The sequence below is a fragment of the Lycorma delicatula genome, chromosome 13 (genome assembly GCF_047948215.1).
Source record: "Lycorma delicatula isolate Av1 chromosome 13, ASM4794821v1, whole genome shotgun sequence".
Taxonomy (NCBI): domain Eukaryota; kingdom Metazoa; phylum Arthropoda; class Insecta; order Hemiptera; family Fulgoridae; genus Lycorma; species Lycorma delicatula.
The window spans coordinates 27071672-27143760 of record NC_134467.1 but is presented as its reverse complement, the minus strand read 5'-3'; the positions used below and the strand labels follow the sequence as shown (position 1 = coordinate 27143760).

Sequence of the window (72089 nt, the reverse complement as noted above, 5' to 3'; positions counted from 1 at the left end):
TTTTATATCGCTCCTGCTTCGTCCATCTTTAGTAATTTTACTTCCCAAATAACAAAATTCTTCTACCTCCATAATCTTTTCTCCTCCTATTTTCACATTCAGTGGTCCATCTTTGTTATTTCTACTACATTTCATTACTTTTGTTTTGTTCTTGTTTATTTTCATGCGATAGTTCTTGCGTAGGACTTCATCTATGCCGTTCATTGTTTCTTCTAAATCCTTTTTACTCTCGGCTAGAATTACTATATCATCAGCAAATCGTAGCATCTTTATCTTTTCACCTTGTACTGTTACTCCGAATCTAAATTGTTCTTTAACATCATTAACTGCTAGTTCAGAAAAGTACATAAAATTTTATTTCACGAATAACTTTTGTTTTTTTTAATTTATATTGTTATTGAATTATTATTTATTGTAAAACTTTTTTACAATCAGATGTTAATAATTATTAATAAAATAATATATTTAAATTTAAAAAAAAAAGAAAATGAAGTCGTATTCGAATCGATGTGCCTTCCCCTTGTAAGATCCAAATATTTCATTAATTAAAATTTTATTTGGCTTTACCTCTGGAACCAATGAAAAAATAAGTACTACTTATGATATATCGTTAAAAAGCTCTCAATCAGGGCTTATTACTGCAGTTAAGAAAAAGTTCAAAATCCAAATTTTTTTGGATTTTGGCCTTTTTTGGACAACTTTGGTCCAGTCGATTGCAATCAGAAGGGAAAATATACAACTAGATGTTACAACAATTCTAAATCCAAAATTTCAACATCCTACGGCTAATCATTTTTGAGCGTGATATATATGTACAGACGTCACGTCGAAATTAGTGAAAATGGATTCGGGGATGGTTAAAATGGATATTTTCGTTAAAATCTTAAAAACCCGAAATTTTTCGCAATCACAATACTTTCTTTACTTCGTATAAGAAAGTAAAACTAGTTTTAATTTTGAAATTTTCCTTTTAGAATTATTATATGAAGTGGGTCATACCCCTGCGCACAGGTAATGATTTTCTAATTATATATTGTATTGTACAAGGGAAATAAAGGTTTATTTATATTCATATGTTGTCTTACATAAATTTTTTATAATTTTTTTAATATACCATATTAAAAGAATACAGAACAATTAGTTTAATCATGCATCAAAAATCTTAACTAGAATTCTGTACAGAAGAATTACGAGGAGAGTGGAAGAAGTGTTAGGAGAAGACCAATTTAGTTTCAGGAAAAGTATAGGGACAAGGGAAGAAATTTTAGGCCTCAGATTAATAGTAGAAGGAAGATTAAAGAAAAACAAACCGACATACTTGGCGTTTATAGACCTAGAAAAGGGATTCGATAACGTAGACTGGAATAAAATGTTCAGCATTTAAAAAAAATTAGGGTTAGAATACAGAGATAGAAGAACAATTGCTAACATGTACAGGAACCAAACAGCAACAGTAACAATTGAAGAACATAAGAAAGAAGCCGTAATAAGAAAGGGAGTCCGACAAGGATGTTCCCTATCTCCGTTACTTTTTAATCTTTATATGGAACTAGCAGTTAATGATGTTAAAGAACAATTTAGATTCGGAGTAACAATACAAGGTGAAAAGATAAAGATGCTACTATTTGCTGATGATATAGTAATTCTAGCCGAGAGTAAAAAGGATTTAGAAGAAACAATGAACGGCATAGATGAAGTCCTACGCAAGAACTACCTCATGAAAATAAACAAGAACAGAACGAAAATAATGAAATGTAGTAGAAATGACAAAGTTGGAAAGAAATGTGAAAGTAGCACGATAAAAGATTATGGAGGTAAAAGAATTTTGTTATTTGGGAAGTAGAATTACTAAAGATGGACGAATCAGAGCGATATAAAATGCCGAATAGCACAGGTGAAACGAGCCTTCAATCAGAAATATAATTTGTTTACATCAAAAATTAATTTAAATATCAGGAAAAGATTTTTGAAAGTATATGTTTGGAGCGTAGCTATATATGGAAGTGAAACTTGGACGATCGGAGTACCTGAGAAGGAAAGATTAGAAGCCTTTGAAATGCGGTGCTATAGGAGAATGTTAAAAATCAGATGGGTGGATAAAGTGACAAATGAAGAGGTGTTGCGGCAAATAGATGAAGAAAGAAGCATTTGGAAAAATATAGTTAAAAGAAGAGACAGACTTATAGGCCACATACTAAGGCATCCTGGAATAGTCGCTTTAATATTGGAAGGACAGGTAGAAGGGAAAAATTGTGTAGGCAGGCAACGTTTGGAATATGTAAAACAAATAGTTAGGGATGTAGGATGTAGGGGGTATACCGAAATGAAATGACTAGCACTAGATAGGGAATCTTGAAGAGCTGCATCAAACCAGTCAAATGACTGAAGACAAAAAAAAAATTTAATACATAAATTTTTTAATATATTTTTGTTTGAGATATACACGACATCTGTTGGTCAAAAAAATCATGAGTAATAATAATAAAAATATTAGGAAAAAAAACTGAAAAATCTTTATTTGTAAAGGCACGGGCAGTGAATATTATATAAATTCAAAAAGGAATTGTGTACAGTCTACATGTGGAATACCTTGTCGTTATTAGTACTATATATTTTGGTGAGAAATTTAAAAAACGTGACTAAGAATGATATTAAAGATTTAACCAATGCCCCGTATTTTTTCTTATTTCTTTACTTTCTATTCTTTAATATGTGTATATAATTCACCGTGGTATAAATATTTTTGCTTTGTTGACCCATCCCTTAAAAATCTTCTATTCAACTTTTTTACCTTTAATTTATTATTTCCTTCATTTATCACGTTTTATTTTGATCTGACCAGAGTTTTACAGGCCATAGGATATTATGTTATTTATTTATTAACATATTATCTGACAACAAAAACGTTAAACCATACATTTGACAAAGAACACGTTCAAATTATAAACCCATTTTTCGTTATTATAATATTTAAAAATACAAAGTATTTGTTTTAAAAATGCAACCCAATTAAAGAAATAATAATAATGTGCTATACTTAATATTTCGCTACGATGCGGGACTACACACCGTATCCGATGTGGGGGTGGCGCAGGCACGCAGACTGTTCGGGAGAGCGGCCGTGTCCGAACACGGCCATCTCCGGGGCATCTACCGAGAGGACCGTACTCCACAGGGTATAAGAAAACGACCTCATGCCGTATTAAACGAACCACCGTGAAGAGGCGGTACGGGAGTCAAAAAATGACAAACCAGGCTTAGGAGCCTCTATATCGCGCAACCTATAAATGGAAACCGCGCGAAAATTTCGGCTGCGAAAGTGACCGTTTTCGCAATTAAATTTTGTTAAAACTATAAAAAGCAAAACACCCCACACCGTCCCACGAAGAGACCACAATTTCATTTAGTCAGCATATGCGACTCCCTCCGGAGAATGGGACGCATTTCTACCTTCAACTAACTAGGGCTCCGTTAGGGGCACTCCTGCTAGCTCATAGGTGCTGGTACCAAAAGGACTTCAGCTGATGGACTGAAGGGGAATCACGCCGGGATTACTAGGCTCAAAAGTTTAGTCTCTCACGGTCAGAACCAGTAAATAAATTACACAATGGTCCATACGATAGGAACGCAAATTACCAAATCCGTCCATAAATAAAACTTAAAATTTATAACCGCAACTAAATAACCGATGAAATCCGCCCGATAATAGAAAGATACAGCAGCAAGGGACATTGTCCTGGCTCTGCGATCTGTAGGGAGAAATATTGAAACTCCCGCCATTCTTGCGTTCCGTTCCGTTCCATACTTAATGTGATTAGTTATAAATGTTACAATTATTTCTGGAAAACAATATTGAGATCAATTAAAAAAAAATTTTTGGAAAGTGCCCACCATTTTCATAAATGCAAGAATTTAACCTCTTTTTCTATATTTCATGGAACCTAATCAAAGTGTATCTCTTCCATTTTCTCAAATTCTTTACTTATTTTGGCTTTCAGTACTTCAATGGTATGTGGATTAGTTTTGAATACACAACCTTTTAGATATCCATAGAGAAAAAAATCTGTAGGAAAATATCTTGAGACCTTTCTTTTTCCTGTTTAGCTTCCGGGAATTACTGTAAGATATTACTTTAGAGGATGAATGAGGATGATATGTATGAGTGTAAATGAAGTGTAATCTTGTACAGTCTCAGTTCGACCATTCCTGAGATGTGTGGTTAATTGAATCCCAACCACCAAAGAACAATGGTATCCACGATCTAGTATTCAAATCCGTGTAAAAAAAAACTGACTTTACTAGGACTTGAACGCTGGAAATCTCGACTTCCAAATCAGCTGATTTGGAAAGACGCGTTCACCACTAGACCAACCCGACGGGTTAAGATCTTGAGACCTAACTAGTCGTTTCACCAAAGATATTTCTCAAAAAGTCTATTCTTGTTCTTGCCGTGTGATACGTAGCCCCATCGAGTTCAAACCATGAATCTCTCTCATTTAATTCTAGATTAGCAATAAATTGGGTTACAATTTTTTGGTAGAGGTTTGGATTAAGAGTGTTTTTAAGAATAAGGGACCAATTTTTCTTTCCCTTTTCTTTTTCCTGTTTAGCCTCCGGGAATTACCGTTAAGGTATTATTTCAGAGGATGATATGTATGAGTGTAAATGAAGTATAGTCTTGTACAGGTTGAGATCACCCATTTCTAAGATGTACGGTTAATTGAAACTCAACCACCAAAGAACACCGGTATCTACGATCTAGTATTCAAATCCGTATTAAATTAAGTGCTTGGTCTTGAATGCTGGAACTATCGACTTCCAAATCAGCTGATTTGGGAAGACGCGTTCACCACTAGACCAACCCGTTGGGTACGTCGGATATCTAAAAAAACTACTGGAGTTACAGTTCTGGGACCTATTTTAAGCTTATGTAATTGCATAGTTACATAACTATACACCTTAATTTGGGTCCTAAAAATTACAGTAAGGCTTCTTTTTATTAGAAGAATTGAAATCTGAGCGAAATGTTTCACTAGCCGTAACTCGAAACCAAAGCTTTTCCAGGCCTATGTTTAGATGAAATTGTTTTCATTATTTTCACCAGTAGAACATATCTTGAAAGTTTCTCCGTTTTTTTTGTGGGACCCTAAATTTAAAAAAAATTGGCTAAAAATCAATTCCATGTACATGTCTCACCCTTAAATCCCTTGTTCTTTCCTTTCCAAACTGGTAAAATACGTGCTCAAAACCTCTTTCCAATCCGTCTAGACATTCTGCTAGAAGGATCAGGCTCATGTTTTTTTTTTTAATATTCCGAAATGTGGTCTCTACAATTTTTTTTTGTCTTCAGCCATTTTACTGGTTTGATGCAGCTCTCCAAAATTCCCTATCTAGTGCTAGTCGTTTCATTACGGTATACCCCCTCCATCCTACATCTCTAACAATTTGTTTTACATATTCCAAACGTTGCCTACCTACACAAAAAGTGACTACTCCAGGATGCCTTAATATATGGCTTATAAGTTTGTCTCTTCTTTTAACTATATTTTTCCAAATGCTTCTTTCATAATCATTTTTCCGCAACACCTCTTCATTTGTCACTTTATCCACCCATCTGATTTTTAACATTCTCCTATAGTACTGCATTTCAAATGCTTCTAATCTTTTCTTCTCAGATACTCTGATCGTCCAAGTTTCACTTCCATATAAAGCTACGCTCCAAACATATACTTTTTAAAATTTTTTGCTGAAGTTTAAATTAATATTTGATGTAAAAAAATTATATTTATGACTGAAGGCTCGTTTCTCCTGTGCTATTCGGCATTTTATATCGCTCCTGTGTCTGGAATTTGTAAAAAAATCTAAACATACTGTAAAATATCCTTCATTGAAATCTGCAATCTGGCCTGTACATCACAGTGAAAATATTCCAGTTCCTGACCCACCGTGAATGTATGTTTCGAAAACAGTGATGAAGAATCAGGCAGTACTGAAGAAGACAACAACGATTTTGATTTTGAATTATCTTCCAATATTTTTAAAAAATGTATGATTTATTGCCAATTTAACAAAAGTAAAAAAATGTGTTTTTTGACCCTATTTTTGGCGTTTTACATGGTATATCTTAAAAACTAAGAGAGATACAGTTCTGGGACCTATTTTTTTTTTATTTCCCAGCTTAAAAGCCATAAGAAACAATTGAATTTGCCTCTTAATTGACCTTCCCAGAATTTCAGAAAGCCTTAATTTACCCAAAGGAACTGAAACTCGGGCGAAATCTTTCAGCCTGTATAACTCGCTGATGAAGCGTTTTCGGACCTATGTTTAAATGAACTTTTTTCTTATTTTTAGCCTCTAGAATGAGTTGTCAAAGTATTGCCTTATCTTCCTGAATCAACCTATATATATATATATATATATGTATATATATATAAAACTATTTTCATGATAATCGAACTGTAAATTATTTAAAATCGAAGGGTATACGAATTCAGAATACACAAAATGTCTATATTATAAGGTTGTCTATACCTCTACATTCAGGCAAAGATAAAATCAACAATAAAAATAAAAAATATATATATATATATATTTTTTTAAAGTAAATATTTTTTTAACAAAAAAGGGGAAGTCCATAGAAAAATACATAAAAAGGGTTTTTTTTTTAACAAAGAAATCTTATATATTACCATCAACACCTGCTGAGTGTTGAGATGTTTTCTAAAAAAAGGAAAGATTTCCCAAAATAATTTATAAGAAAAAACCAAACAACAAAATTCATCTCTTTCTGCGCGTTCGTGTGTGTTTGTATTATATAATAATAAACTCAATCGTTCAGAGACGAAAGAGAATTTTTTTTTAAAATTACACCTACAAAGAACAAGAAAAGAATTTTTTTTTAACAAAAAAACTTTCCCTTTTTAAAAGCAGGTAGGTCAAAATTATAAAAAAAATATGTTGGGGTAGAAAGATTGTCTCATTGATTTTATCTTAATAAAAGAGGAAATTGTTAAACCTTTCAAGTTATATCACGGGATTGATTTTTTAATTTTTTTTTTATCCGCAAATTTTAAAGGATATACTAGATTTTTCTTTATTATAAATAAAATTTTCAAACTGAGGAATAAACAACTGGTAGTGACTTTTATTGATTTCAAGAAAGTATATGATTGTGTACATCGAGAATCCCCGCTAAAAATCCTGAGAAATTTAGGGCTTCACCCAAAACTAGTCAAACTCATCGGACTAACACTAACGGATACCAAATCCAAGGTTAAATTCAGGGGAGAAATATCTGACATAAAAACAGGACTGAGACAAAGAGATGGACTGTCACCGCTTTTATTCATCTGTGTCCTTGAATTTATAATACGGGATTGGAAAAAAATTAATCTCAGTAAATCGCCTAGGCTTTGCGGACGATTTAGCCCTACTATCCCAAAATATAGAGGAGGCCAGATACCAACTGTCAACACCGGAAGAGATTGCAGGAAAAATCGGTCTAAAAATTTCATACGAAAAAACCAAAATTACGGTGAGAGACCCGCTATGCATAAGCAAAGTAAAAATAAACAATAATGACATAGAACTAGTAGAAAACTTTAAATATTTGGGGGAAAACATCACGCACAACCTCCAAGAAAATCCAAACTGGAATGAAAGAATAAATAAACTCATCAAAGCCACAATAAAAACACAAAACATCTATAACAAAAAACGCATGTCCATAAACACAAAAATAAGACATTATAACTCAGTTATCCGACCAGAAATACTTTACGGATGCGAAACCGTATTTCGACTGTACCAGACAAGGTTTACCGACAAACCGGAAAAGATTGAAAGACAGATTCTACGACGATGCGTCGGGATAAACATTAAAAAAGACGGGATTTGGAGAATTATTCCAAACTAAGAGATTTACAAAACTATCATCCCGATAACTAATAAATTTAAAAAGAAGAGAATTTCCTTTCTAGGACATATTTTCAGAATGGAAGACACCAGACTTATCAGACAGATAATCGAACTTTTCTGGAACGAGAAAAGCAGACCGAACTGGTTATATGAAGTACAGAAAGACGTGGAGGAATTAGACATAACCCGTGAAAACCTAAATACGAAAACCGGAAACTATGAGAAATTAAAAAATAAAGAAACAAGATTCCTATCAAAACCCAAGAAAACAATAAGCCGGGTGTACTCTGAACAAGAAAGGGCAAGAAGATCTGAAACCCTTAGAAATTACTGGAAAAAAAGAAAAGCTGAAAAACAACAAATCAGCAATTAAAGAAAGAACTTGCCAAAAAAAAAAAAAAAAAAAAAATGAACTAAAGTGATCCATTATGGTCTTAAAAGTAATAAAAAAAAAAAGAAAATTTTTTAAAATTTGATTTGGACACCACGTGACTTTCTTGTATGCATATTAATTAGATATTTTTAAAATGAAAAGTATAAAAAAATTATTTTATTATTAACTTCTGATATTTTTCATATATATATATATATATATATATATATATATATATATATATATTTTACTTTTACTATTGAATTATTATTTATCGTAAAACCTTTTTACAATCAGAGATTAATAATTATTAATAAATCAATATACGAGGGTTATTTTTTCAAGGTTCGATCGGTCACGAAATTAAAACCACAGTGAAAATAAAAAAAAATTTATTTGTATAAGTACTTACATAGTTACGCTATTTCTCTACATAGTCGCCCTCCGATTTATATTTGTCGTAGCGTGGTACCAACTTTCCAATACCCTCGTCATAGAACGGAGCCGCCTGTGTTTTCAGCCTTCTACGCCGGTCTGCAACTCGATGTCAGTGCCAAAATGTTGTCTTCCTATAAGCGTTTCATGTGAGCAAAGAGGTGAAAATCGGATGGAGCCAAGTCCGGCTGTATGGTGGGTGATCAAACACTTCCGCTGCAGGAGCTTCTTTGTTACAGCTGCAGTGTGCGTCCGAGCATTGTCATGGAAAAAGACAATGCCTGATGACAACATTTCTCTCCGCTTATTCTGAATCGCCCTTCGTAGACGTTGAAGAGTCACGCAAGTATGAGGCTGCAGTGATGGTCGTGCCACGTTCCATGAATTCCACCAAGAGAACTCCATTCCCGGTCCCAGAACACAATAGCCATACACTTTCTGTTGGAGAAGGTTCGCTTGAACTTCTTTGGTTTACCGGTAGAATGAGAATGCATCCACTGTTTGGATTGTTCTTTTGTTTCTTCAGTTTCGAAATGGACCCGTGTCTCGCCCCCTGTGACAATTTTGTTCAAAAAATCTTCTTCTTCATTGTGGTAGCACTGGAGAAACGTTAGGGAGGTGTCCATTCTCATTGTTTTATGATGGTCGAACAGCATCTTGGGAACCCATCTCGCACACAGTTTGCGGTACTGAAGTTGCGGTACAATGATGTAGAGACCTGATCTTGAAATTTAGGGAAACTAATCACTCAATACAGAGATTGTGAACCGACGATTTTCTCGAATTGCCTCATCCACTCGCTCAACGAGATCATCGGTTGACACTCGCTTCCTTCCCTGACCGCCTGCATCATGAACATCTGTACGTCATGCTTTAAAGTTCCAGCACCATTTTCGCATTTTTCTGTCAGTCATTGAAGTTTCACCGCACACATTACTTATTCGTCGATGAATTTCAGCCCCAATACACCTTTCAGCCTGAAGAAATCGAATTACCTCACGCGCTTCACACTTGGCGGGAGATGCTATTGTTGTAGACATGTTTACTTGCTAGCCGGGTGTTCAGAACTAAACGAAGTGACGCGGCGTGATTGAAGGCCATACTAGAGATGCTGCGCAACACATATGCGCAAAGGTTCATCCGATTTTTTGCGCGGGTTTTTATTTCGCGACCGATCGGAATTTGAAAAAATAACCCTCGTATTTAATTTAAAAAAAAAAAAATTTAAAAAAGAAATGAAGTCGGATTCGAACCGATGTGCCTTCCCCTTGTAAGATCAAAATATTTCATTAATTAAAAATTTGGCTATAACTCTGGAACTAATGAAAATAAATACCACTTATATCGTTGAAAAGCTTTCAATGAGAGCTTATTACTGGAAATAAGAATAATTCCAAAATCCAAATTGTTTAGGTTTTGGGCTTTTTTGGACACTTTTGGCCCAGTTGATTGCAATCAAAGGAAGTGCACAACTAGGTGTTACAACAGTAATAAATCCAAAATTTCAATATTCTACACCTAATCGTTTTTAAATTATTCGAGATATGTACGTATAGACGTCATGCCGAAAATAGTCAAAATGGATTCAGGGATGGTCAAAATGTATATTTCCGTAGAAATCTGAAAACTGAAATGTTTCGCGATCACAATACTTTCTTTACTTCGTACAAGGAAGTAAATAATTATTAATTTTTTTTTACGATCACCTGTTTTTTTATTGGGTCATTGATTACGTTCAAGAAAATAGAACTTAATTTTTAAATACAGTAGAAGTCCATTAGTCCGGCATCCAACAGTCCGGAATGCCCGATAGTCCGGCATCGCTTCGGAAAATTGTAAAAATTTTGGTTTTCTCCAAAAGTGTGTCTTTAAAGCAAATAAAAACGCTCGAGAGCTATTCGGAAGTTTTCGGGGTAGTTCGGGATCATCCGGAAGCGCTCGGTATTGTTCGGAAACAATTAGCGGCTGGCTAGTCTCAGCTGTCACAACAAATTCAGATGCAGTGCAGCTCCATTAATCAATCACGAAGCGTCTTTGCCATTTTTTTGTGCGTTGTTGTTTTGTGTCCTTTCACATCGCAGTAAACGTAACTTTTGAAACCGTTTATAAAAAAAGTGATTTTCGTTCTAACCGTACAGCGACCGTGTTTTCAAAACCTAAGCCTTCGAGTTCAAAAGGAGAGAAACGAAAACACATAACACTGACTCTCAATCAGAAACTAGAAATCATCAAACGGCTAAAAAAAGGCGAGAATAGAAATGTTTTAATGAATGAGTTTAATCCTGATGAAACAGGGCTATTGTGGCGATGTTTACCAACATCTACACTAGCTGGGGGAGGAGAAAAAGCAGCCAAGGGTTTTTAAAAAAACAAAGACAGATTAACCGTTTTGCTATGTGCTAATGCCTCTGGAAACCACCGAGTGACCCCTTTTGTGATAGGTAAATCTGCAAAACCCAGGGCTTTTAAGAATGTTACACACTTGTCTGTCCAATACGTTGCTCAATCAAATGCGGGGATGACTGCCGCCCTCTTTAAAGACTGGTTTTTTCACCACTTTGTGCCTGAGGTCAAGGAATCCTTCAAAAGCCTTGGTCTACCAGAAGATACTAAAGCCATCCTTCTTTTGGACAATTGCAAAGCCCACCCGCCAGTAGATGAGTTAGTTTCTGGAAATATTGTTGCTACTCTGCTCCCACCTAACGTAACATCTTTGATTCAACCCATGAACCAAGGGGTTATTCAAAATTTTAAATGCTTTTATAGAAGGTCTTTTATTCAAGGCCTGTTAAATGCCGACTGTGACGTGACTGATTTTCAAAAAAAGTTTACAGTAAAAGATGCCGTCTATGCTATTGCACTGTTTTGGAACCAGGTAAAAAATACAACACCCCAAAAATGCTGGAGAAAACTTTGGCCAGCTGCAAACCCTGCATCTGACCTAACTCTACAGACTGATGAGGAAGAAAACCATCAAGACGCTTTGACAAAAGTTTTGGATGTCGTTAGAAGTGCTGACAATCACTTGAAAAACCTGCCTGAAGATGAGTGGCTTCTAATCGACGAGAATGAGCCTGTTGAACAAGAACTAACCGATGAGGACATTATCAACATTGTAGTAAATCCTCAGCCTACTCAAAATCTTGAAGAAAGTGACTCAGATGCCGAAACGGAAGAAAAAGAAAAAAATCAGCTGGGCAGAAGCTGCAGAATCACTAAATAATTTTATCTCTTTTGCTGAGGCTAGTACTAGCTACAGTGCTTCAGAAATTATTGATTTCCATATCATTAGAAATAAATTTTATACTAAACGCCAAAAGTCAAGAAAACAAAAAGACATTCGTGACTTTTTTAAATCTAAGTGAAATATGTTTTGCAGTACGTGTACATACATTATATGAAATGTAAAATAAACTTTGTTGAATGTATTTGCATACTGTATTTGTAGTTTAATTATTAACCTAATTGTTCTTATAATTACCGCCCGATAGACCGGAATTTTCGGTTGTCCGGCACCGAGCCGGTCCCGAACGTGCCGGATTATCGGACTTCTACTGTAGAATATTTTTATACAGATAACCTTATATTTCATTATCCTTCAACAATTAATTTCAAATTTAAAAATTAATTACGTCACTTTTTTTTTACTCGTCTGCTTTTTAAAACCGAACCTGGTCGATTACAAGTAATAACTATTTATAACCTATAATTAGAGCTTTTAAACTGTTAATTTTAATAAATAAATAAACAGTATAACTGTTTGTTAAACGTACTTAAAAAAATTGGATTTTTTAATAACAATTATTAAAATAGAGACTAGCAGTATTATTTATTTGTTTAAGTTTATTTTGTAATTTAAAACTTTTTTTTTGTTTTAATACAACGATTTCGTTGAAACTCAAATTAACCACCTGGAGTGAAATTCTATGAATATATATTGACAAATTTCAATTTTATATTCGTAATGTATGTGTGAATACGTATACATGTGTTTATGTGAGTGTGTGTATGTGTATATATAGCTTGTTTGTATAAGAGAGAGAGAAAGAGAGAGTGAGTGAGAGAGGGTGAGAGTGTGAGAGAGTGATAGTGAAAAAAGGGTAAGAGGGAGCGATAAAGAAAGAGAGGGTAAGAGAGAGTGATAAAACCCGCGCGCGTAAAACTGTAAACCTTTTATTTAATTAAGTTTTTTAAGACTTTGTATATATATGAACAGAAAAAAATAAATAAAATAAATTTTATGTTATTTCTCATGTAATAAAAATAAATACAGTTCTTTCAACAAATTAATTTTAAACAGTATGTGGTCATGTACACAGATTGTTATACATTCATGTTATACAAACATTACTACGTAATATATATATTAAAAAAAAAAAAAAAAACATAACTTAATTTTAATTTATGGGTTTGAAAATTAATTTTTACTTTCTTGTACGAAATAAAGGAATTATTGTTTGGGATCGCAAAATATTTCAACAACATAATCCAACAAATATATACATTGAATACAGAATAATATTCAGACAAAAAAACGTTTTAAAAATTATATAAAAATCAATCCTTTTAAATTATTTATCTAAATACTGTTTTCAGTTTAATTTCATAATAAAAAAATAAAGAAATAAAACTATATTTATTAATAAAGAATAGATTTTAATAATCTTATAATAATATTTAAATGAAAAACCTTTTAACTTATATCTATCAGTAGTTTTTGTTAGTTCATATTATTGTCGCTGTGACGCAGCACTGTAATATTCTTATAACTTATACGTTTGATATCTGTTTGAATTTTTATATAATTTATTTTAAACGATATTTCACCTCAGCACCAGTGGATTAGTTGGGAGAACGCCCGCCTGATAATATTTCATAGGTATCCGGGTTCGCTTCCCGGCCGGTTTGTGTTTTTTTTTAATCACTTTTAAGACCATAATGGATCACTTTAGTTCATTTTTTTTTTTTTTTTTGGCAAGTTCTTTCTTTAATTGCTGATTTGTTGTTTTTCAGCTTTTTTTTTTGCCAGTAATTTCTAAGGGTTTCAGATCTTCTTGTACAGAGTACACCCGGCTTATTGTTTTCTTGTGTTTTGATAGGAATCTTGTTTCTTTATTTTTTAATTTCTCATAGTTTCCGGTTTTCGTTTTTAGGTTTTCACGGGTTATGTCTAATTCCTCCATGTCTTTCTGTACTTCATATAACCAGTTCGGTCTGCTTTTCTCGTTCCAGGAAAGTTCGATTATCTGTCTGATAAGTCTGGTGTCTTCCATTCTGAAAATATGTCCTAGAAAGGAAATTCTCTTCTTTTTAAATTTATTAGTTATCGGGATGATAGTTTTGTAAATCTCTTCGTTTGGAATAATTCTCCAAATCCCGTCTTTTTAAATGTTTTTCCCGATACATTGTCGTAGAATCTGTCTTTCAATCTTTTCCGGTTTGTCGGTAAACCTTGTCTGGTACGGTCCAAATATGGTTTCGCATCCGTAAAGTATTTCCGGTCGGATAACCGAGTTATAATGTCTTATTTTTGTGTTTATGGACATGCATTTTTTGTTATAGATATTTTGTGTTTTTATTGTGGCTTTGATGAGTTTATTTATTCTTTCATTCCAGTTTGGATTTTATTGGAGGTTGTGCGTGATGTTTTCGCCCAAATATTTAAAGTTTTCTACTAGTTCTATGTCATTATTGTTTATTTTTACTTTGCTTATGCATAGCGGGTCTCTCACCGTAATTTTGGTTTTTTCGTATGAAATTTTTAGACCGATTTTTCCTGCAATCTCTTCCAGTGTTGACAGTTGGTAACTGGCCTCTTCTATATTTCAGGATAGTAGGGCTAAATCGTCCGCAAAGCCTAGGCGATTTACTGAGATACCTTTTCCAATTTTAACGTTGTCTTTATTTAATGTTTTCCAATCCCGTATTATAAATTCAAGGGCACAGTTGAATAAAAGCGGTGACAGTCCATCTCCTTGTCTCAGTCCTGTTTTGATGTCGAATGGATCAGATATTTCTCCCCTGAATTTAACCTTGGATTTGGTATCCGTTAGTGTTAGTCCGATGATTTTGACTAGTTTTGGGTGAAGCCCTAAATTTCTCAGGATTTTTAGCAGGGATTCTTGATGTACACAATCATATGCTTTCTTGAAATCAATAAAAGTCACTACCAGTTGTTTATTCCTTAGTTTATTATACCCTATAATTAATTTTAAATTTAGAATTTGTTCTGGGCAGCCTCGCCATGGTTTAAATCCCCCTTGGTATTCCCCTAGTTCTTGTTCCAGTTGGTCTTTGATTCTGTTGTAAATTATTCTCGATAGAATTTTGTAAGTGCAATCTAGTAAGGAAATTCCCCTATAGTTGTCAGGGTTGGTTTTATCACCTTTTTTTATGTAAAGGTTGGATTATTGCGGTTTTCCATTCTTCCGGAAATTTCTCTTTGTGCCATATTTTTACCATTTCTTTGTGGAGATTTCTGTGTACTTTTTCTGACGCGTTCTTCCATAATTCTGCAGTCAGGAAATTTTCTCCACTTGCTTTGTTGTTTTTCATTTGCTTCAGAGCTATCTTTACTTCTGCTAATGTTGGTGGAAGGATGTTTTCTCTTGCTGTTTAATCTCGGTATTTGTGTTTATTTCCAGAAGTTCTTTTGGTTCTTCACAATTCAGAAGTTTTCTAAAGCTTTCTCTCATGATGTTGGCATTTTCTTTATCAGTGTGTGCCAGATTTTCTTCTGAATTTCTTAACATTAGTGTTGGGGTATTAAATGTAGTGTTCATCAGTTTAAAGTTTTTGTAATATTGTCTTGTATTATTTTTATGGAAGTCTTCCTCAATCTGTTCTAGTAATTTCTTGTGATATTCCCTCTTCCATCTATGTTTTTATATAATATTGTTGGTTTTTTTTTTGTATTCGAACAGGTGTACAATTTTTTTTTAAAACTTGTAACAAATAATGGTTTGAAAAAATAAATTTGTCTAATCTGTATAGTACAGGCAATTTGTCATCAAAAAAGGTTGTATTTGAAAATCCTTACCTACCGATTGAAATTTTGTCCATGCGTTAGGGGTGATGAGGGAAGCTTAACTCCAGATTTTTAACATCCCCTCCCATAGATTTTTGAAAAATTCAAAAAGTTTTTGAAATGCGTTTTTCTCTGAATCTATGCATTTTAGAGAAAAGTTTTTCAAATAAAAAATGTAGAGGATGTTCTCCTCTACAATTAATGTCTTTAAAGTTATGCCGTATAATTTGAAATTGAAATACTAGGTGGCGCTGAAGTTGTAAAAAACGTGTTTTTTCGGTTTTTTCACCGGAAAAAATTATTTTTCGTCTGTATTGCATTTGGAAAAGTTGTTAATCTCAAAAAAACAGACAACTTTTATTTAAAACAATTTTCTTGTACGGCTTAGCATTCCAGAGTTATAGCAGTACAATGGCAACGCAGCGGTGTTACTGTAGCCGGGGAGATCGGAATCGTTCAGCGACTAGACCGGTTTCGAACACGTGCCCAATTCACAATATTTTCACACTTTCACAAGCTACAGCTCCAAAACGGTAAGTCGTACAAGAAAATTGTTTAAATAAAAGTTGTCTGTTTTTTTGAGATTAACAACTTTTTTAAATGCAATACAAACGAAAAACAATTTTTTCCGGTGAAAAAACCAAAAAAACACGTTTTTTACAACTTCAGCGCCACCTAGTATTTCAATTTCAAATTATACGGCATAATTTCAAACATTAATTGTAGAGAAGAATGTCCTCTACATTTTTTGTTTGTAAAACTTTTCTCTAAAATGCATAGATTCAGAGAAAAACGCATTTCAAAAACTTTTTAGTTTTTCAAAATTCTATGGGTGGGATGTTAAAAATCTGGAGTTAAGCTTCCCTCATCACCCCTAACATATGGAAAAAACATCAATCGGTAAGTAAGGATTTAAAATTTTTTTTTTGTCTTCAGTCATTTGACTGGTTTGATGCAGCTCTCCAACATTCCCTATCTAGTGCTAGTCGTTTCATTTCGGTATACCCCCTACATTCTACATTCCTAACAATTTGTTTCAAATAAAAATACAAATTGACTGTACTAGAAACTAATATTTACAATCAATTCTAATACTATTAACAAATAAATTATTTTATTTTTCAATTGGACAAACAAGAAATCATTTAAATAATTATTTAAATAATTTATTTTTTATTATGAAAGAGTGGACATCAACAGTTATGGTTATTACCTCGAATGGTTAATTGGTAGCGTATAAATGTTGCCGTGCCTAACCGGGATTCGAACCCGGGAACTCTGGTACGAAATGCCAAAATGCTACTTATTCAGCCGTAGAGGTCGCCTGTAAAATGATTATTTTTAAGATACGTAATGTAACAAAAATTTATTAATAAATAATTATTCTTTTAATTTATTTAATTTTAAAAAAATTCCAGGTTTAAAATCAATTTTTATAATTACTTTTTTTTTTACTAAAATAATTTGTTTCTCCTTTCTGAATAACATGGGACATATAAATAAAGATCGGTGTAATATATTGAAGTAAATAATTACACCAGTAAATATACTTTTAAGTCGCAACAAAAGAGTTCTAATGGGAATTTAAAAAATTAAAAAGTCAATTTTTTTAAAAATATTAATTTTGAAGATGAAAAATCCAATTGTATGAAATAGCATTTCTGTAGACGACATGAAAATTACAAAATTCTGATGTGGGCCAAACATGACTTCCTTTTACGCCTATTAAATTACAAATACACATTTTTAAAAGAACATAAAATTTTATTTCATTAATAACTTCTAATATTTTTTTTATTGTTATTTTTTTCCTCAGTAATTTGACTGGTTTGATGCAGCTCTCCAAGATTCCTTATCTAGTACTAGTCGTTTCATTTCGGGGTACCCTCTACATCCTACATCCCTAACAATTAGTTTTACATAATCCAAACGTTGCCTGTCTACACAATTTTTTTCCTTCTACCTATCCCTCTAATATTAAGGCGACTATTCCAGGATGCCTTAATATGTGGCTTATAATTCTGTCTGTTCTTTTAACTATATATTTTCAAATGTTTCTTTCTTCATCTATTAACCGCAAACACCTCTTCATTTGTCAATTTATCCACCCATCTGATTTTTAACATTTTCCTGTAGCACCACATTTCGAAAGCTTCTAATCTTTTCTTCTCAGATACTCCGATCCACCAAGTTTCACTTCCATATAAAATTACGCTAACACATACGTTTTCCTGACGTTTAAATTAATTTTTGATGTAAACAAATTATATTTCTGACTGAACGCTCGTTTCGCCTGTGCTATTCGGCATTTTATATCGCTCCTGCTTCGTCCATCTTTAATAATTCTACTTCCCAAATAACAAAATTCTTCTACCTCCATAATCTTTTCTCTTCCTATTTTTACATTCAGTGGTCCATCTTCGTTATTTCTACTATATTTCATTACTTTTGTTTTGTTCTTGTTTATTTTCACGCGATAGTTCTTGCGTAGGACTTCATCTATGCCGTTCATTGTTTCTTCTAAATCCTTTTTACTCTCGGCTAGAATTACTATATCATCAGCAAATCGTAGCATCTTTATCTTTTCACTTTGTACTGTTACTCCGAATCTAAATTGTTCTTTAGCCAATAAATAAACCATTATATATAATGATCATATACATAATTGACCATATATAATGAACATTACACTCTCTTGTTTTTATTTTTTGGGGTTCATGGGGTATGAAGCATCGAAAAATACAAAAATATACCTCTAGATGTACGATACCAGGAAAGTAACTATACTCTAAACCACTAGTGTGGCAAATATATATATATATATATGTGTGTGTGTGTGTGTGTGTGTGTGTGTGTGTGTGTGTGTTTGTTTGTAAATGATTCATGAAAAAATAAATAAATAAAAAATTAAAAACACGGATGTATATAAGAACAGATATCTGCGATAAAACTTATGTTACCATTTGCTGACTTGTTATGGGCATGTTTTCATAATATGTTACACAAAAACAGCAGGGGAGTTTATTTACATATATATAACATCTGAACTCGTTTTATTATTATTTATTATAAATATCCATCCATAATTTGCCACCCTTAATTCATTGAAACTATTTTTAACAACCCTTGAAAATCATCCCTTTAGAACTATAAATAAATTTTAATGTGTATATTTTTTCTATAGGGTTTTTCCTGTTTAATTTTGGATAATCTTAATGGTAAAGCGGTAAAGATTAGACGATGTATTACTTAGAATATACAAGGGGTTAATTGGTTACAAGAAAGAAAAAAAAACGGAAACTATTTTAAACATTCGTTTATTTTTTTTTTTAAATTTTAAATTACTTCCTTTCGTCTAGATAAAGATGTTTTTAAAATTTAAATGAACGGAAATCTGTTTTTAAAGATTATAAAATTTATTATCCTTTTTTTTTATTTTTGTTCATAAAACTTTATAGTGATTTTAAAATGTATTCAAACTTTCAACAATTGTTAGTTTGAAAAAAAAACGCTATAACATTTGTTTCCGGTTTTTTGTCTTTTAACATTTATTTTTATTTATTTATATTCTTAATAAAAAATAAAAAAATAATTACAAAAATTAATTTAAACGTCAGGAAAAGATTTTTGAAGGTATATGTTTGGAGTGTACATCCTACAGACCTAGAAAGGGCATTCGATAACGTAGACTGGAATAAAATGTTCAGCATTTTAAAAAAAATTAGGGTTCAAATACAGAGATAGAAGAACAATTGCTAACATTTACAGGAACCAAACAGCAACAGTAATAATTGAAGAATATAAGAAAAAAGCCGTAATAAGAAAGGGAGTCCGACAAGGATGTTCCCTATCCCCGTTAATTCTTAATCTTTACATAGAACTAGCAGTTAATGATGTTAAAGAACAATTTAGATTCGGAGTAACAGCACAACGTGAAAAGATAAGGATTCTATGATTTTTTGATGATATAGTAATTCAAGGTAAGAGTAAAAAGGATTTAGAAGAAACAATGAACGGCATGGATGAAGTCCTACGCAAGAACTATCGCATGAAAATAAAAAGGAACAAAATGAAAGTAATGAAATGTAGTAGAAATAACAAAGATGGAGCACTGAATGTAAAAATAGGAAGAGAAAAGATTATGGAGGTAGAAGAATTTTTGTTATTTGGGAAGTAGAATTACTAAAGATGGACGAAGCAGGAGCGATATAAAATGCCGAATAGCACAAGCTAAACGAGCCTTCAGTAAGAAATATAATTTGTTTACATCAAAAATTAATTTAAATGTCAGGAAAAGATTTTTGAAAGTGTATGTTTGGAGTGTCGCTTTATATGGAAGTGAAACTTGGACGATCGGAGTACCTGGGAAGAAAAGATTCGAAGATTTTGAAATGTAGTGGTGTAGGAGAATATTAAAAATCAGACGGGTGGATAAAGTGACAAATGAAGAGGTGTTGTGGCAAATCAATGAAGAGAAGAATTTGGAAATATATAGTTAAAAGAAGAGACAGACTTATAGGCCACATATTAAGACATGCTGATGATATAGTAATTCTAGCCGAGTGTAATAAATATTTAGAAGAAACAATGAACAGCATGGATGAAGTCCTACGAAAGAACTACCTCATGAAAATAAACAAGAACAAAACGAAATTAATGAAATGTAGAAATTACGAAGATGGACCACTGAATGTAAAAATAGGAAGAGAAAAGTTTATGCAGGTAGAAGAATTTTGTTATTTGGGAAGTAGAATTATTAAAGATGGACGAAGCAGGAGTGATATAAAATGCCGAATAGCACAGGCGAAACGAGCGTTCAGTCAGAAATAAAATTTGTTTACATCAAAAATTAATTTAAACGTCAGGAAAATATTTTTGAAGGGATATGATTGTAGCGTAGCTTTATATAGAAGTGAAACTTGGACGATCGGAGTATCTGAGAAGAAAAGATTAGAAGATTTTGAAATGTAGTGCTATAGGAGAATGTTAAAAATCAGACGGATGGATAAAGTGACAAATGAAGAGGTGTTGCGGCAAATAGTTGAAAAAAGAAGCATTTGGTAAAATATAGTTAAAAGAAGAGACAGACTTATAGGCCACATATTAAGACATCCTGGAATAATCGTTTTAATATTGAAGGGACAGGTAGAAGGAAAAAATTGTGCAAACAGGCAACTTTTGGAACACGTAAAACAAATTGTTAGAGATGTAGCTTCTAGGAGATATACAGAAATGAAACGACTAGCACTAGATAGGGAATCTTGGAGAGCTGCATCAAACCGGTCAACTGACAAAAAAAAAAAAAAATATTATAAACTTTTATGATATCTCAAGATTCTTGAATCATCCCAAGAATTTTATTTTAGTACAAAAAAAGAAATAGTAAACTACACTTATCAATGAAAAGTCTTCTTTATTTTTCCTGTTATAGCCTCCGGGAATTACCGTTCAGGTATTACTTCAGAGGACGATATGTATGAGTGTAAATGAAGTGTAGTCTTGTACAGTCTCAGGTCAACCATTCTCGAGATGTGCAGTTAATTGAAAACCCAACCACTAAATAACACCGGTATCCATGACCTAGTATTCAAATCCGTATAAAAGTAACTGCCTTTACTAGATCAATGAAACGTCTAGTAAGACTTTTCCGAACTAACATTTTTATCATTATTACTTTTCTCTCATTTATTAATTCATTTCTAACAATTTTTTTATTTTATTTTTATTTAATGAGATGTGCAGGAATCGACTATTATGATCATTTAGCCCGAATGGAAATTTTTAGGGTATGAAAAATGCCATGCCTGACTGGGATTCGATCCCAGGACCATCGGATAAAAGGCAGAGACGCTTGCGCCACGAAGGCCGGCCAACAAATATATTATTTGTAACTCAGATTATTACATATTATATGTTTGTGTATTCTAGTTTGATTTAACTGCTATTTATAGATTTTTATATGTTCTAAAGTTCCCTTACATCATGTGATTATTATTTGGTGGCCTATTTAATCGTAGTCATATTTTTAATCATAAATTATATTCTTATATGACGTTGGTTCCTTTTTAGAATCTGTTATATTTAAAAAAGTATACATTTTTCTAATTTTAAATTCTAAATATTTGTTATAAACCCTACAGATGGCGTAAATGAATTTGTTGTGTTTTTAATAAATTTCTATTGGGATCCTACATAAGTTAATATAATTTATTTATCTCTTGTTTTAGCGGTTTTGTCGTCATTTTTAAAGTATTAAAAAAATGAGATGTTCCAACATTTTTCGGCTCTTAAACCTTAATTTATAAATTTATATTTAAATATTTTAATAAACCTTACATTAGTGCGTTTGAACTAATTTGATAACTTACACAAAAATTGCATAAATTGTCAAAATTGCATAATGATTTATACAAAATTTTTGTTGTCATTTTGAGTTGAATCCGACAGCCGAAAGCGACCATTTGTGAATTTTTGTAATTCTATAACAATCCTTAATCTGAAAAATCAAAATCCGAGACAAAAATTGTTCAAATACAAATATTGAATTCAATAACAAATTGTTCGCTGAAAATAAAAGGATTGCCAATTACATTGGATAAGTGGGAGCCTTCTAGTTCCTTTATCTGGAATTCCCGGGTTCAAATCTCGGTCAGGCTACATAAATTATATTTCGTATTCCCATACCCAAGCATCGAGGTTATATGAGAATTCATTCCAAAAACAAAAACAACGCACAGTACTGTAATTAAATTATGTACGTTTTTTTTGTTTTCAGTCATTTGACTGGTTTGATGCAGCTCTCCAAGATTCCCTATCTAGTGCTAGTCGTTTCATTTCGGTATACCCCCTACATCCTACATCCCTAACAATTTGTTTTACATATTCCAAACGTTGCCTGCCTACACAATTTTTTCCTTCTACCTGTCCTTCCAATATTAAAGCGACTATTCCAGGATGCCTTAGTATGTGGCCTATAAGTCTGTCTCTTCTTTTAGCTATATTTTTCCAAATGCTTCTTTCTTCATCTATTTGCCGCAACACCTCTTCATTTGTCACTTTATCCACCCATCTGATTTTTAACATTCTCCTATAGCACCGCATTTCAAAGGCTTCTAATCTTTTCTTCTCAGGTACTCCGATCGTCCAAGTTTCACTTCCATATATAGCTACGCTCCAAACATATACTTTCAAAAATCTTTTCCTGATATTTAAATTAATTTTTGATGTAAACAAATTATATTTCTGATTGAAGACTCGTTTCACCTGTGCTATTCAGCATTTTATATCGCTCTGATTCGTCAATCTTTAGTAATTCTACTTCCCAAATAACAAAATTCTTTTACCTCCATAATCTTTTCTCGTGCTACTTTCACATTTTTTTCCAACTTTGTTATTTCTACTACATTTCATTATTTTCGTTCTGTTCTTGTTTATTTTCATGAGGTAGTTCTTGCGTAGGACTTCAACCATGCCGTACATTTTTTGTTCTCAATCTTTTTTACTCTCAGCTAGAATTACATCAGCAAATCGTAGCATCTTTATCTTTTCACCTTGTACTGTTACTCCGAATCTAAATTGTTCTTTAACATCATTAACTGCTAGTTCCATGTAAAGATTAAAAAGTAACGGAGATAGGGAACATCCTTGTCGAACTCCCTTTCTTATTACGGCTTCTTTCTTATGTTCTTCAATTATTACTGCTGCTGTATGAGTAGTTGATGTATGAATAGTTAAGCTAATTGTTCTTAGGAGAAATGTTAGGAGAATGTTAAAAATCAAATTGGTGGATAAAGTGACAAATGAAGAGGTGTTGCGGCAAATAGATGTAGAAAGAAGCATTTGGAAAAATATACTTAAAAGAAGAGACAGACTTATAGGCCACATATTAAGGCATCCTGGAATAATCGCTTTAATATTGGAGGGACAGGTAGAAGGAAAAAATTGTGTAGTCAGGCCACGTTTGGAATATGTAAAACAAATTGTTAGGGATGTAGGATGTAGGGGGTATACCGAAATGAAACGACTAGCACTAGATAGGGAATCTTGGAATCAAGCTAATCAAATGACTGAAGACAAAAAAAAATCATCAACCATTGGCCTAGGGGGTGGAAAAAATGAGGTTTCGAAGACTTAAAAAAATCATATCTCCCTTAATAGGCACGGTATCGAATCGGTTTAAAGTAGTCGCTATTCCTCTAAACATTACCTTAATCTTTTGTTTGAAAGAATTTTTGATATGACCAACCCTTACGGCAAGGGATGATCAAAATGTTGCTGGTATTGTAAGAAGATGGGGGCTTGTGGTATGCTAAACATGTGAAACTTTTTTTCACATACAACCAATATCGTATTGAGTAATTTTGAAGTTTTTCTTAACTTTATGGTGGAAATCTTTTTTATCCCCTACTTAGCAGCAGTGAAATATATTTTCGCCAAAAAAGGGATTTTTTGTTTTCATTTAATCCATTTCAAAACTCCACCATTCTTTTTTGAAGACCTTACAAAAAAAAGTATTATTATTTATAAATAAACTGGTTAAATACTTTTAACCTGACTATTTCAATTTAAATGATCTTATTAATTTATAACAAGGTCTAATTATAATGGAAATTTTTAAATTACTTAGAAGATTTATTTAACAATCACAGAATTTGTAATCGAAACTTAATTTTTAAGTTTTTTTTTTCAGTATTAAACAGCAAATAATTTGCTTTTGAACCATTCATACGTTTGAAAGTTTTTTTTTATGTGTCAATTTAGTAGAAATTCATTCGAAAAAACAGCTAAAAAAAAAATTCTTTTACAAAGTGTAGACCTGGGAAAATAATTCTTACGTATAACATAAAAATACTCCGGTTTTTTTCATGTATATATATATATAAAGTTATGAATGAAATTGGGTTAAAAGGAAAAAAAAGGTAGGTTAAGAATAGGAAAAAAAACTCGACGGTATACATTTTTAGTGAAAAAAGGGGAATTTAATATATTGTTTACATGATTCAGTAGGAGTTTAAGTATAAAAGAAATATTCAAAAAGATATATTCCCTGCCTATTACACAATAATACACGATAACAAAACTGTTTTTTTTTTTTATTTTTCATTTTTAAAATCTCAAAAAGATAATCCGGTATGTGAACAAGGATTTTTCCTTCTTTTTTTTTTGTTGAAAATATAAAAAAGTTCCCGGTCCTTTTAAAAATTAAAATATTAATAATTCCCTTTTAAAAATAAAAAAACATGACTGCCAAAAAAAATCCTTGTTCTTTAATATAGGATAATTACTAATAGAAAATAATTAAAGAATGTACGGCTGATAATTTTGTTTATAGCATAATTTTGTTTAAAATCTTATATATACAGTGTCCCATATAAAACGCAACCCAACCTTATATTGGTAGGTATTGAAATAATAAAAAGGCATGCGTAAATGTAAATGTAATGTTTATTATTACCATCCATTACCTTACATTTAGATTAAATGTTGGAAGTGGCCGCCATCTTCTTGAATACAAGCCTCAATTCTTTTTACAGCGTATCTAGCAACTTTTTTCAAAGTTTGTGGCTGGATATTTAATACAGCTTGTTCAATATTGACTTTCAATCGTTCAAGTGTTTGTGGTTTGTTGCTGTAGGCTTTTTCTTTGAGGTAACCCCGTAGAAAAAAATTCGCCGCAGTCAAATCTGGAGATCTTGGTGGGCACAAGCCTCGACCGATGACACGATTACCGAAGAATTCCTCGATGAAATCAGAAGTTGAACCTGCGTAGTGCGATGTCGCACCGTCATGTTGTAGCCGGCAGCGTCTGTCTTCGTCTTCCAAGAGTGCGATGAACTGAAATAAAATATCCTGATATCGTTCTGCATTAATGGTGTACTCGAAAAAAATAGGACCGATTATTTTCTTCCGCGATATCGCGCACCACACGCCCGACTTCTGCGGGTGTAATTGTTTTTCGTGATAAACGTGGGGATTTTCAGCGCTCCAAATTGTACTATTTTGGCTGTTTACGTAGCCGTCCAAAGGAAACCGCGTTTCATCTGTAAAAATTACCAATCCATAACGTTAATTCCCTCGCGCAGAAAACGACGGAACCGTTGACAATATTGTAGCCGTTTTTCTTTGTCGGGCTCAAGAAGTCGATGAACCGTTTGAATGCGATAAGATCGTAATTGTAATCGTTTGGTCGCCCGATGAACAGTCGATTTAGACAAATTAATTTCAGCAGACAAACGTCTGATCGATTTATTTGGCGAGGCGAGTAATCGGTCTTTGATTTCAGTGACTGTATCTGTATTCAACACCGACGCAGATCTTTTGTGTTCCTTGTTATTAACAGAACCGGTCTCTCTAAATTTTACGACTAACCTTAATACTGATGTTTTGTTAGGAGCTGGTTTATCTGGGTACTTACGGCGAAACAAATATTGCACTGCAACCGCTGATTTCGTTCTGAAGTATGACTTGACTATGAAAACACGTTCGTCTAGCGAATACACCATCTTGTCTCTATCAATACACTGAACGTTATGATTGCATTGTTGTTACTATCGGTAGTGTTCTACTTCGTCGCCGCGATGTTCAGATGTTGGACAAGTCCATTTCAGTAACGAGTAAGGGAGTAGGCTAGACTTATGAAATTTCATGGATGAGTGATTGATGGGTTGCGTTTCATATGGGACACTCGAGGTGAATTCAAAACGAGAATTTTGAAATTTCACGGGTTGTATTAGTCCGATTCTCGGGATTTTTTCGTCGTTGTACGATCAATAAGGAGCATTACCTATATGTTCAACGTCGTTTGCGTGAATCAATTCGAAAAGAAAACCCTCGGATTTGTGGCGAAACTATTCATGGCTTTTGCAACACGATAATGCGCCTGCTCACACTTCACTGCTTGTTCGTCAATTTTTAGCCAAAAACAATCCTCCAAACCCTGTTTGAAAAGTATCTGCTCATTTTTAGCCAGATGTTTAGTCCTCGTCACCTGTCAAAAGGATAATACTTGTTTTGGTACGATCGGCGATTTTTTATTTGTATAAATAATGGATCGGAGAATTTGTATTAAATTTTGCTATTAGAATGGAATAAAGAGTAGCAATGTTTTAAAAATGTTAAATATTGCTTTTGATGAGTCTGCTATGAGTAAAGTAAGGGTATACGAATGGTATAAGCGTTTCCAAGAAAATTGTGAAGACGTTGAAGATGATGAACGCCCCGGACGCCCTAGTACATCAACAACCGATGAAAACATGGAAAAATTGAAAGTAATGATTATGAATTATCACCGAATCACAATCAGAAAAGTCGCTGATGATGCTGGAATATCAAATGACTCATGCCATGAAGTTTTTTCGGATTTTTTGGGTATGAGACGTGTGACAGCAAAATTTTTTCCAAAATTGTTGAATTTCGAACAAGAACAAAGAATGGAAGTTACTCAGAAGTCGCTAAATGAAGTCAATAACGATGCAGAACTACTGAAACGTGTCATAACAGGTGATGAAAATCGAACAGCTGAAAGAGCTAAACGCTGTTCCAAAGATCGAGTTCCAGAAGTGTTTCGGGGATTTGAAAAAGCGCTGGCATATCTAATGGGGTCTATTTTGAAGGGGATAACATTAATGTAGACGAATAAATAAAATTCTATCCAAAAAAACAAAATTTCTCGTTACGTTTTGAATACCCCTCAGATTTAACCTCTGAAACCCTATGACACTCATGGTAACGTATGGATTCAAATACGGGGTCGTAATCTAAATCGGTTCAACCGTTGATCTGCGGTTTTTACTTCCTTGTACGAAGTAAAGGACGTATTGTGATCGCGAAAAATTTCGGTTTTCAGATTTCAACGGAAATATCCATTTTGACTAGTATCGGCGTGACGTCTGTTCGTACGTATATAACTCAAAAACGATTAGCAGTAGGAACGGAAATCACTAAATCTGTCCATAAATAAAACAAAAATTAAAACCTATAATTGACATTAAAAGGAAACCCTTGAAACACGCTCCGATTACAGAATCATACAGCAGCAAGGGACACTGTCCAGGCTCTGCAATTCGTAGGAAGAATTGTGATGCTCCCGCCATTTTTGCGTTCCGTTCCGTTAGCCGTAGGATGTTGAACCCACCAGGTTGATCTAGTTGTGAACGAGTCTTCACAAATCAACTGATTTGGAAGTTGAGATTTCCAGCGTCCAGCGTTCAATTCCTAGTAAAGGGAGTTACTTTTATACGGATTTGAAGACTAGATCGAGGATACCGGTGTTCCTTGGTGGTTGGGTTTCAATTAACCACACATCTTAGGTATGGTCGAACTGAGAATGTACAAGACTACACTTCATTTACACTCATACATATCATCCTCATTCATCCTCTGAAGAATTATCTAAACGGTAGTTACCGGAGGCTAAACAGGAAAAGAGAGAGAGAGCCGTAGGAAGTTGAAATTTTGGGTTTAGTACTGTTGTAACATCTAGTTGTGCACCTCCCCTTTTGATTGGAATCGTCTGGCCAAAAATGCCCAAATTCCAAAACAATTTGGATTTTGAGGAAGCCCTCACTGAGAGATTTTCTTTTCAACGATATATCATAAGTGGTACTTATTTTCATTGGTTCCAGAGTTATAGCCAAATAAAATTTTAATTAAACTTTTATTTTAATAAATATAGCGAAATAATATTTTATAATATTTGACATTTTATTTCGTTTAATATCTAATTAAAATCTGCGATATTTTGATATGGTTTGTTTTTAATAAACTTAACAATTTTTACGTTTTTATTTAGCATCGTAGACTTTATTCACACCATTTAACACAAAATAAAATTTTCTATAAAAAAATAAAAGTTTTTAAAAAAATTTTTATGTGGTTATTACTCAACAGATAAAAGGAAAGCCCGCCACGAAAATGTAACATGGTTTATGTTTCTTTACACACAATTTTGTTAAATGTTTTTCCCAATTGTAACTAAATAACGTTTATGAATTTTGTGTACTAACAACGAAAAGCTTCAAAATCCTGTTTAACACATTTTGTTTCCTGAATTTTGATTTTTTAACATTTCTAAACTCAATATTTTCCTTTTTTTATGCTCAAAACACAAATATACTTTTAAATAAATCGTTCATATAAAAACGTATAAATCATTCGTGCGCTGGGTACCATGATTCGAGTTCCGGAAAATTTCGACATATCTTCGCGTTTCACATCCCCCAGACCCCAAAACCACCATCAGTTCAAAGGTTTATAAATATATATATATATTTCACTTTCTTGCGCACACGATAACTGCCGTAATTTTGAGCCAATAACTGTCAAATTGATACATAAAATATAACGACCTCAAATCTCGGTCGAGTTAGTTAATGACCAAAATCAGACCATGGAGTTGAAAATTGGGGGGTTTTTTAAAAATAAAATATCCCAATAACTTCCTCATTAAGTAAAATATCGAACTCATTTAAAGTTCCTATTATTCTTTAGATAAGGGCCTAAAACTTATGTAAGTAAAGTTTTTTAATATCACCAACCATTGGCCCAGGAGAGGAAAAAATGTGGTTTCGAAGACAAAAAATCATACCTCCCTTAATAGGCACAATATCGAATCGGTTTAAAGTGGTCGTTAGTCCTTTAAACATTACCTAAAACTTTTGTCTGAAACAATTTTTGATATGACCAACCTTACGGCAAGGGACGACCAAAATGTTGCTGGAACTGTGAAAAGATGGGGCTTGTCGTATGCTAAACGTGTGAAATTTGTTCAGATGCAACCATTGTCGTATTGAGTAAATTTTAAGTTTTTCTTAACTTTAAGATGGAAATTTTTTTATCCCCTGCTTAGGTTAATAATTATTAATAAATCAATATATTTAAATTGAAAAAAAAAAAGGAGATGAAGTCTTATTCAAACCGATATGCCTTCCCCTTGTAAGATTCAAATATTTCATTAATGAAACTTTTATTTGGATATAACTCTGGAACCAGTGAAAATTAGTACGGCTTCTGATATATCGTTGAAAAGTTCTTAATGAGGGCTTATTATTGCAGTTAAGTAAATGTCCAAAATCCAATAATTTTTTTGGATTTTGGGTCCAAATTTGTTTGGACACTTTTGGTTCAGTCGATTGCAATCAAAAGGGAAGGTCCACAACTAGATATTACAACAATCCTAAATCCAAAATTTCAACATCCTACGGCTAATCATTTTTGAGTTACGCGAGATATATACGTAAGTATAGATGTCACGCCGAAACTAGTCAAAATGAATACAGGTATGGTCAAAATGGATATTTCTGTTGAAATTTGAAAACTACATTTTTCGTGATCACATTATATCCGTTACTTCGTACAGTACAAGGAAGTAAAAAACATACATAAAAACAAACCCCCGCACCATCCTTTGCTATGAAAAATTTTTAAAATTTATTTTACGCTAAACATAAAATAGTTTGTTTTTTGACTCCAGATCTTTTGTCTTTTACCCCCGATTCCTCAAAAACCACTAAATATACAGTTTTTGGATCTATTTTTTTTTTTCATTTTTTCTGATTATATTTCTTATAAAACCATTAAATTTACACAGGTCTTACTTAATTTAACCGAAGGCACAGAAATGAGTGGAAAACTTTTCACTAGCTACTCGCTAGTGAAGCGAAGCGTTTCCGAATCTATGTATACGTAAACCGCCTTCTTTGTTTTCATCAGTAGAACATATCTTGAAAGATTGTTATTTTCTTCGTGAATCTATCTATATAAAAACCTTTTTAAAATAAAAATAAAAATGTACGTTACAAACACTCACACACACACACACACACACACACACACACACACACACACAAACTTAATTTTATATTTGAGACAATGGTATTATTAAAATGTGAGGTTCTCAGAACAACGAAAAATAAAAATCTGGGAAGGAGAAGAGTAAACAAATATACAAATTATGTATAATATATTCATATGTGTTGTGTGTGTGTGTGTGTGTGTGTGTGTTGGTTTAAAAACGCAACATTAAAAAAATAATTATAACTATTATATTGTAAACAAAAAGCAGAAACAGAAACATGGATGATGCATCAGTTTTCTCTCTCTCTCACTCTCTCTCTCTCTCTCTCTCTCTCTCTATATATATATATATATATATATATATATATATATATATATATATATATCACTAGCAGGTGCACTATTTCCTGCAGTTATGAAACTACTCGATGTTTGTAGAACTTACCCTTCAGATAATAGTGCGTCTTCTAAAAAAAATTTTTAGTCTAACCATATATTCCAAAACTAACCAATACAGAATACACACGCACTTGTCTCACCCCTATCATTCAACCCCATATTCTTTCTTACCACTCTTTTCTATTTATACCCTCACGTATATATTTTTTTCTACATGTATATGTTTGTGTTGTTAAGGACGCATGCATTTTAGTACATTTATGATTTATTTATATAAAACTGAACAAGTTTTAACAGATAGGAATGTACTTTTAGCAGATTCAATAAAGCATGCATTGAAAATTAGAGTTATAATTGGAAACCCGATACGTATTTCGTAAAAAAAAGTTTTTTTTTTATATATGATTTCAAACTTTTTTTTGTAAGTTATTAATTTTTTGTAGTAAAAGTTTGTTTTGTAGTAAATAGCAATGTGCCTTTTTTAAAATTTTATGGAGAATTATTTTTTTATGAAAAAATGATTTCATGCTACACGGAAACTAGTTTAAATGTTCTCAGGTCAATATAACCAGGTGTATTGCCGCTGGACTAAAACATCTCATGTGGACTTTACATGACATCCTTGTACGGTTAAATTATTACATATATATATTTTTAAAAGTACATAAAATTTTATTTCATTAATAACTTCTGATATTTTTTTATTGTTATTATTGAATTATTATTTATCGTAAATTATATTTTAAAATCAAAGTTTATTAAATATTAATAAATTAATATATTTACATTAAAAAAAAGGTTAAAAAAAATAGATGAAGTCTGATTCGAATCGATGTGTCTTCCCCTTGTAAGATCAAAATATTTCATTAATTACAATTTTATTTGATTATAACTCAGGAACCAATGAAAATAAGTACCACTTATTTCTCAATAAGGGCTTATTACTGCACTTAAGAAAATGTCCAAAATCCAAATTCTTTGGAATTTTTATCTTTTTGGACACTTTTGGTTCAGTCAATCGCAATAAAAAGGGAAGATGCACAACTAGATATTACAACACTTCTAAATCCAAAATTTCAACATTCTACGGGTAATGGTTTTTTAGTTTTGCGAGATACAGACATCACACTGAAACTAGTCAAAATGGATTCAAGGATTGTCGAAATGAATATTTCCGTTGAAATCTGAAAACCGAAATTTTTCGCGATCACAATACGTCTTTTACAAGGAAGTACAAAAAAAAACTGATAACACAGGTATAAAACTGCTGTGTGGGTGTGTAACGCGTGGGTATTGTGCATGTTAGAAGCTTTGTCCAATTTTCTGCAGGTTCTTGTATGTTGGTGTATGTATCTAACGTATGTGTTTCTTCCAGTGGTGTTGTTTGTGTGATGTATGACATTGTTGGTTTGTTATGACTGTGTGTGTGTGTGGGCGATTTCCCCTACTTCTGATGAATTGTTTTTATAAGGGATGGAGGGTTAGTCGGTAGTGCGCAGGAATACGTCCTTGGTTATAATTGGCGGAACCTGTTAGCGAGCCCGACTGCTAAGACTCCCGTAAATGGGGTTACTCCACCTCTTCTTTATTTAAAAAAAAGCTGTATACTGTCCTGTCACGCATACTTGATGCATCTACGCATAAGGGTGTAGTTTAGGGCTTAATGGTGATAGGCGCGGGGTATCCATCTTCCGCGAGTAGGCTTTTAGCTTGGTTCCTGAGGGCAACGTGGTAGCTTTAGGTGTCAGATGTCTTCTTCGAAAGGCAAAACTCAATACTATTTCTCGGGGTGAATTTACTGATGTAGGTTTCTGATGTAGGATTTCTCGGGGCATCTGCATCGGTGGCATCTCGTCGTGGCCGGGCTGAACACTGTGGAATGTGATCAGTTTGAGGGCAAGATGTCCTCCGTTAAAGCCATTGTTGGTTAGAAACGGAGGGTCTGGTGTAGCGACCTGACACGCTACAAGGCGGGATCTTCTCCCCTCGCGGGGGAATTGAGATGTCCTGTTATGCGGCTCTTTTCTGATGCATGGCTTATAAACACATACAAAAGCAATTTTATTTAAATATATATTTTTTGTTTATTTTTATTCGATGATTCTAACTAAAGCGTGTGCGCATACTGCATTTCATTCCCGCGGGTGTGGCGGTACACTTTAAATACTTTTTTTTCACTTTAAATATTATTTAATTCTACCGGTCACCTGTGACGTCATAACATACCAGTCGACTACAACAGCTGTACATAAGTACTATTCTAGTTCTATTTGTGGTGAGAGAAGGTACTATGACGTAGAATATACCCACTAAACTGCTAGTTTATTTAGAGCATTTGTTTGGAGTGGGGCGCGATTTTTCAAAACTTTTTTTTGGAAATATGATTTTTTTATCGTACCTAAGAAAAAAATAACCTTAATTATGTGAAATCTCGAGATAATGAGGGTGACCTTGTTCTACAGCCTCTAGCCCTTGACCTTTTTAAGTTGAAAATTTAATAGTATTAATGCCTCATATATACCCAAAATGCCTTAAAGGTTGGTCTAAATCGGTCCAGTAGTTCTGGAGATATAGAAGTCAACATCAAACACACACACACACACACACGTACATACGAATATCCAGAAAGTTACCTAAGGTACCAAAACGTAATGATGTGGTGAAAACCGTATATACTAAAATTGGACTGATTGCAATACTTTTATCTTCTAGAGTTATAGTTCTGCTATAGTGTTATCTAGTCGGGAAAGTAAAAATTAAATCGTAATTTGTTCGTTGTTTATATCGGACACCGTTATTTTTATTTTTTATTTTTTTGTCTTCAGTCATTTGACTGGTTTGATGCAGCTCTCCAAGATTCCCTATCTAGTGCTAGTCGTTTCATTTGAGTATACCCTCTACATTCTACATCCCTAACAATTTGTTTTACATATTCCAAACGTGGCCTGCCTACACAATTTCTCCCTTCTACCTGTCCTTCCAATATTAAAGCGACTATTCCAGGATGCCTTAGTATGTGGCCTATAAGTCTGTCTCTTCTTTTAACTATATTTTTCCAAATGCTTCTTTCTTCATCTATTTGCCGCAATACCTCTTCATTTGTCACTTTATCCATCCGTCTGATTTTTAACATTCTCCTATAGCATTTCAAAAGCTACTAATCTTTTCTTCTCAGATACTCCGATCGTCCAAGTTTCACTTCCATATAAAGCGACACTCCAAACATATACTTTCAAAAATCTTTTCCTGATATTTAAATTAATTTTTGATGTAAACAAATTATATTTCTTACTGAAGGCTCGTTTCGCTTGTGCTATTCGGCATTTTATATCGCTCCTGCTTCGTCCATCTTTAGTAATTTTACTTCCCAAATAACAAAATTCTTCTACCTCCATAATCTTTTCTCCTCCTATTTTCACATTCAGTGGTCCATCTTTGTTATTTCTACTACATTTCATTACTTTTGTTTTGTTCTTGTTTATTTTCATGCGATAGTTCTTGCGTAGGACTTCATCTATGCCGTTCATTGTTTCTTCTAAATCCTTTTTACTCTCGGCTAGAATTACTACATCATCAGCAAATCGTAGCATCTTTATCTTTTCACCTTGTACTGTTACACCGTTATTAAACTTTAAAAAGGTATTACAAAAAAAAATTCAAATTTAACGATAAAATATTAAATTTTATATTCGCATTACAATAATACAGTTACAAATTATGCAATGCATGTCAATGATAGCTTATCTAAATGAAAATAGGTCAATCATCACAATTAGAGGGTAACAAAATTATATATATATATATATATATATACACACACACACACACACACACACATCTTTCACAATTATGTTCACATTTAAAAAAATTATTGATAATTATTTCAGAAGATATTATTATAAATTTTTTTGAAAGAAAAAATTGATTTGCAACAAATTAATTACTAATTAACTACAGATATAAATATTATTACATAAATTACGCCTTAATATAAATAAATCTATATAATAACTAGTATAAAAAATTGCATCCTAACAATAAAAAATAATATTTGTAGCTTTTTTTTGTGTTAAAGTGTTTCTGAAAAAAATCTCTCTTTCGTCAGATTTTATAAAAACAAGCAATTTAGTTGTTATATTTTAACGGGACGGTAAAAACGACGTTGTATTTCGAAAATTGATTTCTTTAAAGATTTACAGCTGTTTTCATTTTTTTTTTTTTAAATATTATTTAAATATAAAATATTAAATAAAATCTATTCTCTATAAAAATAATAAAATTATAGTTATAATATAAAAAAAAATTCTTGCGCAATTCTGGCAAGAAGATCGAATCTTCGTTATTTTATTTTACTTCCTTTCAAGAAAATATCATCAGTACATTCTAATCTAAAATATTATAAAAAAAACAATATTACAATTATATTTTTATTATACAATTAACAATTATATTTTAATATTTATAATGTAATAATAATTATTTTTATAATATTATTATTTCTAAAATATTATAAAGTATAATTTTTTGATCCAAAAAATAAATAGTACATCAAAAAAATGCTAAAATACAAAAATTAAACACTACATAAGCGCGTATGAAATTGGTCCATTGGCCCAGGGGGTTCCGGCTAATCTATATATATAAAAATTTTAAGTTCGTTTGTATACGCTTTAAAAACTCAAAATATTCTGCACCGATTGAGCTCAAATTTTATCACGATATATAACCCGCATCAAAGATTGTTTTCATCTATTTTTAATAAATTTCTCTATCAATTTTTAATTTGTACAGTTTTTTAATAAATAACAGGCTAATAAATCAGATAGAAATGTAAACAAAGGAAAACCAATCAGATCAATGCAAGATGGCCGCTGTCAAACACAACGACCCATCACAAAGAGCCCGTATGGCCGTTGCCAATGTAAACAAAATCACAACTGATTAAGTAACAAATTTCTTTGAATTATATTTAACAGCTATAACATCTGTATTTTATTTTTAAAAAATACACCGAAACAAAAAGAAAAGCCACCAAGAAGGATGACTTACAGTAAATAAATTAAAACACCCAACTTTCTTATAGCCCAGATAGAATTAAGACTATGCAAACAAAAAAAGTCGAAATAACCAAATACACAGAAAATAATATCCCTACATAATGACCAAAAAATCCTTTGTTAGGTTAAATATTCACTTTTGTCTGAATTTACAGAAGGAATTTACAACAGAGCATTGATAAATATTGAAGACAAGTGCTTAGCTAATGCAAATAAAGTTCTTAGTCGATCGGGAATGACAGCACCCACCCGAGCTGCGATTGCTTCATTTGGTGTGGATTTACGCCGTGAACAGAGTTACAACATTGCTGATCTTCAGTCATATATCTGATCAAACATTCCCAAATTAACGCGTGAACAGAAAGGCATTTACGATCGCATAATGCAAATGATAAATGACGGAGTTGGGGGGACCTTCTTCTTGGATGCGCCAGGAAGAACTGGGAAAACATTCCTCATTAGATTGATTCTAGCAACGGTCCGATCAAAAAATGACAATGCCTTAGCTCTTGCTTCGTCTGGAATAGCTGCGACATTATTATCAGGTGGAAGTACTGCGCATTCAGCTCTGAAGTTGCCATTAAACATGCAAATAATCGAAACTCCCACGTGCAATATTTCCAAAGCATCCTGTATGGGAAAAGTATTACAAAAATTTTAACTCATTGTTTGGGATGAATGCATGATGGCACATAAAAAATCGCTTAAAGCTCTTGATCGATCGTTACGAGATTTGCGTGGAAACATTCAAACGTTCGGGAATGCTTTGATATTGCTCGCAGGAGATTTTAGGCAAACATTGCTTGTAATTTCTAGATCGACATCAGCAGACGAAAATAATGCTTGCATGAAATATTCAACACTGTGAGGACACGTACGTACGTTGCAGTTGACTACGAATATGCTTGTCCAGTTAATTATCCAACGGAATTTTTTAACTCACTAGATCTGTCAGGGATGCCACTACACATATTAAAATTGAAAATAGGTGTGCCAATTATCCTGTAGCGGAATATTAATCAGCCAAAACTCTGCAAAGGCACGCGACTTGTAGTTAAGAAATTGATGAATAACGTAGTGGAAGCAACGATTTTAACTGGGCCTTTCACAGGTGAATATGTCCTCATTCCTTGAATACCCATGATCCCGACCGATACACCATTTCAATTTAAAAGATTACAATTCCCAATTCGATTGGCATTGGCAATCACAATAAATAAAGCTCAAGGTCAATCTTTAGAATCGTGTGGTTTAGATTTAGATGCGGATTGCTTGTCACATGGACAACTGTATGTTGCGTGTTGCCGAGTCGGCAAACCAGATAGCCTTTATATCTATGCAGACAGTGGAAAAATTGTATATCCACAAGTATTGCAAAATTAAACTTCTATGAAACGTATGTTTTGTTTTGTTTCTCATTTCTCATCCATGCAACCACAATGTGCGACAGCGAAGCGTGGCAGGGTACATGCTAGTGTATATATATATATATATATATATATATATACTTTCTTCTAACTATAAAAAAACCAGATGGGGAAGACTTCAAAAAATTCAGGAAGCGTGATGACGTGTATGACCAGAAAGATAGCCTCTATGCCTAGGGTGTTTGTTGGCCCGCCCACACACATGAGTGGAGGGGGGTCGAAGCTCCCCGCTGATGGTATAAAGAACTCTCGAGGTGTGAGAGGGTCGCGGACAGCAAAGAACATGTACAACGCACGTCTGGAACTTGTAGAGTATTGCCGGGGAGTGTAGCTCTCCAGCAGAGAGGCGTGTCGGCTGTCCAGAAGAGGAAGTCGGTATGTTCCTGTGAGGCTAAAAGTACCCCCATTAAGGGGTAAGTTAGGTAGGGCACAGACTGCTGCCACGATACTTTGAGGTGACTGTGTTGTGTCTAACGGCGGGGTTTGGTTGCCTTGCGGGGGTGTTGAAAAACAAAAAAAAACTATATATATATATATATATATATACTAGCCTGGCTAAATAAATAAATATATATTTATTTAACCTTACCCTCGATTTCAAAGAATTTAAATAAATAATTGATTTTTTTTAATAATTAATCTATGGAAGAACAGAATTTAGTAACAAAAATACAATGTTTTACTCGAATAACATTGAATTATTTAATAATAAAATTTATCTAAGATATTGATGTAATAAAAATGTTTAGTTGAACTAATTAGTTGTATAATTAGTATGGCTTACATATACATATGCGTAAATTATTAATGAACACACACTAGATAAATAATATATAAATTTGTCTTTTGTTGAGTCATTGTCTCATATATATATATATATATATATATATATATACGAAAGCAAGCAATCAGGAAGGTCGGTTGGTAGGTTACAGTCAGTTGTATAGTTGAAGGTTAGAAGACTTGTTAAAGCAACGGACGTTAATTCATATTAGAATTGCATATATTTTTCATCACTGTCAACTAATACTTAAAAATGAGACAGACTGGATTAGTTTTTATATTATTTTACGTAAGTAAAAGAATTTTTAATGTTTTATTTATTTTTAATTATCTTAGGTTAATTAATTAATAATTTTATCCTGAAGTTTGGAGGTTTAAATGCCGGTCAATATTGCATTTAAAAAAAAATTAAATTAATCATTTTTTACTATTAGTAACTATAAACGAGTATTTGGTCTTTTAATTTGTAAAACAATGTTTATTAATTTATGTTTAAAGATATTTGTAATGCAATAAAGTAATTTTTCTTTAAAATTACTGTTATAAGTCTACAATAACAACTTATCAAAGTAAAAAAAAAAGAATAAATGATTTTTTATTAGTATTATTATAAATTACTGTGTAAAAACTAAAGAATAATAAATAAACTGACAACAAAGTCGCCAAAAATTTCGATATTTTTAATAAGATAAAATTTAAAAATTTTTTTAGAAATTTTTTTTTGTCTTCAGTCATTTGACTGGTTTGATGCAGCTCTCCAAGATTCCCTATCTAGTGCTAGTCGTTTCATTTCAGTATACCCTCTACATCCTACATCCCTAACAATTTGTTTTACATATTCCAAACGTGGCCTGCCTACACAATTTTTCCCTTCAACCTGTCCTTCCAATATTAAAGCGACTATTCCAGGATGCTTTATTATGTGGCCTATAAGTATGTCTCTTCTTTTAACTATATTTTTCCAAATGCTTCTTTCTTCATCTATTTGCCGCAATACCTCTTCATTTGTCACTTTATCCACCCATCTGATTTTTAACATTCTCCTATAGCACCACGTTTCAAAAGCTTCTAACCTTTTCTTCTCAGATACTCCGATTGTCCAAGTTTCACTTTTTAGAAATAAAATTGAAATATCGTTTTTAATTTCATATTTACTTAATTTTAACTTTCCCAGTAAATATAGCTAGAATAAAATATTAAAGGGAAAAGTATGTTGATCATATAAAAAATGGGTTGTCCGTTTTTTTTGTAAATTTTTAGAATTTATGGTCCAAATATTTCATCTAGACGAAAAAAACATGTGTATGAGTAACGCTCTATTTTTGGTTTTGTATCTTAAGATTGACCAAACCAATTTTCTTCAAATTTAACTCAAATATTTCTTCTATATATTGGGCATTGGTCATATTAATTTTTTTTTCAAAATACATTAAGGGGATGGGGGATACACAAAAAAAAAACAAATTTGATTTTCTTCAGAGGTGTTTTAGATTAAACTTTATTAAAATGAATTTTTTTCCTACAATGCATATACAAATACTTTTTTTTTCTTAGTTACGGTCTCTTTGGATCGCGTTGAACTTTTTGCACAACAGATGTCTTCCGTCTGTTTTCCCAGTACAATTTCATTTCTTCTCGTTTAACTTGTTTTTGTTCATCAGTCCACTGCTTCCCAGTTCTTGTCTTATCTGTAAGTTACCGGAAAATGTGTTTATTAATTTTATCTCTAAACTCAGTTCTGTTACACTCATCGTCTTCGTTCAGTTGTAGTTCGCTGAGATCCTTCTTAATTTCGACGACCCAATAATCCGTAGTCGCTTTCATATTTGTTAAAAAACTAAAGACAGGCTTCGTTAACCTATCATCCTTCATCCTGAGTATACGACCGTAGAACTTCACCCTTCGTTTTCTCATTGTCGACGTTAGCGGTTCGTTGTTCCCTTTATAAAGTTCTTCGTTACTTCTTAGTCTGTAAGATCCGTCTTCTAGTTTTCTTGGTCCCAATATTTTCCTCAAGATTCTTCTTTCACGTATTTCCATCTCCTTCAGTTCATGCTTTTTCTTGAGTATCAAACATTCTGATGCGTAGAGCGTCTCTGGTTTGAGCACGGTAGTGTAGTGTCTTATTTTTGATCCGTATGATATACTCTTTTTGTTGTAGATATTCTTTGTTATCCCGTATGCTCTTTCTAATTTCCTGGTTCTTTCTCTGTTAGCTGCCTCATCGAGTCCATTCATTAGCTTGAATAATTTCTCCAAGATATTTGAAACGATCGACTCTCCTGATATTCCCTCCTTTTGTTTTTTTCTTTTTCCTTGTGATGTTGGTATTCCATGTATTCCGTCTTCTGGTAAGACATCCGTAGTCCTGTCCTTATGGCTATTTCCTCTAGTAACTCTATCGATTCTCTAGCCTCTTCAACATTTTTTGTAATTATTGCTATATCATCTGCAATAATATATGTATATACGTATACATATATATATATATATATATATATATTAAATGAACACAATTGAAATTTTGATAAAACATTAACAAAATGAACATTACGGAACATCACAAAATTTAACCTTTCACATTATCTCTTTTTCCCCTTTGTCCCTTTTCCCCTTTTCTTATTTTTCCGTTTTTCCGGCATGTAAATCGGTCCAGCAGTTTTTATTTTATAGCGGACATACATACGAGCATTACATTTTATATATATATATATGCAGAAGAAGAAAGTCTGTTTGTATATTAGTTTGTTTCGTAAATATTTCGACATCACCTCGGGGGTTATAGTTTTTTGCAAAAATTTGTCTTTTTACATAACAAATGTGTATTGTGAATATGAACCAAATCGGACCATAAATGAAATTTTTCAAAATATCTCAACCCCAGCGCCATCTAGCGGGGTTCATTTTTTGCAGAAGGATTTCATTCCATTTAAGTAACATATATTCTGAATACGAGGCAAATCGGACCATAAATAATTTTTTTCGAAATGTCTCGACCCCAGCGCTACCTAGTGGGTCCAAACTAATTCAGAAACCTTCGCGGGTATGCGCGTAACAACTCGCTAAAGTTTCATCGCAATCAGATGAACGGTTTAGGAGGGCATAAGAGATATACAGACAGACAAACATTCATATTTTTATATATAGATATATAAAATTCAGAAACGTTTTTAAAAAAAATTAACTCTCACCTCTTAAAATTAAAATATTTGTTTGTTCTTTTGTTCTACCTCCATTTTTCAAATAAATTTTGAAATTTGTATTTCATACATAAAACTGTCAAAAAATGTTTACAATTTTATTTTTAAATTATAGATCCCGTACAGAAAATTGCAGAAAAGAATTTTGAAAATTTATTTTTTTCATTTTAATCTTCATTGAAGGAGATGTTAAGATTTATAGAAAATTTTATTTAAGCAAATTTGTTAAGCTTAACCTATATATATATATATATATATATGAATATTTTTAGGAAACGTTTTAATAAAATTTATACCCCACCTCTAAAAGAGTACATATATATATAGTATAGTGTTTTTCTTTAAAAATACGTTTATTTATAGTCGTATCAACAATTAAAATAATTACGACTTATCAGTGTAATGTAACTTTGCCGGTAATTGTGTAGTCTTGAACCACTTCAGGTTGATCATTCCTGAGACGTGTGGTTAATTGAAACGGAACCGCCAAAGAACACCGGTATCCACGATGATCTAATATTCAAATCCTAATAAAAACTTTCATTAGGACTTTTTTTTACAGTCCTTTATTAGGATTTGAACCTGAGAACATCGACATCGAAATCAGTTGATTTACTACGATGAGTTTACCACTAGACAAAAACCGGTTGACTTTTTGATTTTTTTGTCTCTTAACTCATTTAATTTTTATTAGTAATAGATAGGAAAATCATGCAATATTTTGTCAGCTTTTTTAGGTAGATTTCATAAGAAAGCTACCTATTATAATGGGTACCATGATTCTACTTCTGAAAAACTTCGACATATCTTCGCGTTTCACATCCTCCAGGTCTCAAAACCACTCAATTCAGAAGTTTATATAAATATTTATATTTCACCTTTTTGTAAACACGATAACTGCCGTAATTTTGCGCCAATCACTTTCAAATTTATACTTAAAATATAACGACCCAAAATCTTAATCGAATTCGTTAACGGGCAAAATCGGACCTTGGTGATGGAAATGGGGGGCTTTTAACTAAAATATCGAATTCGTTTAAAATTCCTATTATTTTTTTTTGGATAAGGGCCTAAAAATTACCTAAGTAAGTTTTTTAATATCACCAACCATTGGCCCAGGAGGTGGAAAAAATTAAATTTCGTAGATTAAAGAAATCATACATCCCTTAATAGGCACAGTATCAAATCGGTTTAAAGTACGGTTAGTCCTCTAAACATTATGTAAAACGTTTATGTGAAACAATTTTTGATATGACCAACCCTTACTGTAAGGGATGACTAAAATGTTTCTGGAATTGTAAGAAGATGGAGTTTGTCGTATGCTAAACATATGAAACTTTTTTCACATGCAACCATTATCGTATTGAGTAGATTTGAAGTTTTTCATCTTTAAGATGGAAGTCTTTTTCATCCCCTACTTAGCAACGATGAAAAATCTCTTTCGTCACACCTAAAGGCGTGTCAAAAGGGATTTTTTGAATTTAGAAAAATTATATTTTAAATAAATTTTATAAAAAATTATTATACTATTAAATTGTTACATAAATTATTATAATTATCAATTCAAACAATATTTTTTAAGGATAATATAATTAAGTAAAATTAAATTCGCCAGCCATTACTCGCAAACGAAGCGTTTCCGAATTTATGTTTATATGAAGTTTCTTCTTTATTTTCACCAATAGAACATGCGGTGAAAGTTTGTTACATTCTTCGTGAATCACTCTGTATATTTTATTAAATTATAATAGAAAAAATAATTAAAATCAAAAGATGTATATACTCGAAATTTGTAACAAAATTATTTTAAAATGTTTGAGGAGAGATGATGCATAATATTTTTTTTAAGAGATAGGTGAAACGTTTAATCATCATGTGGTTATTTAAATTTTATCACCTCTAAAGTCTACCCAAATATTATTTATTGTTTTATTTATTATCACCCCTTAAATATTCTCGAATTTAGGGGACAAGTTTAATAATTAAATAAATTAATCTTACAAAAATAATTACGATGCATTTTATTATTTATTGCTAATTTTCCATTCTTTTCCCTGTTATATTCTAATAATTTAACCACAATTACATCCTCATTTATATATTAATAACATCTGGTAACCAGATATAATTTCTTGGATTTCCCGTCTAGATCAATTTTTTTTTCTATTTTATGTTTTTTTAGTCAAGTAATCGGAGACAGGTGCGCCAATCGTGACGCTAACAGTGACTGTGTTGTCTAAAGCCGCCGTGCCATACACTATTACACCCCTTAAAAGATCGAAATATAAAAATACTCGAAAATTGTTTTTAGATATTTATCTGAAAGTTATTCCCAAGCCCCTAATCTACTGAATATCTCGTTTAATATATTCAAAAATGGGGAAAATTTGCAATCATTTTTAAAGAATTTTTGTATTACTCTTCACTCTTTTCAAGGTCAAATTTCGAAAAATTTATAAATTGGTTTTTAAATATTCACATGAAAATTATACCAAAAATTAATTTGATATTTTTATTTGTTACCAAGAGATTAAAAAAAAAAGTAAATTTCATTGTTACTCTACTTTATACTCGAAATTTCAAAAAAAAATATTTTTTTAGTGTGGACTTACCCCGTTAGAAGAACGTATATATAAATTTTAATTAATTTACCTTCATTAGTTTTTTACTGGACGTTGAATTACTCTCTCATATTATTTAACATATCCACGATGATATTAAAGTATGAAAACGGCTTCATATTTCAAAACTAAGGGATACAAGGAGGTAATATTAAGTACGGATCTACGTAGTTACTAATTTACTACTTTAAATTACAATTTAAATTTTTGTCCGCGATATTGGATTCTCAAAATTGAATAAAACTTTTTTTTTAGAAAAAAGTCATGTGATACCTGATTTTAATGTAATAACGTATCGCGAAAAATGATGGCAAATCCATCATCTTATCATCTTGATAAAAACTATGTTTTTTTTCAGTTTGATCCTTTGTAACTCGATGTATGTCCGCTGCAGCGCGGTTGTCGCCGTTTCGAGCATGTGTACTGAGTAACTACATCTATTGCCTTGCTACAGATGCCATTACGTGATGTTTAATCTTTGTTTCCTCTCTAAATGAAAACGGTTGTTATTTTAAAAACGTATTTCGTATTATTATTATAATATGAATTACATAATATTATATACCAACTGCAGGGTGTGCCATAGGCACGCCCAGCAGCTAGGCCCTCCAGGCGGGTTGCCCTGGCGGACGGCATCTGGGAATGGGATTATTAGGTGTCCAAAATTGATTACCTCTCGTGTAACAATTTTTTTTTTTTGAGTGATGAAAATGTAATGAAAGATAAATTATAAACTTAACTCTAGAAATTGATAGTAACGAATCGGGATTTTCCGCTAGTCATCGGTACATTCCGGTGCTAAGCTAAGGGAATCGGACACACATACAAATGCCATTTAGTAGCGTAGGATACATTATATAATATAATATTATATTATATTATATTATATTATATACAGAGTGATTCAGGAGGATAGGGCAATACTTTGAAAACTCATTCTAGAGGCTAAAAATAAAAAAAAAATCATATAAACATAGGTCCGAAAACGCTTCATCAGCGAATTATACAGGGTGAATGATTTCGCCCGAGTTTTAGTTCTTCCGGGTAAATTAACGCTTTCTGAAATTCTGTGAAGGTCAATTAAGGAGCAAATTCAATTGTTTCTTATGGTTTTTGAGCTGGGAAATCGAAAAAAATAGGTCCCAGAACTACATCTCTTTTAGTTTCTAAGATATGTCATTTAAAACGTTAAAAATAGGGTCAAAAAACACATTTTTTTAAATTGACGTACAATAACGTTGTTAAATTGGCAAAAATACATACATTTTTTAAATATAAATTGTAGAGAATTTAATTATACGAAGATTGATGTAAATAATGTCAACAGAAAACAAATAAAATTTTAAACATGTCGACTTTTATTAACAACAAAATAGATTAATTTTTAACAGATTGAAAAAACTTTTTCGTTATGTACAGTAGAAAATAACTGGAGGAAGAAAGAATACTTTTTTTTTATGATAATGATAAAATGCTGCTTACAAGCAGTATTTCATGTGATTTAATAACTTTCAAAAATTCCACCGTTGTATTCAATGCACTTTTCAACGCGTTGTACTAGATTTTGTGTTCCCAGTCTAACGGTATCTTTGTGTTCCTTGATTATATCTGCAGCGTTGAGAATGCGAGCAATCAGTTCATCGCGTCTATCTACTTTTTGCTTGTAAACCTCATTTTTCAATCATCTCCACAAACAATAATCCAACGGACTTTACTTTACGATTTGGTACAACACGACCAGGATACCTATGTCGATATTCCGTAACCGATTTTTTTAACAGATTTGATTTTCATACACTGTAAAATGAATACAAAATTACTCAAAATTAGCAGTTTTCTGACATTTTTACGATGAGAATTCGACGTAATACTGCAAACACGATTGATCAGCGAAAGGTTATTTTATTACCACAATTAACTGACAACAATGAGTAGTATTTAAACAAATTATGATGAAAAAAATCAGTGTTGCCAACTTGTTTTCCGTGGCTCTAAAATTATTGTACCAACTAGACACATCTGTTTTCTTTTTTGTAACATTTTCTTCTAACTTTTCGTCGGTTTTGTTGTTAATAAAAGTCGACATGTTTAAAATTTTATTTGTTTAACAACGTTATTGTACGTCAAACGTAAAAAAAATGTGTTTTTTACCATATTTATGAGATTTTAAATGGAATATCTTAGAAACTAAGAGAGATACAATTCTGTGACCTATTTTTTTCGATTTCCCAGCTCAAAAACCATAAGAAACAATTAAATTTGCTCCTTAATTGACCTTCCCAGAATTTCAGAAAGCCTTTACCCGGAGGAACTGAAACTCGGGCGAAATCTTTCATCCTGTATAACTCGTTAACAAAGCGTTTTCGGACCTATGTTTGTATAAACTTTTTTCTTATTTTTAGCCTCTAGAATGAGTTGTCAAAGTATTTCCTTATCCTCCTGAATCATTCTGTATATGTACCGATCAGAATAAAATATTTATTTATTATTGTTTTTTGTTTTTTTTTTTTTTTTTTTAGATTTTGACACTAAAAGGATTACTAGCTGTTAAAAATGGCAGACCAATTATCGGTGTTATAGCTCAAGAAGTAAATCCTGGAGATAATAGTAAAAGTTTTATTCCAGCTGCTTATGTTAAAGCTTTAGAATCAGCAGGTGCAAGAGTTGTACCGATATTTATTAACAGGACTGAAGTATATTACAGGTAATTTAATAACTAAAATTGCTTCGTTGGTCATATAAAAAAAATATCAATTTTTATAACCATTTATGTTGATGCCATTTCTTTTCTCCGGGAAATATTCTTCAAGGACTAAGAAAATACGTGGAGTTTTTCTTTTTCTTCCAGAATTTTTTTTTTTATTATGAAAGAACGGGAATCAACAGCTATAGTCATTAGCCCGATGGAAATTGGTACCGAATTAAAAGATGCCATGTGTGATCGGGATTCGAATTCGGAACCACCGCACGAAATGCTGACACGCAACCTACTCAGCCACAATGTTGAAAGAATGAAGTTCTTCATTTTTTCAGACTATTTAATTCTTCTTTCTTCACTCCATTCTTCTCTGAGGTTTTTATTTCACCGACATTCGGCGCCTTTAATTCAAAAATTTTCTTTCTGTATTATTTTCGATCTAGACAGTCTTTTTCTATAATTTTTGACTTTTTTGAGTTCTTCTTTTTTCAGTTTAACATAGCCATTTATATTTCCAGGATTTATTATAACCATCCGAGTGAAACTGTGCCTCATCACTGAAATAAACAAGATCCAAACTTTCAATACCGTTACCATCAACAACAGAACAATACCGACGACAATGTTTTAAACCTTTTCCGGGGTTTACTTCTTTCAGTTCTTGAACGACACCGATGCAACTGTCAATTTTTAGTAGCCCTGAAAGCTGTTAATAGTCCGGCTTTTGAATGGGTTATAGCGGAAAACTTCAAAAATTACTCGGCAAAAGAAAGGATTACTGAAGTGATCTAGGGTGTCGCTTGGGCTTTCCCACTTTCTGTTTCAGTTTTTGTTGTTTTTTATTCATGTACTTTTGTTATGTTTGTTTTTCTCATATTCTTTTTTGTTGCGTGTTGAACTCAACTCTTTACCTTTCCGGTAGGTAATGAATTTCAGTTCCTTATTTTTGTTATTCAGTCTTATTTAAGACTTAGTTGAGATGTGTTTCATTTTCTTTTTTTTGAGAGCACTTACTGATAGTAGTACACCTATGTGAATATCACGTGGCATTTAGATCGGTGGCATCCTGAATGAAGCAAGAACACGGCTGAGAGATGCCTTTTGCCGAGATTTTGAAAATGATCTCCGGTAAAGCCCATAAGGGCTATATGTACGGAAGGGGTGTCGTGGTGACCAAAACTGCCCCATGGAGGGTATCTTTCATTATGGCTCAGTATATGGACTTATATAAATCTCTAAACGAGAAAATTTCAAAAATGAGCTACCTTTCAAAAAATACTAAATATTGTTCAAAAGTAAAGGTCAAAAAATTAAATATTTTGTGTTATTGTTTTTACACTATATAAGAATAAATAACCAATATCAGGAAAATATTTCAACTTAGTTGTCAGCTATTTTTTAAGTATTAATTAGGTAAATTTAATAAGAAAACTATCCATTGTAATGAGTACCATGATTCGACTTCGGAAAATTTCAACATATTTTTGCGTTTCACATCCCCCAGACCCTAAAACCACAGTCAGTTCAAAAGTTTATATATATATATATATATATATAAATGAATGTTTGTCTGACTGTATGTCTCTTATGATTTTCTAAACCGTTCATCCGATAGCGATGAAACTATGGGGAATGGTTGGACGCATGCCAGGGAAGGTTTCTGAATTAGTTTGGACCCGCTAGTTGGCGCTGGGGTTGAGATATTTAGAAAAATTGTATTTATGGTCCGATTTGTCTCATATTCAGAATATAAATATTAGTTACGTGAAAAGAAATATTTTTGCAAAAACTATACACGCTAGGTGGGGCCGGTGTAGAGATATTTATGAAAAAAACAAACAAATATACAAACAGTCTTTTTTATTCTATATATATATATATATATATATATATATATATATATATATATATATATAAAACACATGTTCGTATCTGTGTCCGCTAAAGACCAAAAAACTAATGGACCGATTTACGAGCGGGCAAAAGGGAAAAAGGGGAAAAGGTGGAAAAGAAAAGGGAAAAAGGAAAGGAAAATAAGTGAAAGGTAAAATTTGTGAAGTTCCGTAATGTTCAGTTTTTAATTTTTTTATCAAATTTTCAATTGTATTCATTTAAACTCTCTCTCTCTTTCTCTCTCATTATATATATATATATATATATATATATATATATATATTCAAATCTAGCAATAGCGAAGCATTGCCGGGTCTTCTAGTATATATATATTTCACTTTTTTGTGAACACGATAACTGCCGTAATTTTGCGCTAGTCACTTTCAAATTGATACATAAAATATAAGAACCCAAAATCTTGGTCGAGTTCGTTAATGGGCAAAATCGGACTACCCTTCTGTCTGAAATAATTTTTGATATGACCAACCCTTACGGCAAGGGATGACTAAAACCAAAGAAAACAGAAAAAAACAAAATATCGCTATAACTTTCTTATTAATAAAATATCGAATTCGTTTAAAGTCCCTACTATTCTTTGGATAAGACCCTAAAACTTATCAAGCTAAAATATTTGATATCACTGACCATTGGTCCATGGGGTGGAAAAAATGGGTTTTCGAAGACTTTTTTGTCTTCGGGTGGTATGATTTTTTTATCATACCACCCTTAATAGGCACAGTATCGAATCGGTTTAAAGTGGTCGTTATTCCTCTAAACATTACCTAAAACTTTTGTGTAAAACAATTTTTGATATGACCAACCCTTACGGCAAGGGATGACCAAAATATTGCTGGAATTGTAAGAAGATGGACTACTTGTATGCTAAACATGTGAAACTTTTTTCACATGCAACAATTGTCGTATTTAGTAAATTTGAAGTTTTTCTTAACTTTAAAGTGGAAATCTTTTTTATCCCTTATTTAATACCGGTGAAATCTACCTCCGCCTTCCGCCGTGCCGAACAGGATATTTTATGTATTTATAATATATATATATATATATATATATATATATATATTTGTTTTTAGTTATTTAAAACTACCTAATTATGGTGATATATATATATAGTTACAAAAAAACTGTTAACAATGTATGGATTTCATTTTTTGTAATATTTGAAAAAGACAAATTTAAAAGTTACGAAATGGTAATCTATTGTAACATAAATACAAATTAATACATATGTATATATATTTATATATAAAATATATTATTACTCAGCATTTTGTATATTATGATAATACATCAGTTATATGTATTATGTAACGCTGATAATTATAATTTATTACATAAAAAAAATAAAATAAAAAATAACCCTCATTAATTGATTTTATTATTTAAAAATATAATTATGTGCATACTTAACCGAACTTTAATCTAATAAATTACATTACATATTTATTCTGAATGAGTCTTGATTATTTTTATTTGTTTACGACTTTTAAATGACTTTAACCAGATAATAGCTAATAAAATTATATTGAAACTAATTTAACTCCTTACTGATGTTACATAACTAAATATTTTATTCTGTTCTTTTAGGAATTTTACAAATTATGTAAACATCTAAAAAAAAAAAAATGGGTTGATATAATATTACAAGTATAATATAAAGTACTATCCCAGCAATTGTTTTAATTGTATCACGGTATACCACGATATAAATTTGATCGGAATCGATGAAGAAAAAAGCTGACAAACACTTGTAGGACTTTCTCGTCACGCGGTTTGTTTCTGATGCACGGCTTACACACGTGTAACAATTTAAAATATTTATATTTCTTTTCTTCCGATTTGACCATCTAAGGATCACTTTATACAGCTTTAAAATTGTTTCGTTCTTTCCTTGTGTTTTTCTTTTCTCTCTTTATTCGATTTTAATTTTTAGGTTTCGTCTTTTCTAGAAAATTAGACTCCTCTATTAGTTTTCTAAATGTGTTTCGACTTTCAGTTATTTCTTCTTAGAAATCCTTGTCAACTTCTTTAAACCTTGCAATTTTTGTTTTTCTGTCTTTAAAGTATGTATATAACCGGTTATTTAATCTGTTCTCATCCATTCTTTATTGATATTAATAAAATTGAATTTTTTTTTTCTTATTGAACTTTCTATTTCTTAAAATCTCTGGAAATTTCTTCTGAATTTTTAAACTTATACCCATATAAAACGCAACCCATCAATCACTCATCCATGAAATTTCAAAAGTAAGCTTACTCCCCTACTCGTTACTGAAATGGACTCGTCCAACATCTGAACATCGCGGTGACGCAGTAGAACACTACCGATAGTAACAACAATGGAATCATAACGTGCAGTGTATTGCTTGAGACAAGATGGTGTTTTCGCTAGATGAACGTATTTTCATTGTCGAGTCGTACTTCAGTACGAAATCAGCGGTTGTAGTGCAAGATTTGTTTCGCCATAAGTACCCGGATATACCAGCTCCTAACAAAACATCAGTATTAAGGTTAGTCGCAAAATTTAGAGAGACCGGTTCTGTTAATAACAAGGAACACAAAAGATCTCCGTCAGTATTGAATACAGATACGGTAGCTGAAATCAAAGACCGATTACTCATCTCGCCAAATAAATCGATCAGACGTTTGTCTGCTGAAATTAATTTGTCTAAATCGACTGTTCGTCGGGCGACGAAACAATTACAATTACGACCTTATCGCATTCAAACAGTTCATCGACTTCTTGAGCCCGACAAAGAAAAACGGCTACAATATTGTCAACGGTTCCGTCGATTTCTGCGCAAGCGAATTAACGTTATGGATTCGTTATTTTTCACAGATGAAGCACGGTTTTATTCGGATGGCTACGTAAACAGCCAAAACAGTAGAATTTGGAGCGCTGAAAATCCCCACGTTTATCACGAAAAACAATTACACCCGCAGAAGTCGGGCGTGTGGTGCGTGATATCGCGGAAGAAAATAATCGGTCCTATTTTTTTCGAGTACACCATTAATGCAGAACGATACCAGGATATTTTATTTCGGTTCATCGCACTCTTGGAAGAGGAAGACAGACTCTGCCGGCTACAACATGACGGTGCGACATCGCACTACGCAGGTTCAACTTCTGATTTCGTCGAGGAATTCTTTGGTAATTGTGTTATCGGTCGAAGCTTGTGGCCACCAAGATCTCCAGATTTGACTGTGGCGGATTTTTTTCTACGGGGTTACCTCAAAGAAAAAGCATACAGCAACAAACCACGAACACTTGAACGATAGAAAGTCAATATTGAACAAGCTGTATTAAATATCCAGCCACAAACTTTGAAAGAGGTTGCAAGAAACGCTGTAAAAAGAATTGAAGCTTGTATTCAAGAAGATGGCGGCCACTTCTAACATTAACTCTAAATGTAAGGTAATGGATGGTAATAATAAAAATTGCATTTACATTTACACAATACCTACCAATATAAGGTTGGGTTGCGTTTTATATGGAACACTCTGTATATTTTCCATTGACGATTCTAGGGCCTGATTTTTCGCAATTACAATACTTCCTTGTACGACAAGTAAAAAACTTATTTTTCGATACCGAATTTCGTGTTTTACGTCCGATACCATAAAAACTATCGGAGTTACAATTCTGGAAGTTGTTTTATCTTACTTCACAGCTCAAATTATATAAGGAAACACCAACTTTACTCCTTAATTTGAGTCCAAAAATTACAGTAGGGTTTCTTTTTATTAGAAGAGTTGAAATCCGGGTGAAATATTTCGTTAGTCGTAACTCGAAAATGACCTATTTCTAGACCTATGTTTATATGAACTTTTTTCATTATTTTCACCAATAGAACATACCTTATAAGTTTCTCCTTTACTTTGTTGAACACTGTATATTAAACCTAAAACATATTTTCAGTAATAAATATGTGTCTGTTTTATAATAATTTTCTAAATGATCACTAGTACGTTAGAACTTCGTCGGTAAGAAGTGACGAAGTCAATCTACTACGTTTACAGTTATAAACATGACCTAACATAACAGTGAAATTAAAATGACGAAAACAAATAAGCTTGAAAATATTATATTTCAGTTCAATTAGATTAGTAATAAAGAATACTTTCTTTCAAAAAAATACCTTGAATTTTGTTAGACAACACTTTTTTTCTATCTGATGAACCGCAGGGCTTGATATGTCATTTTATTCATTTTTTTAATGTACCTTTACGAATTGCACCGCTAGATAGCAGTAGTTAATAATACTAGGTAGCGTACAAAAACATGATAATGTACTTGAAATAATAGAATTTAAAAGAAAAATACTACAGCTTGTTTTAATAGTAAACGCTCTTACATAAATGAAAGAACTGAAGATAAACAATTGTTTTAATTCCCAGCTCTTCTTTATAAAAAAAAAAAAAAAAATAGTTTACAAGAGATTATACTAGTTTTATTAAAAAAGGAATAAATAGAAATAAATTCGATTGGTAAAATCGAATTTAACGATAAAAATCGAGGGTTACACTTAATTACAAAGTAATTTTTTTCTTTTTTTTTTTTTTTTTTTGTTTAACCTCCGAGTCCACAGTTAAACATTACTTCAGAGGATGAGATATGAATGATTTGTAGCGTGTGTGAAAAATGCCATGTGTGAACAATGCTTCTAACATTGTTCCTTCACCAATAAATTAAGAAAAACACAGACGAATCGGGTTGTATACTATTATAGTTGGAGAACGGTGCCCGAAGCGTTATCAAATAGAGGGAGGAAAATGACGCAGAATTTCGTTAACTGAATCGAAGTTTGCAGATGATTCTTCAATGGATGTTCCTTATGCGTTGGATATTGGCAACAAGTTGAAACGATGATGTAAAAGACATTATCGCTTCGCTAGAGGTAACCTTAGACAACTTTTTTAAAAAACGATGGACGGATTACAAACGATGATTCATACAAATGATAGGTGTAATTTTAATTAAAGAAAATGACACTCATAGCGATGGAAATTCCTACGCATTAAATTCTGATTCTATTCTATTGTTTTTGCCGTTTAACTGTCTCTTTTTTTTGTTAATTATTTACATTACGTAACTAGTGATCGTTAATTTTTTGCCGTTGTTTTTGATGGTGTTCAGTTAAATGTAGTTCATACAATATGAAAAACAATTTATGGTAGTTATATTTTAATCAAAATAAAAATATAAAAATTAGACCTATAAACAAGACATGTCCTCTACCGTATCTCAGATTACAGGGCGGTAATTTCATTTACCGCCCTCACGGATTATTATAATAACTTACAAAATAATAAGTGCAATATTTCATCACGGATTTTCGATTCGTAAAGGTCATTATAATAGTTTTATTAAAAAAGAAAATATGGTACGAAATGAATGATATGACTATCAACAAAAAAAATGGCCGTAAAACTCAGTTTATTTGTTCTAAGGCAAAAAATTTTAATAATAAATCCATAAGGTAATAATCAGAAATACATAAAAAAAAAAAAAGAATAATCTAACAAAACGCAGTGATATGCAAAAAAAATTACAATGCAATTGTAAACCGTACGGTAAAATTCTCGTAGATATCATTTCTTCCGCTCAAAAAAACAAAACTTTCTGTGATATAAATAAAACTGTTTTAACAAAACGATAATCAATAAAGGTAAGACACTACATTTCTATCATCAAAATCTGTTATTAATTTAGAATATTCTTTAAAAAAATACATGTTAAATATATTTAATAGGCAATAGATATATACAATAATAGATAATAAACCCTCCTCTATGAATCATGAGACCTTGCCGTTGGTGAGGGGGCTTGAGTGCTCAGGGATACAGAGTAGCTGGACCGAATGTGCAACCATATCGGAGAGGTATCTGTTGAGAGCCAGACTAAGGAATGATTCCTGAAAGAGGGCAGCAGCTCTTTCAGTAGTTGTTAGGGGCATGAGTCAGGACGACTTAAACGGCCGTATCAACATCACTCAGTCCTCTGAGTACTGCGCAGCTGAAAGCAATGGAAAACTACAGCTGTTTTTTTTCCAAGAAAATGTGGCTCTCTGCATTTTCACATAGCAATAATGGAGGCGCCTTCCTTGGTAAAATATTCCGGAGGTAAAATAGTCCCCCGTTCGGATCTCCGGGTGGGGACTACTAAGGAAGGGGTCACCAGAAAATTAAAAAATAACATTCTACGAGTCGGAGCGTGGAATGTTAGAAGCTTAAAAAAGGTTGGTAGGCTAGAAAATTTAAAAAAGGAAATGGGTAGGACAAATGTGGATATAATAGGAATTAGTGAGGTTCGGTGGGAAGAGGAAGGCGACTTTTGGTCAGGTGATTTTAGAGTAATTAACTCAGCGTCAAATAATGGGCAGGCAGGAGTAGGTTTCGTGATGAACAAGAAGATAGGGAGGAGAGTGGAGTATTTCAAAACGCATAGCGATAGAATCATTGTAATAAGGATAAAATCAAAACCTAAACCGACAACGATTGTTAACGTCTATATGCCTACAAGCGCCCATGATGATGATGAGGTAGAGTGTGTATACGAAGAGATTGATGAAGCAATTAAACACGTAAAAGGAGATGAAAATTTAATAATAGTTGGAGATTGGAATGCAAGCATTGGAGAAGGCAAGGAAGGAAATATAGTGGGTGAATACGGGCTGGGCAAAAGGAATGAAAGAGGGGACCGACTTATAGAGTTTTGCACGAAGTATAATTTAGTAATTGCCAACACCCGATTTAAAAATTATAATAGAAGAATATACACTTGGAAAAAGCCAGGCGATACTGCAAGGTATCAGATAGATTATATCATGGTTAAGCAAAGATTTAGAAATCAACTCGTTGACTGCAAAACTTACCCTGGAGCAGACATTGATAGCGACCATAATATGGTGATAATGAAATGTAGATTGGGGTTTAAAAACCTGAAGAAAAGGTGTCAGATGAATCGGTGGAATTTAGAGAAGCTTGAGGAAGAGGAGGTAAAGAAGATTTTTGAGGAGGACATCGCAAGAGGTCTGAGTAAAAAAGATAAGGTAGAAAATGTAGAAGAAGAATGGGAGAATGTTAAAAAGGAAATTCTTAAATCAGCAGAAGCAAACTTAGGCGGAATAAAGAGAACCGGTAGAAAACCTTGGGTTTCAGACCATATATTGCAGCTGATGGATGAACGTAGAAAATATAAGAATGCTAGTGATGAAGAAAGTAAAAGGAACTATCGGCAATTAAGAAATGCTATAAACAGGAAGTGCAAACTGGCGAAAGAAGAGTGGATTAAAGAAAAGTGTTCAGAAGTGGAAAGAGAAATGAACATTGGTAAAATAGACGGAGCATACAGGAAAGTTAAGGAAAATTTTGGGGTACATAAATTAAAATTTAATAATAAGGTAGAAGGGAAAAATTGTGTAGGCAGGCCACGTTTGGAGTATGTAAAACAAATTGTTGGGGATGTAGGATGTAGAGGGTATACTGAAATGAAACGACTAGCACTAGATAGGGAATCTTGGAGAGCTGCATCAAACCAGTCAAATGACTGAAGACAAAAAAAAAAAAAGATAATAAACAATGTTTAAGCGTTCCATATAACAAGTAAAAAACAGAAAAATTTGTAACAAAACTCTTACCGGCCCGATTTCATTTAAGTGTAATACATATCATATTTACAGAAATAATAAAATTCTTATGATTATTCGTTGTTTAATAAATGACATCGAGCGGGTTAATTTTGTAACAAATTTTCTTTTTTTTGCTATTATATGGAACGCTTATTATCTATTATCTTTATTATCTATTATTGTATATCTATTGCGTATTACATATATTTAACATGTATTTGTTTTTAACAAAATTCTAAATTAACAGAATCTTATAATAGAAATGTAGTGTGTTACCTTTTCTGATATCAGTATCGTTTTTTTTTTAAAAACAGTTTTATTTATATTACAGAAATGTTTGTTTTTTGAGCGGAAGAAATGATATCTTTCTTTTTCCTGTTAGCCTCCGGTAATTACCGTTCAGGATACTTCAGAGAATGAATAAGGATGATACGTTTGAGTATAAATGAAATATAGTCTTGTACAGTCTCAGTTCGACCATTCCTGAGATGTGTGGTTAATTGAAACCCAACCACCAAACAACACCGGTATCCACGATCTAGTATTCAAATCAGTATAACTGTGTTTTTACTGCGACTTGAACGCTGGAATTCTCGACTTCCAAATCAGCTGATTTGGAAAGACGCGTTCATCACTAGACCAAGAAATTATATCTGCGAAATTTACAAATTTCATTGTAATTTTTTTGGATTATTAGTAATACAGGGATCTGTTTTATTTAATTCTTCAATTATTTAAATTTAAAAAAAATTTAATTGATTTTAATTTTTTTTTTTTTTTCAGGGAAACTTTAAGTTACATAAATGGAGTTCTTATACCTGGAGGGTCATCGATATTTGAACTTAAAGGTGGTTTTGGCGAAGCAACAGTTAGAGTATATAATATAGCAAAGCAGGTATTTTATTAATTAATCGTGTGTAACATAACAATTCTGTTTATCAATAAAAAAAAATCTGATGTGGACACCATATAACTTCCTTGTACACCTATTAAATTACATGTACAAATTTTTAAACGTTCATAAAATTTTATTTAGTTAATAGCTTCTGATATTTTTTCATATTTTTTGGTTTTTTTTGGTATTGAATTATTATTCATCGTAAAATATGTTTTACAATCAGAAGTTAAAAATTATTGATAAATAAATATATTTAAATTAAAAAAAAGAAAGGAAATGAAGTCGGATTCAAACCGATGTGTCTTCCCCTTGTAAGATCCAAATATGTTATTAATTAAAATTTTATTTCGCTATAACTCTGGAACCAATGAAAATAAGTACCACTTATGATATGTCGTTGAAAATCTCTTAATGATGACTTATTACTGCAATTAAGAAATAATAACTAACAATTCTCAACTACAAATTAATAGATTGGCGGAGACACGATTTTTCCGCCTTCCTCTAACACCGAAGGTTTCACATAAAAACTCTTCCGATATTTAATTTCATAAAATAACACTCACTAACAATAAACAAAATAATTATTTTTCCAAAATAATCCAAATTTTTTGGATTTTGGAATTTTTTTTTTAAATCTTTGGTCCAGTCAATTGCAATCAAAAGGAGAGATCTAACAACTAGATGTTAACAACAATCCTAAATCCAAAATTTCAATATTCTACGGCTAATCGTTTTTGAGTTACGCGAGATACATACGTACGTATAGACGTCACGCTGAAACTGGTCAAAATGGATTCAGGGATGATCAAAATGAAATATTTCCGTTGAAATCTGAAAACCGGCATTTTTCGCCATCACACTACTTTACTTTGTAAAACAAAAAAAGTAAAAATGAAAAATACATAAAATTTAAGATTTAATACCAAAGGTCAACCAGAAACAGTTAAATAAAAGCGATTAGTAATTTTTTTTTTTTATTTGGAACAAATAGGGTTGTTTGATGATTAATAAATTAATAATAAATATAGAGTGAAATTAATTAAGCAATAATACGAAATTTGAAATATACAAAGCAGAAAATTAAGTATTAAACTAATTAATGGTATTTTTTCAATCAAATTAAAATTAAAATTAAATAATGTAGACTTAAAAGAAAAAAAATATTTTCTTTTACTAAATAAATATTAATAAAAAAACATGATGGAATACAATTCAAGAATGAATAACAGCATAAAATATTAATAAAGAGAAATAATAATAATAAAACAGAAATTTAAGGGTCTCGTTATTTATTCAATAAAATTAAACTGAATTAATAAAGTAAGAATAAATTTAGAAATTAAATACCACTATGAGAGATACCTTCTTTTATTTCTTTACGTAAACTCTGTTAGAAGAAGTTACTTTGTTAGGTAGAAAAATTATGGCTTATTACTTCAGTTATGAAAAATTCCAAAATTCAAATATATTTTTGATTTTGGGCTTTTTTTGGACACTTTTTGGGACAATCGATTGCAATGAAAAGGGGAGGTTTACAACTAGATGTTACAACAATCCTAAATCCAAAATTTCAACATTCTACGTGTAATCATTTTTGAGTTATGTGGGAAAATATGGACGTACAGACGTCACACCGAAGTAGTCAAAATGGATTCACGGATGGTCAAAATTGATATTTCCGTTGAAATCTGAAAACTGAAATTTTTCGCGATCATAATCCTTCCTTTACTTCGTACAAAAAAGTAAAGATATATAGCTAAAAATTATAATTATCAAGTAGTGTTATTTTTTATAAATAAATTTTGATTTGTAACAAACATTCCACGTAGTATATGTTTTAAAATAGGCGTATTTGGATTTTTTCTGTATGAATTTTAATTTTTGTTTTAATGTCTTTGGAATATCATGAGAAATGATTATTTAGTTATGCCTTAATTTAAGAAAGGTGTGCTTCAATTTTTATTAAACAAAATTTCGAAAATATTAATTTTTTTTCTTCTATTTCTCTAGATAACTCGATAACTGTTCATTTTAGAGAAAAGATCGACAGAGAAAAGGTAAATTTTACATACAATATCATCGGTTGCAAATCGAAAAATACGTTATTATTGATGCAAAAATAGCAATAACTCAAAAAAAAAGTTCTTATGTTGTACGCGGGACCTTCAGATTTTATCTCAAAGAAACTTTTTGATATGATAAAGTAACACACCAAAAAAAATCTCTCTTGACAATTTAAAAAAAATAATTTTGCAATCCAAATTTAAAAAAAAATGCGATTTTTCCAAATTGTGTAGAGCCTGAAATAAAGTCTCTAGATACTTAAAACTTTAATTACATATAAAAGAGAAATCAACCTTTCATATACATTTTGAAAATTTTAAATCTGTTAATTAGGAGAGCCTAGGGAATTTTTCAAACATACTTTCACTTGTGATGAAAAAAAGGGTTATGAAGAAAAAAAAAGAATATTTATTAAAACTGATGGAAATTACGACTTTCTGTTAAAAAAAAGTACTGTCACCTTACATAAAAATACAAAAAATTAAGAATAATATGATTCATTTTTAAGTTGAATCAACTATACTCTTTTCTGATAATCAATAGTTAGTTTCCTTATTACTCCACAACATTGGCGACTGAAAAAAATCAAATTTGAAGATGTAATTCAACAAGTTTTGAAATGTTAATGTTAAAATATTGACACCTGTCGCTTTATGAAATATTATTTTGTTTTCCCGTTACGTTCCAGTGTGCATTAATTTCAACTGTCCATCGTAATTTCTAAAAGGTATCATACAATCCTTTCAATAGTTGTTGAAATGTGTCAACTAATTGCTGATTCGGCATGAAAAACAAAGAAAAAACTGAGCTATTTTACAAATTATGTATTTCGTGGCTTAAAACAATGAAAAACTACATCTCCACTTTCAAAGAAAATATTTTTTCTTTAATCCTTTTTAGGTAGATTTCATAAGAAAGTTACCTATTTTAATCGGTACCATGATTCGAATTCCAGAAAATTACGACTAATTTTCGCGTTTCACATTCCCCAGACCTCAAAACCATCGTCTGTTAAAAAAATTATATATATATTTCACTTCTTTTTGGACACGATAACAACAGGAATTTTTCGCTAATCACTTTCAAATTGATACATAAAATATAACGACCCAAAATCTCAGTGGAGTTTGTTAAAGGGCAATAATGGACCATAGGGGTGGAAATGGGGGGCTTTTTCGAAAAAAACAAAATATCTCTATAACTTTCTTATTAAGTAAAATATCGAATTCGTTTAAAGTTTCTACTATTTTTCTAATAAGGGCCTAAAATTTATCTAAGTAAGTTTTTTGATATCACCAACCATTGGCCCAGTGGGTGGAAAAAATGGGGTTTCGAAGACAAAAAATTCATACCGCCCTTAATAGGCACAGTATTGAATCGGTTTAAAGTGGTCGTTAGTCCTCTAAACATTACCTAAAACGTTTGTTTTAAAATTTTTTTGGTATGAGCAGCTGTTATGGCAAAGAATGACGAAAATGTTGCCGGAATTGTAAGAAGATAAATTGTCATATGCTAAACATGTGAAACTTTTTTCACGACAACCATTATCGTATTAAGTAAATTTGAAGTTTTTCTTAACTTTAAGGTGGAAATCCTTTTTTATCCACTACTTAGCACCGGTGAAATTTACCTCCACCTTCCGGAATACCAAAAGGGATTTTTTTTCTTCTTTGAAAGAAATTGAAGGTCATTAGAAAATAAAGGAGCTTGAAATAATGGAAGATTAAACTAAAATGATAAAATAAATAACATAAAACAAGACACTTTTATAAAATAAAAAAACAGTTAGGTTAAACGGTTATTTATATAAACAATTGTTTTTTTGTATGAATAATTTTGTTTTCTTAATGAAATAATTCATTACATACGCTCAAAACTTCTGCGTAGAAATATGAAACGTAATTTTTTTAACGCATGAAAAATTCTGCGTCTGATTGGGATACGAACCCGGGACTTCTGGATAATAAGCCGAGATGTTACTACTACGCCACGAAGATCGACAAATTAAATAATAATAAAAATTAAAAAACACGACTCCAAAAATAAAAATTAAAAAGAATAAATAAATTGAACTACAAAAAACGACAATATATAGAATTAATAAAAAGAAAACAAGGTATGGAAATAAAGGACTTAGTATCGTTATACAGTATTTAAATAAAATAATAGGTGACCAATCAACTTTCAGACAGTTTTAATTCGTTTAAATATATTTTTCATGTTGTATAAATATCAGGCATTTAAGGTTGTCTAATGATAAAGTTCTCACCACATCTATAAGAAAATTTTGCCCTTTAACGAAAATATTTAAATGCGTGGAGCTCTGAATAGTAATTGTCCAATATTAAAGAGCTCTGAATAGTAATTATTCTATTTTAAAGAGCCCCCAGTCAGAAAGTTGATCGGTCAGCTATAATTTTATTTAATTAAATACTGCATAACGATGTTTAGTTCTTTATTTTCATACCTTGTTTTCTTTTTTTATTGTCGGTTTTTAATTCAACTTGTTTTATTATTATTATTTTTTTTTTAACAGTCGTGGGTATTAATTTTTATAATTGTTTTTTTATTATTTGATACTTTTTAATGATCATCGAGAAAAATTCACGATTCGAAAATTTATAGATACATAGTATTTAACGTACTGAACCAAATGAGGAAACTGTAAATATTTCAATTTATTTATTTAATTGGCGTATAACAATCTGAAGTTAGATTTCTCAAGTCTAGTGATTTCTTATCGTACGGATCATCCAGTAAGTTTCTGGAATCCAAAAAACTAATGACTAAATTCTCCGATTGTCTCCCGTCACTCAGTGCTATGTAGACCTGACTCTTGGCAAAGATGTGAATACTCAGATCTACGACAGCTCTATCTAGGGGTTGTCCGTTGTAGTTTATTCACAGTTACAACCCAGCACAATATTACTGGCAACATACGCCGTTCCATTTTATCTTGTCCCCCTAGAGCATTGATTTTCAAAGTGGTCCAGGTGGACCCCCAGGGGTCCACGGGAAACTCGACGTAGGCGTGACAAAAAAATGGGGGTTCACAATTTGTAAGCGGAGGTCCACGAAAATTCATCTGGTTTCGATAGAGAAGAACTAAAATGTTGGCTTGACTTTGCGTATCAATCTAGGCAGATAATGTTTTGAGAAGCTCAGCGACTGTAACTTACAATTACAAGAAGACACAAAGGGTGTAATTTCAGCTTTTCTTGGAAAATTGAAATTTATGAAGCAAAATATTAGTCGGCGCGTATTTTCCCAGTTTTCAAACTTGTCACAGGTAGAACGCCTTGATGAGGATATTCAGACATACGTTCAACATTTAATCGCCCTGCATGATGACTTCAAAATCAGAATTGAAGATATTCTGACGATGGAAATACCACCACGGATCATAAATCCATTTGATGAAACGGAAGTGGAGAATGCGATATTACAAGAGGAGCTACTCGAGCTTAACACTAATTAGGAGCTGAAGGTGAAATTTAAAAGAGGGTATCAAACATTTTGGCTGCAGGCAGAAATATCAGAAAAATATCCTGGACTGTGGGGAATTGCGAGAAAGCTTTTGATAGCGTTTCCCTCGTCATATCTTGTCGAAAAAAGGATTTAACGTCGTTACAAACCTTTTATCAAAAAAAAGGAGCAGATTCAATATCACAGAACGGGGAGATTTGCGCTTATTCCTAACAAAACTGAAGCCAAATATTGATAATTTGCTGTCAATCCATCAAGTATATCCCTCCCATTAAAATTGTAACTATTTTGTGATTGTCATTGTAGAAGTTACATTACGTTATTAATGTTTAATTTTAATTATATTACGACAATTTTATTATATTACATCGCAATATGATAACAATAATAATTAATAGGGTAACGATTACATATTTGAATAAATGCAACACAAAAAATATACTATTTTTCTTTTACTTTTTACCACTCTGAATGGGAAGTTTTCTAAATAAAATAAGTGAGAATCGATTGCTTTCTTGTGCTGTGAGTAGATGTCAAAAATGTAAAGTTGGATGGAAGCATTTTTTTTGATCGGCCAACTTTATTTTTTTGACACCCACTCACAGCACAGTCGATCAAAAATTAGCCGATCGATTCTCACTTTTTTTTTTCAGAAGCTGTTAGTTCGTGGAACTCAGCCGTAACGCAAATTTTCATAGTTAGATCTAATCTTCACATTTTCCGTCGACTGGAAATATGGTAGAAATGTAGCTGCAGGGGGTCCACCGGAACCAGCAAAATTTTGTAAGTGGTCTATGAGAGAAATAAGTTTGGGAACCTCTGCCCTAGAGCATTAAATGCGACAAATCCTCAATCCGATTCCAACAGCGTTACCTCTAACCGTACTGTCATAAAATTCTACAAAAACCGTTTGTAGGACCTCAACGAGTTCAAGCTGATCTCGGCGTAGCGCAGGTCACTTGTTTTTTGTGAGTAAATCGTGGTTTGTATTTTACTAGCAAATTGTGATTTTGTATTACACTAGCAAATACCCTGTTTGAATTTTGAAAGTCGGAAGATTGGTTGAAGATATAACAGAATTTCCGAAAAACCTCAATTTGTTCAATGGAGAATGTATCTGATGCATGTAAAAGTTAGCATTCAACCTATTAACAAATACCCCGTTTGAATTTTGAAAATCGGAAGATTGTTTGCAAAGATGTTATAAGTGCACTCCCCAAAACAGCGGGTTAGGGGTACACTGTTTGTTACCAGTTGATGACAACTGCCATTTGAGGGTTGCTCACTTCACCACTCTATCCTCCACGCTGTCCCGACAGGAAGTCCATTATTATTAAACAGAATTTTATTTAAATTTATTTAATATTATTTTATTTAATTTAATGTAAATTTAATTCTATTATTATTATTGTAATATTATTCAATCGATTGATTCGAATCATTCAGTTCAAACCCAGCTCACACAGTTATAGAGACTCACAGTTCACAGTTCATTAATTCAATTCATTAAAGTTTGTGCTTCAATCAGCAAATCTCCACTGTGTGTGTGTGTGTGTGTGTGTGTGTGTGTGTGTGTGTGTGTGTGTGTGTGTGTTTGTGTGGGTGTGTGGGTGTGTGTGTGTCGACATACACATACACACACACCCACCCACACCCACACCCACACCCACACACCCACCCACACACACCCAACCACACACACACACACACACACACACACACACACACACACACACACACACACACACACACACACACACACACACACACACACAACTCCTCTGAAGTAATACCTTACGGTGGTTCCAGAGGCTAAACAGAAGAAAAAAAGAGATATTTATATATAGGTTATGTTACTCTCGATAACGTAAGGATTCCAGCACGGGATCTAAATCGGTTCAGCCGTTGAACTTCTACAGTGGAACAAACATACATACATACATACATTTTAAAACATACATTACACTTCTTTTTGGGCAGTCTTATAAAAAGATGATAGAAAACAATTTTCCCACTCCTTTTTTTATTCTGCCTTTTAATTCATCCATTTACAAAAAATGTTTAACTTGTACAAATCTAAAATCACGTGGCTAATTTTAGATCAGACCTTTTATCTCTCCGATCAAATCCAATTTTTTTAAACAGATTTTTCGAAGAAACGTATGGTATTACTTTCGGTCGCATGGTGGGACTGGTGGGTAAAAATGATTTTTCATAACGTTTTCAGATATGAAGAGTACGAAAATACCATTCACTTAAATAGGTCTCCTTATATTTTCATATAAGCGTCTATGTGTAAAATATTGTGGCTCAAAACTCTCCAAAACTACTCGATAAATTTTATTGAAATTTAGATATGCTGTAGTAGTATACTTGAAGTTGTGCATGTAAAAATTTGATGAGGATTGGTCGAATCGTTCTTGAGTTACGTTTAATTTAAGGTTGAAAAAATGTTAGCTAGGCAGGTGAGCAGGCGTGCTTCGTTATGATGGAACGTTGACGTTTTTTTTGTCTGGGGTATCTATTTTTAGCAATATTAAACCAAATTAAAAAAAAAAAAAAATATATTAAAATCAGATTTAATTAATAAAAACTCGATCTTCTTGCGCAGAATTATGCAAACGTTTCTTAATTTAAAAAAAAAATGTATTTAACAGATATTTCCAATAGAAAATAAGCGTAATAAAATAAAATAAAACTAAAATATTTGTTTTAATTTTTATTTTTTCAGATGAACAATAATGGAGAAATATTTCCAATATTGGGTATATGTCAAGGAATGGAGATACTATCATATATAGGTTCAAATCAAATAAATCCATTAATCCCTTGTTTATGTGATAATATGAATATGCCCGTTATATTTCAAGATAATTTTAAGAATAGCTTTTTATATAAAGCGTTACCAAGTGATTACATAAAAATATTAACCACGAAACCAGTGACTTCAAATCACCATTTGTAAGTATATTATTTATTTTAATAAACTATAAATCTTAGCTTACGTTTATTTTTCATATAATTGCCATCAACATTATCATGGAATTTATAACAGCAACTCTTAATAATAAAGCTTAAAAATAACATTTTATAATAGATATACAGATCAACTGAACTGTCAAGAGCGCTGGTCTGTGTATGCGCACTAATTATTAAATATGCTCCTCCTGTCTAATATTCTCAGTACACTCTGTTCATTATTAAAATAGACTTCAAAAACAATTCATAATGTATTATTCCATACGCACATGTGACCTAACAAAAAAATAATTAGCAGTAATTTATTTCTATAAATTAACCTCCGGTCAGGCATTAAAAATAAACTGGTTTCCATAGCAACATAACATATGCGCAGTAGATATCAGCTAATTTAAATATAATTACACCTAGCTATTCATCATTTAGTTCTGAAATGTTTGAATAGTACTTGGCGAGATTTTGGGTCGTTATATTTTATGTAAAAATGTAAAAGTGATTGGCGCAAAATTACGGCAGTTATCGTGTCCACAAGAAAGTGAAATATATATATATATGTCGGAGAATAAAGTACAGTGGAGTATCTTCCGACAAAACGATGAGAATATTCTTTAGAATATCTGTATTTTTAGTAGTTTTAAGAAATGTACTATTACTTGTAATATTTTGTAAAATAAGGTTTAAATTGTTTTATTGCGGTAGGCTTAGGCCTAGGTAGGCACATGGTTGTCAACGTAGTCGGGATCCCAGGACGATAGGGGTATCATAAAATTAATAAGGAAAAGGAAATATGCAGTAGGTATATTATTTGAGAATATGGAGAAAGGGTAGTCTTGCTTTGGAACCCAGATCGAACAGACGTCCTGGTGATCGCGAATTCGTTATTTCCCTGAGCCTCGGTCTATCGCAAGTTGTTTTAATATTATTTGAATTCTAAATTAAATTAATCTTATATTATAATTCGTGTACTACTGAGTTGTTGATAAGTGATGGTTATCATTTGTAATTGTTTCATTGTACGAGTTATCTACTCATTTTTATTAATTGAACTTTATTGTAATCTTATATATTCTCCACTTGTAATGGTGGGGGTGAGTGAAGCGCTAAACGTTGAATCCCTGACAAATCTCCTCGCCTCTCCGACATATATATATATATATATATATATATATATATATATATATATATAAATGTACGTATAATCTTTTGAACTGAGGTGGTTTTGGGGTCTGGGGGATTTGAAACGCGAAGATATATCGAAATTTTTCGGATGTCGAATCATGGTATCCATTACAATCGGTAGCTTTCTTATGAAATCTATCTAAAATGCAATTCCTGACCGGGTTTTGAACCCGGGACCTTCACAGTTCTGAAAGTATAATAACTCTCTTACCTATTTTTTTTACATCTATAATTATTTGTGTTTTTAATTATTATAATACTAAAAGTTTTGTTAATTTATTTATTTACAGATTCTGTCTAACGGAAGAGAACGTTATAAAATTTAATTTGGATAAAGAATGGCGTATATTATCAACCAATTATGATGCTCACGGTATAAAATTTATATCCAGTATGGAAAATATAGTTTATCCATTTGCTGGTGTCCAATTTCATCCAGAAAAACCAGCATACGAATGGAATCCGATACAACATAATCCACATAATTATTTATCGATATTAGTTAATCGATATTTTTACGATTGGATTGTTAATGTATCGAAAATGAATGATCATGAATTTCCTAGTAAAGCTGTCGAAAAGAAACAATTAATTTATAATTATCCTGTTACATACACACCAGAAAATTATAATTTAGAAACATATTACTTTAAAGATCACTGATGTAATTTAATTAAATCAATAAGGATTTCTTGTACGAATTTATTTTTTAATTAAACTACATTAAAAAAAATAAAAATAGAAAAGTTCATTAAATGATGAAGTTAAAAACGATGTAAGTGGCAGAAAATATTTTTTTAATAATTAAAATATAAAACCCAACAATCTTTTTATGCGCTTTAGCGTTTTCGGAAACGAATTACATCTTCAGAAACTAAATTTTTTTTTTTTTATTAACTAAAACTTAGTCGTCATGAGTAGAATTGTTATATAAAGTATGTAAAATGTAGAAAGGTGGTTGTCATCTGTTAAAATTGTGTCGAGTTAACTTCCTGTCAAATGACTGCCTCCACCGGTTGTAACATTCCATTTGACCATTTTTAAATATTTTACACACTTTACATAACAATTCTACTCAAAACGACTAAGTTTTAGTTAAAAAAAAAAAAAAAATTAAGTTCCTGAAGATGGTATTCGTTTCCGAAAGCGCTAACACACATTAAAAGATTTTTGGTTAAGTGGGTTTTGTATTTTAATTATTTATTATATAATCATACCAACGGGACATGTTTGATAAAATTAAAATAAATTACAAATTTTATATCTTAAATTTATAATTTAAATGCACACTTCACGAACTATTTTTAGTAATTGTTAAGTATTTTTAAGTAGCTAAAAAATTGTTATGTTTATGCTAATTTTACTCGAAATATATTTTAGTTTCATGAAAAATTTATAGTTTAATTTAATGAAGGAATTAAGTATAACATTAAATGATTAAAATATTTGTAAAATTATCAAAATATTTGAAAATATTAATTTAAATATGACTTCAATTTTATTAATTTAGATGTATTTTTAAAAATTAATGCAAATCTTATCTAAGATTAGAAAAAAATAAAAAAGAATATTATAAAGTATTCTCTTTATAACATGTTTTTTTTAAATCCTTTATTAACAGAATTTAAAAATATGTACTTTTAACAAAATGTGATTGTTTTTTTTTTTTAAAGAAATCCTGATGCTTTCCTGGCTAATTTAATTGAAATAGATATACGCATAATGGTGGTGATCATGACAAAAATAAATAAGTATTTATTTTAGGGTTCCACTAATTCATCTAGACCATACATTCTTAAAATGGGTGATAATGCTTCCTTGTAAGCCTGGAGGCCTTCAGGGAGGCGGTAGAAGGCCCAGAGAAAATTGGGGGCATTCAGGCGATCTAGGAAGGTGATAGTTGATTAAAAGAAAAAGTTAAATATTATGTTTTCCTGATATTTCAAACTGAAATGTAAAGTAAAATATAAATTTCAAATTAGAAATAGGATATGCCACGTTTAAAAACAATAATTCCAGGTGTTTTTTTAAAAAAAGCTTCTTAAAAACAGCAACTGTAATTATTATTTTTAACAGATGGTAAATGTAAAAATTTTGATTCTCAATGTGATCGGTGGGAAATATCATCATTGGATGGGGTGTGTTTTGGGAGGTCAATTTTCTAAACATTTTGTGAACATAACCCTACGCGTGCTTGTATATCTTATCATTTAAAAAAAAAATACTCAAATATTCTCCATTCACCAAAAATTGTAAACAAATTATTTTTATTTATTACATATTTTATCGAATTTTTGTTCATGTCTTTCTAAACATAGTAGTAATGCAAAAAATTCAAACGAAATATTATGAAAGCAATATTGCGGGAGGGAGAGCCGATTAAAGTTTAAAAATTATGATTTTTTTTTTCAAAACTTCTACTTTCCCGTCTAGATACTGCTAAAGCTCTAGAAGGGAAAGTATTGTAATCGGTCTAGTTTGGGTATATGCGGTTTCACCAATCTTGATGTCTGACACCTAAGGAACCCCAAAAACTGGATGGAAATTATTCGTATATATGTGTATGTGTTTCGTCCTACAAATCACCTTATATCTCCAGAATTACTGGACCGATTTTGACCAAACTTGTTCAGATTACTTATATGTGTTGTGTTGATCGTCTGATGGGTTTGACATCACAGATGAGTGGTAGAATTAAATAAATGAATAATACAGAGTGTACCATATAAAACGCAACCCAACCTTATATTGGTAGGTATTGAAATAATAAAAAGGCATATGTAAATGTAATTTTTATTATTACCATCCATTACCTTACATTTAGAATAAATGTTGGAAGTGGCCGCCATCTTCTTGAATACAAGCTTCAATTCTTTTTACAGCGTTTCTTGCGACTTTTTTCAAAGTTTGTGGCTGGATATTTAATACAGCTTGTTCAGTATTGACTTTCAATCGTTCAAGTGTTCGTGGTTTGTTGCTGTAGGCTTTCACTTTGAGGTAATCCCGTAGAAAAAAATCCGTCGCAGTCAAATCTGGAGATCTTGTTGGCACAAGCCTCGACCGATAACACGATTACCAAAGGATTCCTTGACGAAATCTTAAGTCGAACCTTCATAGTGCGATGTCGCACCGTCATGTTGTAGCCGGCAGTGTCTGTCTTCCTCTTCCAAGAGTGCGATGAACCGAAATAAAATATCCTGATATCGTTCTGTACTAATGGTGTACTCGAAAAAAATAGGACTTATTATTTTTTTTCGGGAACCACACGCCCGACTTCTGCGGGTGTAATTGTTTTTCTTGATAAACTCCCCACGTTTCCATAACGTGTCAAAAATAACGAATCCATAAAGTTAATTCCCTCACCCAGAAATCAACGGAACCGTTGACAATATTGTAGCCGTTTTTCATTGTCGGGCTCAAGAAGTCGATGAACCGAATGCGATAAGGTCGTAATTGTAATCGTTTGGTCGCCCGATGAACGGTTGATTTAGACAAATAAATTTCAGCAGACAAACGTCTGATCGATTTATTTGGCGAGACGAGTAATCGGTCTTTAATTTCAGTGAATGTATCTGTATTCAACACTGACGCAGATCTTTTGTGTTCCTTGTTATTAACAGAACCGGTCTCTCTAAATTTTGCGACTAACCTTAATACTGATGTTTTGTTAGGAGCCGGTTTATCTGGGTACTTACGGCGAAACAAATCTTGCACTGCAACCGCTGATTTCGTACTGAAGTACGACTCGACAATAAAAACACGTTTATCTAGCGAAAACACCATCTTGTCTCTAGCAATACACTGAACGTTATGATTGCATTGTTGTTACTATCGGTAGTGTTCTACTGCGTCGCCGCGATGTTCAGATGTTGGACGAGTCCATTTCAGTACCGAGTAGGGGAGTAAGTTTGACTTTTGAAATTTCATGGATGAGTGATTGATGGGTTGCGTTTTATATGGGACACCCTTTAATTAAAGTGTAAAAATGAAACTCGGTCTGACTGGATCGAGAACTCGATCTCCCGAATGACTCGGTACCTGATGCGTTAAGCCTCGCGGCTACACCAGTCTGTCGACAATACAATCGAAATTTGATTTATATAAGTTGTGAAATTACATTAGTTTATTTAATGCTGATCGTCACCGCTGTTACCGCCACACCTGCGCGAATTAAATACAGTATGCGCGCGCACTTTAATAAGAATCATTCAATTAAATACACGAAAAAATAGTATATTTAAGTAAAGTGATAAATATTTTAAATTAAGTTGTATATTTATACGTGTGTATGCCATAAATTGGAAACAATTGTGTTTTCAACTTTTTTTCATTTTATCTAAACTTTAGTAATAATATAAGAATAAAATTTCATCATAATTGATCCCCCACGAACAAATAAAAAAAATCTTAGGTAACTTTTTATAAGTAGTATATATTTTTCAATTGGAATTTTTTTTAGTTTCTACCATAACATCGTAGAAACAGATAAATCAAAAAACTTTCTTTGAAGGTGATTTTAAAGATTTTTCTGAGCGCACACTACGAATTGTCCTTAACAAATAGTTTGACATTGGATAACACCATCATATTGTTCTCTAAATATTTCGGACGTTAGCCTTAAACTTAACTTTCCAACGCAATATCACATAAAAGACACAATCCACAACGGAAAAAGGTGCATCGGTCCGAGTCTGAGATGTCCATGACCGAGTTAAAGAGATGAAGTAACCCCATTTACGGGCGCCTAAGCAGTATCGGGCTCGCTAACAGGTTCCGCCAGTTGTATCGAAAAGCGTATGTATACCTGCGCACTACCGACTAAACATACACCCCTGGCTTCCCCCTTCCTGGGACTGCTTATAAAAACATTTCATCAGAAGAAGGGGGAACTGCCCACACACACAGTCATAACAATCCAAGAATGTCACACACCACACAAACAACACTACTGGAAGCAACATATACGTCTAATACATACACCAAAAACACACAAGAACCTGCAGAAAACAGTATACGCTACTAAAATCCACAACACCCACGCGTTACACACCTACACAGCCGTCAAGACCATGAGCGAGTCTATTGTGCCCTCTTCCTAAAAGGGTAAACAATAACGTTCTCCGTCAGTTACTCCTAAATGAAGAGCCCCACGATGATACAGTTTCCTTAATTGAACAAGGTTTATTCTTGATGGTAGCATTCTACTCACTT

General features: G+C 32.1%; 1 protein-coding gene across 1 annotated transcript; it reads left to right on the top strand.

Moving 5' to 3' along the window:
* The first annotated feature begins 38319 nt into the window (after nt 1–38319).
* On the top strand, nt 38320–68446 carry LOC142333698 (gamma-glutamyl hydrolase A-like). The gene is made up of 5 exons (XM_075381126.1): nt 38320–38500; nt 46552–46736; nt 57053–57164; nt 65452–65681; nt 67169–68446. Exons 1-5 carry the CDS (start codon nt 38465–38467, stop codon nt 67539–67541), a joined length of 936 nt encoding a protein of 311 aa, XP_075237241.1. The 5' UTR covers nt 38320–38464; the 3' UTR covers nt 67542–68446.
* The last annotated feature ends 3643 nt before the right edge of the window (nt 68447–72089 follow it).

What these genes read in the sequence shown, in the direction of transcription:
- LOC142333698 (XM_075381126.1), top strand. Translation starts at nt 38,465, where the DNA reads ATGAGACAGACTGGATTAGTTTTTATATTATTTTAC. An exon ending in AGGACTGAAGTATATTACAG is followed by an intron (nt 46,737 to 57,052) that starts GTAATTTAATAA and finishes TTTTTTTTTCAG; the next exon opens with GGAAACTTTAAGTTACATAA. An exon ending in TATATAATATAGCAAAGCAG is followed by an intron (nt 57,165 to 65,451) that starts GTATTTTATTAA and finishes TTATTTTTTCAG; the next exon opens with ATGAACAATAATGGAGAAAT.